Source organism: Centropristis striata, chromosome 12, assembly GCF_030273125.1.
Source record: "Centropristis striata isolate RG_2023a ecotype Rhode Island chromosome 12, C.striata_1.0, whole genome shotgun sequence".
NCBI lineage: Eukaryota > Metazoa > Chordata > Actinopteri > Perciformes > Serranidae > Centropristis > Centropristis striata.
This window is the reverse complement of record NC_081528.1, coordinates 4,243,335-4,315,198: the sequence shown is the minus strand read 5'-3', so window position 1 is coordinate 4,315,198 and position 71,864 is coordinate 4,243,335. Positions and strand designations below refer to the sequence as shown.

The 71,864-nt window shown below is 35.7% G+C and overlaps 5 protein-coding genes across 6 annotated transcripts in view; 4 read left to right on the top strand and 1 right to left on the bottom strand.

The window, feature by feature from the left end:
* The window catches only part of LOC131981874 (cyclic nucleotide-gated cation channel-like), a 10,106-nt gene extending 8,554 nt beyond the window's left edge, over positions 1 to 1,552 (top strand). Inside the window, exons 10-11 of the mRNA XM_059346382.1 lie at positions 29 to 406; positions 1,120 to 1,552. Of these exons, the coding sequence (XP_059202365.1) occupies positions 29 to 406; positions 1,120 to 1,305 (564 nt within the window). The 3' untranslated portion in view covers positions 1,306 to 1,552. The remainder of the gene's footprint in view (positions 1 to 28; positions 407 to 1,119) is intronic.
* Positions 1,553 to 4,226: 2,674 nt separating this feature from the next.
* Positions 4,227 to 8,733, top strand: LOC131981834 (calnexin-like). Its single transcript, XM_059346325.1, has 5 exons — positions 4,227 to 4,294; positions 5,550 to 5,623; positions 6,902 to 7,021; positions 7,553 to 7,643; positions 8,659 to 8,733. The coding sequence occupies exons 2-5, from the start codon at positions 5,552 to 5,554 to the stop codon at positions 8,721 to 8,723; spliced, it is 348 nt and encodes a 115-aa protein (XP_059202308.1). The 5' UTR covers positions 4,227 to 4,294; positions 5,550 to 5,551; the 3' UTR covers positions 8,724 to 8,733.
* A 3,702-nt stretch (positions 8,734 to 12,435) lies between these two features.
* On the top strand, positions 12,436 to 17,751 carry LOC131981833 (fibrinogen-like protein 1). Of its 2 annotated transcripts, XM_059346324.1 has the most exons (8): positions 12,439 to 12,550; positions 12,630 to 12,705; positions 13,579 to 13,747; positions 13,852 to 14,011; positions 14,312 to 14,400; positions 15,695 to 15,783; positions 16,499 to 16,686; positions 17,272 to 17,751. In XM_059346324.1, exons 2-8 carry the CDS (start codon positions 12,643 to 12,645, stop codon positions 17,468 to 17,470), a joined length of 957 nt encoding a protein of 318 aa, XP_059202307.1. In that variant the 5' UTR covers positions 12,439 to 12,550; positions 12,630 to 12,642; the 3' UTR covers positions 17,471 to 17,751. The 2 variants fall into 2 exon arrangements, with proteins under 2 accessions (XP_059202306.1, XP_059202307.1); XM_059346323.1 differs by having other exon boundaries at positions 12,436 to 12,705.
* A 4,514-nt stretch (positions 17,752 to 22,265) lies between these two features.
* Positions 22,266 to 53,719, top strand: snx25 (sorting nexin 25). The gene is made up of 22 exons (XM_059346670.1): positions 22,266 to 22,441; positions 23,498 to 23,981; positions 26,227 to 26,311; positions 31,813 to 32,029; positions 33,174 to 33,346; positions 37,267 to 37,453; positions 38,658 to 38,728; positions 40,962 to 41,152; positions 42,049 to 42,180; positions 42,453 to 42,602; positions 43,428 to 43,553; positions 44,170 to 44,334; positions 44,984 to 45,115; positions 46,455 to 46,595; positions 46,695 to 46,808; positions 47,817 to 47,894; positions 48,518 to 48,601; positions 48,711 to 48,828; positions 50,225 to 50,291; positions 50,462 to 50,643; positions 51,393 to 51,493; positions 52,818 to 53,719. The coding sequence occupies exons 2-22, from the start codon at positions 23,613 to 23,615 to the stop codon at positions 52,881 to 52,883; spliced, it is 2,949 nt and encodes a 982-aa protein (XP_059202653.1). The 5' UTR covers positions 22,266 to 22,441; positions 23,498 to 23,612; the 3' UTR covers positions 52,884 to 53,719.
* A 5,665-nt stretch (positions 53,720 to 59,384) lies between these two features.
* Positions 59,385 to 71,864, bottom strand: part of rnf103 (ring finger protein 103) — a 14,518-nt gene continuing 2,038 nt past the window's right edge. The window contains exons 2-7 of the mRNA XM_059346688.1: positions 69,016 to 69,164; positions 66,542 to 66,657; positions 64,131 to 64,553; positions 62,644 to 62,776; positions 61,736 to 61,822; positions 59,385 to 61,079 (exon numbers count right to left, since the gene is read on the bottom strand). Of these exons, the coding sequence (XP_059202671.1) occupies positions 60,030 to 61,079; positions 61,736 to 61,822; positions 62,644 to 62,776; positions 64,131 to 64,553; positions 66,542 to 66,657; positions 69,016 to 69,164 (1,958 nt within the window). The 3' untranslated portion in view covers positions 59,385 to 60,029. The remainder of the gene's footprint in view (positions 61,080 to 61,735; positions 61,823 to 62,643; positions 62,777 to 64,130; positions 64,554 to 66,541; positions 66,658 to 69,015; positions 69,165 to 71,864) is intronic.

Sequence of the window (71,864 nt, the reverse complement as noted above, 5' to 3'; positions counted from 1 at the left end):
AGTCTGAATTCTCTATTTTCCTTCCAAGGGAGATGTGGGTAAGGAGATGTACATCATTAAAGAAGGGCAGCTGGCGGTGGTGGGGGAAGATGGCGTCACCCAGTTTGCCGTTCTGACGTCCGGCAGCTGCTTCGGAGAAATCAGCATCCTGAACATCAGCGGCAGCAAGATGGGGAACCGACGGACGGCCAATATTCGCAGTCTGGGATACTCAGACCTGTTCTGCCTCTCCAAACAAGACCTGATGGAGGCGCTGCAGGAGTTCCCCCACGCCAGGGCCCAGCTGGAGCAGAGGGGGCGGGACATCCTGCAGAAGGAGGGGCTTCTGGAGGAAGTCAACGTGTCTGCTGGGGAGGAACTGGAGGAGAAGTTGGAGAGGCTGGAGAGCAGTCTGGATCGGCTACAGGTGAGAGAACTGTTTAAGATAATAAATACTCCGCAAGGACAAATACATTTTTTCTCTCTCCCAGGGCTGCAAGAACAAAATGACGTCATTCTGATTTTGAACAAATGTCTCGGTTCTTGACACAACCTTGTGCATTTTATGATAAAAGTCAAATTTGGTATGCTTGTAGCCAAAGACATATAGAACAAAATTAGGTGTGGAGGCACGACAATTTTTCAATATGTTTTCAATGTGTCTTTTTTGGTTATTTTGTGTCTTTTTTTGGTCATTTTGTGTCTGTCCTTACATCACATACATGGCTCCTTTTTCTCCACACAAACTTGGCTATCAGTCAGATTTTTCATTTTATTTTAATTAAAGTATAAAGCTCTATGGAAAAGTACCATTATTATTATTATTATTATTTTTTTTTTTTTTTTTTTACCATTTATACACACAAAAACAGCAGAAATAATAATAAATAATAAAACTACAAAACAGTCTATTTGCATGTAAATTAAAAACAGTAATAGTTTTCATTGTAGAAAGAAAATTCACATTTTAAAAATGGTCTAGAAAAGCTCCTATGATGCACTTTTAACTGGCTTTCTCAGCTTGTCTACATATCATGTATAAATAAAGTTATTACTGTAAATACAACATGTATATTTTCAATAAATAGATGGACTCCAGAGGGTTAACTGACAATAACTAAGGACAACCTTTTTTTCCAGACGTGTTTGGCCCGTCTGCAGAGCGAGTTCAACTCGTCCCAGCTCAGACTGAAACAGCGAATCACAACCCTGGAACACAACGTGACCACGGTGGGGACAGGCAGCGGCTTCCTGTCTGACGCCGACGGCAACGAGAGCGTTTTCGGTGGCGACGGCGTGCGCAGTGAAATCAACATCCGACTCTAAAGGACACGCTACGGCAATATGTGGAGATACCACACAGAGTCCACATTGGCAGAAAATAATGTACTTTTATTTATTCATAGAAATGTAAATACACAAAACAAACCATAAACATGTAAACAGTCTATTCTAGAGAAGGCAAACATCTTTACAGCAGATATCTCCAACACTCGGGAACTCACACCAAAACTACCTAGAATGATAAATAACATTACAGGGAAGAGAAAAGAAATTACTGGGGCAGTTCACCAGAAGGATTGAGCATTTTAGGATAAACGTGTCAAATTTGGTATGGCTGTAGCCAAAGACATATAGAACAAAATTAGATGTGGAGGCACGACAAATTTTCCAATGCCAAGGCTCTTTTTTTGGTCATTTTGTGTCTTTTTTTTGTCATTTTGTGTCTTTCTTTTGGTCATTTTGTGTCTTTTTTTGCTGATTGTGTGTCTTTTTTTTAGAAATTTTGTGTCTTTTTTGGTCATTTTGTGTCTTTTTTTTGTCATTTTGTGTCTTTTTTGCTCATTTTGTGTCTGTTTTAATCATTTTGTGTCTTTTTTGCTCATTTTGTGTCTTTTTTTGGTCATTTTGTGTTTTTTGTGTCTTTTTTCATTATTTTGTGTCTTCTGTGTTTTTTTTGTGGTAATTTTGAAAAATGGCCACCATATTGAAAAGTCTTGATCCCTCTACATGTTCCCCATTTCTCTGGCTATAATTGTACCAAATTTCATGTTTCTATCATCTATTATCCATTATTAATGTGGAATTTAATCTCAGTCGAAAACTTTGAAAATGGCTGCCATATTGAAAATTTTTTGTGCCTCCACATACTCCACATATTGTTCTGTCTTTGGCTACAAGTGTACCAAATTTGACGCTTTTATCATAAAAGTGCACAATCCTTCTATCATTTCTAGCTCAGCTGTCCCACTAAATGTATTTCTGAAGTTAGGGTGAACTGTCCCTTTAAAACTGTCTGCCTCTTACAATTTTAACACAGTTTTAAAAGGAGAACAGCAACATATCGGTGAATATTTAAATTATTATATTGCTTAAAAGCGTTTTGAAACAACAAACAAATTCAAAGGGTTCGAGGAAACATTATTCAAAAGATTACTCTGAAGATTATTAAGTCAGAAAACGGTCCACTTGACGCAACAGGTGGCTTCAATTACGTCTGTTTCCACTAGGGGGCACAAGATCTGCATGAAAGATGGAAATGAATAAAGCTCTTAAAAAGCATCCAGTGGTGGAATGTAGCTAAGTACATTAACTCAAGTACTGGACTAACTTATACTTTACTTAGTATTTCCATTTTATGTAACACTTTACTTCTACTTTTTGAGGCAAATATTGTACTTTTTACTCCACTACATTTATCTGACAGCTTTAGTTACTTTACAGGTTGAGATTTAACATAAAAAACATGATACATTTAAAGTGATTAAACACTTTATTGTAATTAAACGTCAACAGTATATTATATATAAGTAGTTAAAATGGGCTCATTTTAACTACTTATATATATACTTGAGAAAACTTAAATACTGCTTGCATAAATGCATCAATAATAATAATCCGATAATATATTTGGAATATATAAAACAATCTGAGTGGGTTCATTCTGCATAACGAGTACTTTTACTTTTGATAATTTAAGTACATTTTGATGCTGATACTTTTATACTTTTACTTCAGTAAGTTGTGAATGCAGGACTTTTACTGTAGTGGAGTCATTTCTCAGTGTTTTATTAGCTATTCCTTTATGTTTTCTCCAAAGCTTTTCTCCATCTTTTCACAACTCTTTTTGAAAATAAAAAGATGTTTTTTATGTTTGAAAGAGCACTGACTGCTGATAACAATACTGCCCTACAAAGTCTAACTGCAGTAACTAATTTTTTTTTTCAAAACTGAGTTATAACTTAAAATGAACTCCTTGACAAAGTTTTAGATTTCCATTTTACTTTATTTCAGTAATTACAAAATCCAACTCAAAACTTCTATTTCTTTATTGTGTTGAATAGTGAACAATTGACAAGAATAATAGAAATTACAAGTTTATTTGATAGGAAAATTATTATCTAGATAGTGATTAAGTAAAAAAAAAGTGAGATATAATTATATTAAGACTAAAATATAACATTACTTTATAATATTAAGTCTAAAATACACACATATTTGAATAGAGTTGTTAAACACTTATAACAAAATCAATTTGAAAATGTTGAAAATGTATTTACTGAAAACAAAATATAAAAGCTGAAAGAAGACAACAACATTATAGTTACTGCACTCTGTTTATAATTACTATTAGAACCCTTTACAGCAAAACCAGAGTGCAGTAACTACATTTTTGGGGTCAAAGGTCAAATAAATCATCATGACTTTTTAGCATAAAAATTACATCATCAATACATGTAGAAATAAGTGTCATATCACTTATCTACATGTAACTTATTTGGCTGGCCAGTTAAAAAACCTTAAAAAACTGTAAAGCAGTTTTTTTCAGTTTTACCCTTTGCGTAGTTGCTGCAGTTAGACTCTGTAGAGCAGAATATCTATAATGTCATTAATAGATGCAAATAAATAACAATAACAAGCAATTTAGTCAGACTACAGCAATATATTTTTCTCTGTATAAAAATGGAAACATTTCCTTTTCCCTCTGAACCTTTTTTTCTGCCTCATAATTGTTTTGAAATGCTTTTTCAGCTTTTATCATTAAAATACTATAACCGTTAAAATACTACCCGTTCACAGACCGTTTATTCTGAGCATGAAAAATGACATAACAGCCTCTTCTTAACCATGAAAGGTCATCTGGTGCATGAATGTGTGCATGTGTGTGTGTGTTAATTAGCATGTGGTCCCCCTCTAATGGCTGCAGCCAGTCAGTCAGTGACTCGGGTCCAAAGTCCAACATCACATGACTGCAAGAAAATCAGGAAGTGACTTTTAAGGAAGCCGTGGAAAGTGAGAAATCAGTGTTAAAAAGGTAGAAAACACACTGTTTCTCCTCTAGATTCTTCTTCTTCTTCTTCTCTTAATCTACTCTCACTTCTTTTTTCTCTTATCTTTTTTATAATCTTCTTATTTTCTGTCCCATCTTCTCCTCATTGTGCATGTTTCTTTTTTCTTTCCTAAGAAGTCTGCATGTGTTTATAACCTTTGTCCCATTCTGATCTTTGGAGATAAATATAGAAGGCTCAGAAGTTTTCTGTCCCTCTTTGAGTTTGATCTTTTCTGAGTGTGTTTCATATTGTGTGTATACAGTCATGGGAAATATTATTAGACCATTATTTTTATTTATTTATTTCTTGTTCATTTTAATGCCTGGTACAACTAAAGGTACATTTGTTTGGACAAATATAATGATAACAACAAACATAGCTCATAATGTTATACAGCGGGACATTAATTTACTTATATTAATAATAATTATTATTATTTTTATTTTCAAATAAACATAGCATTTTCTCTCGAAATGGAAATTGATATTATTGTAAATATATATATTTTTTACTCTTCTTTCTTTCCAGATATGTATTTGCCACATCACTGTCAATTGTAATAGCACATTCATTTATTTATAATAATAATAATAATTATTATTATTATTGTGTTTTTTTCTTTCAAAAAAACATAGCATTTTCTCTCGAAATGGAAATTGAGATTATTGTAAATATATATATATTTATTATTATTATTATTATTATTGTCATTATTACTCTTCTTTCTTTCTTTCTTTCTAGATATGTATTTTCTACATAACTGCCAATTGTAATAGGACAGAGCCTTTTCATTGTATTGTCTGTATTACATAATAAGTAGTTGGATATTTGTTTTTTGTGGTCACAGTGTGTTGTTGTTTGTTGTTTTTGTTCGAAAATGCAATGAAAATATTACTCATATTACTATAGCTCATAAGAATTTAATCTAAGAGCTGATATCTTGCCATTTCCATGGTTTTCTTGATAATAACCAAAATCATTATCAATAAAACCATGTTAAATGTCTAGATATCAGCTCTTAAATTAAACTCTTTTGCTCTATTTTTGTTGTTATCATTATATTTTTCCAAACAAATGTACTTTTAATTGTACCAGGCATTAAAATGAACAAGAAACTGAAGAAAACAATGGTCTAATATTTTTTTCCATGACTGTACGTGCAGCATATTGACTGTTACTGTGATTATGTGCACACCTTTGTGTATTAGTGTGTGTGTGTAATGAATGTGTGTGTTCCAGACATGGAGATGAGTTTAGTGCTGCTGTGTGTGTTGCTGGGAGCCAGTGTGACACCTGTGTCTGCTGCAGCACAGGTACGTTTGATTGCAATTTTCATTTTGATTGAACTATAAGTCTATTAAGTCACCATCTTAAAAAAAACCTAGTGAAAAAGTCTTGCCAGTTGACAAAGCATGTTGCTTTTTGTTTTTTCTATATGTTTACACGGGTGGAAAAAAAGAAGCAACTTGGAAAAACTAACTGGCAAAAAAAATGTTTCCACCTGTTTCCCACGTGAAAATAAAATCAAGGAACTTCACCTGTTCTTGAGTCATAAACACAGGAGAGAAAATACTTAACTTAAAATGGATCACCAGATTTTTTTCTTCATTTGCCTCTCAGGTAGTGATTGAAGCCAATGAAGCCTCATGAACCATTCGCTTTATTTTCTGAGTCACTAGATGGCGCCCTTGGTTTATTGAAAAAGGCTCTAGCAATGGTAATCAAGTGTGTTTTCAGCCCTTTGTTGATCAGAGAGCTCCATCTAGTGGAGTCAGAAAATAAAGAAAATGGTTCATGAGGCTTCATTGGGACATTACTAATGATTACCATTGCTAGAGCCTTTTTCAATAAACCAAGGGCTCCATCTAGTGGGCTTAGAAAATAAAGCAAATGGTTCATGAGGCTTCATTGGCACATCACTAGTCTTAGACCTAATATTGCTGTGTGTATATTCCCACAAAGAAATACCATTATATTTTGAAATTGTGTAAAATTACCCGAATCCCTGGAATTTTACTGGAGGGTTGTTTTTGCAACCCCTACTTGATCTGTATATCTAATATAAACAATTATTTCTCTAATATTATGTATTGTGTAACACGATAAACAGCCATGCTTTTACTAAACAGGGATTTTTGCTGCAGAAAATCTAATCATAGTGGAAAGTCTTATGGGATTTATTAATAACTGAGGTCTCAAACATAGCCTTTTTCAATGAACCAAGGGCGCCATCTAGTGGGTTTAGAAAACAATGTAAATGGTTCATGAGGCTTCATTCAAACATCACTACTCTCAGGTCTTCCATTATATACAGTTAGTTGGATTTACCATCAACATTATCATATCACATTAGCTTACATTTTATTAGTGATGTGCCAATGAAGCCTCATGAACCATTTTCTTTATTTTCTGACTCCACTAGATGGAGCTCTCTGACCAACAAAGGGCTGAAAACACACTTGATATACCATTGTTTGAGCCTTTTTCAATATACCAAGGGCGCCATCTAGTGGCTCAGAAAATAAAGCAAATGGTTCATGAAGCTTCATTGGTACATCACTACATACAGTGTGTGTGTATGTGTTTTCCAGCCAGGTATCATAGAGAGCCTCCTCCTGGCCACTCAGCAGCGTCCCTGGCTCTGGGGTCTCTACGTCTTCACCGTGGGACTTCCTGTCATCCTCTTCATCAGCTTCATGTGGCCTGACAAGGTAGAGGACTACTGCCAGCAGGGCCGGTTATTCCTACAGGCCACCAAGGCGGCTGCCTAGGGCGCCAAATTGGCAGGGGGCGCCAAATTGGCGCATTTGTACATTTTATTTATTTTCAGTCTTTACAATCAACAGATCTGTGTTTTCTCATTTATTTATTCTTATTTTCAATTCAGTTGTTGTTGGTAAAGTTCCAAAGTTTCTAAAAATTAAAATGTTGAGACCATTATATTGCCTGTATGTAGTTCATGTATCAAATATAAATGTACATTTAAATTTCATTTTTATGTTTATTTTTATTGCATTTGTATGTCTACATTTTATTTATTTTCAGTCTTTGCCATTCTTAATTTGATGAAGATCTGTGTTTTCTTATTTATTTATTCGTATTTTGCGCAAAATCTCAATATCGCCTAGGGCAGCCAATGGGCTAGAACCGGCCCTGACTGCCTGTGTTGTTGTCCAGTATTATGAACTATAAGAAGCATGATATGGTAGTATAATAAAAAAATACTGTGTGTTTGCATGTAGCGGTTCGGACCTCCTGACCAACAGTATTACTATAAGAAGTGTGATGATCATCCAGAGTTCTCACAGCGAACACAGGCAGCAGATAGCAAAGGTAATATTTTATACCTTTTATATACATACAGGTGCATCTCAATACATTAGAATATGATGGAAAAGTCCAGTAGTTCAAGTCAAACAGCCCCAAACAAGTCTTGAATCATATAGATTGACATACTTTTCAGAGGCCAACATTTCCATATTAAACACACTTTTTAAAATTGGTCTTTTGTAATATTACATTTTTTTTGAGACACTGAATTTTAGGTGTTCATTAAATGTAAGCCATAATCATTATAATTAGAAGAAATTAAATAAATTAAGACATGACATGTTTCATTCTGTGTGTAATGGACCTACAGTCATGGAAAAAATTATTAGACCACCCTTGTTTTCTTCAGTTTCTTGTTCATTTTAATGCCTGGTACAACTGAAGATACATTTGTTTGGACAAATATAATGATAACAACAAAACCAGCTCATAGGAGTATAATTTAAGAGCTGATATCTAGAGATTTTACACGGTTTTCTTGATAGCGATTTTGGTTATTAACAAAAAAAAAACATGGGAAATTGCTAGATATCAGCTCTTAAATTAAACTCTTATGAGCTATTTTTGTTGTTATCATTATATTTGTCCAAACAAATGTACCTTTAGTTGTACCAGGCATTAAAATGAACAAGAAATTGAATAAAACAATGGTGGTCTAATCATTTTTCAGATGCCAACATTTCCATATTAATCATACTTTTTAAAATTGGTCTTTTGTTATGTTAAATTTTTTTCAAGACACTGAATTTTAGGTCTTCATTAAATATAAGCCATAATCATTATAATTGGAAGAAATTAGATAAATTAAGACATGAAATGTTTCATTCTGTGTGTAATGGATCTATATAATGTGTTATTTCCACTTTTTGAATTGAATTACTGACATGAATAAACTTTTCTATGATATTCTAATTTATTGAGATACACCTGTAAGTACCAGTGGTAGAGTATTACTTGGTTATAGTATTTGCAGTACTCCAGGTGGTAGTAAGAACTGTAGTAATGTTTCTCTGTGCAGGAACGGCTGACAGAGCTGGGACGAGGAGGAGAGACGCTCATAGTCACCAGAGGAAGAGTGACTAACAGCTGAAGGTGAGATGTGAAGATTATAACGTCCCTATAATGTGATCATGTTGATTATAAAGGTGATAAAGCACATTTGAACATATTGATGTATCACATAGAGGCTATTAGTACCTGACATCCATCCATCAAATGAGATTTAAAATGAGATTAAGTGGGTTTAGGAAATAATGTAAATGGTTCATGAGGCTTCATTGGAACATCACTAGTTATATCCTACTAACAGACACTCTAAGGCAGCTATTCTCAACCTTGGGGTCGGGACCCCAGTTGGGGTCACGAGATGATTTCTGGGGGTCGCCAAATCAATTTGGAAGTCAGCTCTGTCTCTGTTAAAGTATTCATGTGTTTTAGTCTTTTTGGTCATTTTGTGTCTTTTTTTAGTCATTTTGTGTCTTTTTTTTTTATCATTTTGTGGTCAATTTGTGTCTTTTTTTGTTATTTTGTGTCTTTTTTGGTAATTTTGTGTCTTTTTTTGGTCATTTATGTCTTTTTTTGATCACTTTGTTTCTTTTTTTGATCACTTTGTTTGTTTTTTTAGTCATTTTGGGTCTTTTTTTGGTCAATTTGTGTCTTTTTTTGTGGTCATTTTATGTCTTTTTTTAGTCATTTTGGGTCTTTTTGTGGTCATTTTGTTTCTTTTTTGCTGATCTGAACTGTGCGTGTGAAATTCTGTGTGTGTGAAAACAACATGCATGTTAAATTGGGGGTCGCGACTCAAAAAGGTTGAGAACTACTGCTCTAAGGAGTCGGCTGTTCATTTTTTAGTACATGACATCAAATACATTTTGTTTTCCACTTGCCAAAATTAACATCCCAATTAAATATCATAGCTAATGTGAATTTAGGAAGCACCTTTTTCTTCATCAAGTTAGCTAGCATTAAGAAACAAACAAAATAGTGATGGTAAGTCATCATGACATCACCCATTTTGTGGTTTGTTGTCTACTTATAATACAGTCTATGGCTTAAAGAAATAAAGCTAATTTTAATAACCCATGACCACATTTTGGGAGATGTTCTGGGATTGTGCTCTCAAGCACAACAACATAATGGTAAATAAAATAAAATAAATGGGCAACTGGAATTCTAATAACACTGATTTGTAATTTAGAGCTGAATGTCTGGCAACAACACTCCTTTAATCACCACATTAAAGAGATTATATTAAATAACCATAACCCAAAACCATTTATGCACAGTTCGTTTATTGCCTCGCTAAATAAGCGAATCAAATCTTTGTGCTGGAAGCATGCAGGCCTTCTGACAGGGTTGGTTACATTGCCAGTCTTTTAATGAGTTTTTTGTATCAGTGACAATTAAACCTGTAACTTACAACTTACAAAGTTTGTGTGTGTGTGTGTGTGTGTGTGTGTGTGTGTGTGTGTGTAGGACCATTGATCACTGCGATGACTTCATGAGATGAAACACCAAAGATGATGCTGTTTGCCAGCCAACTACTGACAGGATAAAACTACACAGTGTGAACACATTAATGTATTTCTAAGTATTATAATGTTTTGTCTTTCACTAATGTTGACTTCAGTCATTTTTGATGAATAAAAATCTCACTTTGACACAAACTGGATGTTTTTTTAACCCTCCTGTTATGTTGCAGGTCAAATTGACCTAAAAAAAAAGTAGTACCTTAAAAGTATTTTTTTTCAAGATTAAACTACTTCTGCTTGGCTTAATAAGTGTAATCAACATATTTCACATATTTGCACGTTTATATTACATAGATACTGAGGTGATTCATGTTACTTTATCAACATCTCTCAATGAAAGACAAAATTTAAAAATGCAAAATAATCTGTAAGAGGTAAAGAAGCTAATAATGAAATATAAACAATGTTTTGGGGATTTTTTGGTTTTTAAGAAGAATTGATAACTGAAATATGCTTATTTAGATTATTGCTCAGCCTTCAGCCTGGTGTCCTTAAAATTACATTCCCATTTATCCAAAAATTCACTGTCAGTAACATTTCGAGGGAAACATATTTACTCTCAGACTACATTTGCTTTTGACAAATCACAAATGCATGGAACACATGGAAGCACTGTTCTGGAAACTAGACGTTGTAATGCATGAGAAAAAGTATGCGTTTTTTTGCCTCAAACTGCATGATATGAACATAACGTAGGCACATACAGTCATGGAAAAAATTATTAGAAGCATTGTTTTCTTCAGTTTCTTGTTCATTTTAATGTCTGGTACAACTAAAGATATATTTGTTTGGATAAATATAATGATAACAACCAAAATAGCTGATAAGAGTTTAATTTAAGAGCTGATATCTAGACATTTTCTTGATAATAACCAAAACCGTTGTCATGAAAACCATGGAATTGAGTAAACAATTAGACTGTCACTGTCTCATATCTCGTCTTCCTTTCAAGTCATTGAAAATATCTGCACTATTCACTCCTTTTTTCTGATCCTTTGAGATGAAACGTGTGTTTCCGCTCTGCCTCTTCCTGCGGTGTTCAGAGCTGACCTTCAGTGGCATTTAGCTGCTCACAGCGTTTATTAGAAATGGCACAATACTACTCATCAACAAAATGACTACTTGAGTCTTCTAATGACACTCAAAGAGCCGGCTAAGTGGCCCGGAAGGAGCAGGGAAATCAAAGAGCTGGCAGGAGGAGGGCAGACAAGAGTAATGAGAAAAGGAGGACAGATGGCAAATCTAATGCACGTGTTGGTAGAGAAACATGTTTTTCACATTACCTTCCAGGAATATAACAAAACTACACCTCATTGTATCAAGAATATCCATGGTACACTGCAAAAAAAAGAAAAGTTGGGTGAACTCAAAATTTCAAGGCAACAAACTTCGATAAAATTTTAAGTTGGACAATTAAACTAAATATTTTAAGTTTTGTTTTTGAGTTTGCTCAACTCTGAATTCAGATTTTTGTCAAACTTATAACTAAGTACTAACTTATAATTTTACATTGTAATAACTTTTAATCCTTACTTCTGCTAACTTCTGCAATGTGCTGAATTGGCACGATTGTAATGCTGCTATGAAATGTCAGCTAATGTTGCGACCACAATTTTGAGTTAGCATTGATACGCTAATGGCTACTCTTGTAGCTGTAACCATAGACATATATACATATATATATATATATATATATATATGTATATATATATATATATATATATATATGTATATATATATATATATATATATATATATATATATATATATATATATATATATGTATATGTCTATGGCTGTAACAAGCAGCGCCACTAGCATCAGTTAGCCGCTAACATCAGTTAGCCGCTAGCATCAGTTAGCCGCCAGCATCAGTTAGCTGCTAGCATCAGTTAGCCGATATCATCAGTTAGCCGCCAGCATCAGTTAGCTGCTAGCATCAGTTAGCCGATATCATCAGTTAGCCGCTAGCATCAGTTAGCCGCTAGCATCAGTTAGCTGCTAGCTTTCGCTAATGACTGAATTTCACAACAAACTTGTTTTTGAGTTTTGTTTGTCTCATGTCAAAAACTCTGTCAAAAAAACAAAAAAAAAACATGTATTGTTCTGTGTAGCTCCACCAACTATCTCTAATTTGTATATATTTTTCTGTTATGAAAACAATAAAAATAATACACAAAAAAAGAAAAAGAAAACTACACCTCTTTTTTTTTATTCTGCTCTAAAAAAGAAGTGTTTTTCCCAAAAGTGTGTCATTTTTTGGCACGTAGGCATCTGTTCTAGACACTCCCTGCATATTTTCGATAGTTTATAACTGTAGAGAATCAGGTATTTCATCAGTTTCCCATTCTCCTCGGACACAGTTTGGTTTAACTCCAGGTGTGTGCTCTCAGTTCAACTATTCTCTGAGAATTAGAGGTTTCTTTCTTGGATTTGCTCTTTTATTTTTGTGCTGCAGGAACATTAAAACGATGGGAGGCTCTCTGCTGCTCACCGGACTAATAATCATCACAGCTTTCTCTCAATCTCTCTGTGTAAGTACTCAAAAAATATTGCAATTCACAGCTGCAGATCTTTTTCTTCTTGACATTATTATACTTCTGTTATCGGCCATTAGGTTGATTCTCATGAAGCCAGTCTAAGCTATGTCTGAGAAGATTATAAGGACATACTTTATTAAACTAAATATATTTCACTTTTATATGAATTAACAATATAGCCATAATGAGGCACAATTCATTGTTTTGTGTTAAAATAATATTTTCTATATTTTTAAACATATTTTTGATTCACAATTTCATTACTGTAATGCATCCAGATAAAATGTCATGTTTTCCTCACACTTATATACAATAAATATTTAATAAACTTTATAAAAATAAATATAGATTTGTTTGAAATGTATAATTTATCAGAATATAATCAAACATAATGTTTTTTAACAATGTATAAAGAGCAAAATCTGAATGAAAATTGATGAGGAAAAAATGGTTAAATGTTACAGTAATGATAGAATAGTTTGCATTTAAAATGTGTATATTTTAATAAAATACATTTTGGTGATCCCAGCTACCATTGAGCATATTTATTTTACATATTTTTTTTTACATGACCTAGGCACGTCAAACAAAAAACTGGAGAAATATCAAGTCTGTAGTTTGGAGTGAAGTCAACAGCATCGCTCCATGTGACATCTTTTTTTTGTTACGGTGCTTTAAAAAAAGCCACATTATCTGATCAGAGACCCCAGAGGATTAACCCCTGTGAAACCACAACCTTATATTTTTACACATTGTTTTTTGTACGGATTAAACACTATATTAACTCTATGCATATTTTATCTCAGAGTTAGGGAATGAGTACAAGTGAAGATCCTCAGTAACATAGTAATCTAAATGTGTGTGTAGGCGTCAGACAGTTGCAGTGAGCAGGTGGCTCGTCTGCAGGAACAGGAACAACTTCTCAAGAACCAACTTCAGACACAAGAACTCCTCCTACACAGACTACGATCACTAAACCAACCTGGAAAACCGGACAAAACCGGACTGGACCAGAGCTCCGACACCCAGTACACAGGTCAGGGCCAATAAGGCCTCAGCACCGGAAAACAAACAAGAATTTAAACTCAAGCTCAGAATATAATGAATCAGATGGAAATACAGTGTGTATTTGTGTGTCAGACTGCTCCCAGATCTTCAGTTCTGGCTCCAAATCCAGTGGTTTCTACACCATCAGACCCGTCGGCAGCCCCGGACCAGTCAGAGTCGACTGTGATATGAGTGATGGAGGCGGTTGGACCGTCGTTCAGAGGAGAATCAATGGATCAGAGAGATTTAACAGGTACGACTGTCACGTCTGATATATTTTAGAGCACAATAATTCAATAAAATCTAAAATATGTCTGTCTGTCTGTTTATCTATCTATCTATCTATCTATCTATCTATCTATCTATCTATCTATCTATCTATCCGTCCGTCCGTCCGTCCGTCCGTCCGTCCGTCCGTCCATCCGTCCATCTATCTATCTATCTATCTATCTATCTATCTATCTATCTATCTATCTGTCTGTCTATCTATCTATCTATCTATCTATCTATCTATCTATCTATCTATCTATCTATCTATCTATCTGTTTCTTAGATCATGGGCAGAGTATAAGGATGGTTTTGGAGACGTGGGTGCAGAGTTTTGGCTCGGAAATGACAACCTGCATTACATCACCACACAAGGTCAACACTACTTCCAAATAACCCATTTAGAAGTTATGTAATATAAAGGTACAGTGATCTATAGCAGTGATTCCCAACCAGGGGGGCCCGACCCCCCCAGGGGGGCGCCAAAGATCCATGGGGGGTCGCGAAGCCCTCTTGATTTTAAGGGATGTAATAAATCTAATGGGTTAAATATATACATCTATACCTATAAATTTGAAAAAAGCCAATCTACAAACTCACAACACTTGGCAAGGCTTCATGCAAGTGTGAATGTCTTGTTTTTTTCAAAAGTAAGTAATTTAGCATATGAAAGCAGAAACTACGCTGATTACAAAGATATTTGTCATATCACTGTACGGCAAAAACTCGGCGAGCTAGCCCCCCAAGAGGGGGGACGCCAAAGTTTACAATGGTAAAAATGTGGGTCCCTCAAGAAAAAGGTTGGGAATCATTGATCTATAGGGACAAGGCTCCACGCCCACCAAGGGGGAAAAGAAACCATTACTTGCCATTGACTTTGTATTGAAAGAAGGTAAAAATCCTTGACAATTTCGTCTACTAGCAAAAACTGAAAAAATATCAAAAGCTGTTGTGGGGTAAAATGTACAACCAACAAGTTAAAGAACCCACAAATTCTGTTCAAATGATCAAGAAAGTACTGTGTTCAATACAAAGTCAATGGAGAATGATGGCTTGTTTTCCCCCCTGAAGGGCGGGGCTTAAATGTGCTCTGTCTCTATATTCATATATTGTCAATGGATCTCATTATGACAGACCCATATAGAACTATTAACCATCTCTGCATTTTCCCGCCCACCTCTACGTCTAGTGTTTTAGCATCTTTCAGCTCATTGTTTTGATTTTCAGCCCTGCAACTTTGCAGTTTTGTTTCACTCTTCCAGCCCTTATCACTGTAATTTCCAGCAACAGTGGGAAGTTGTCTTCTGCTAGAAATAATGAATTAATCCTATATATGCTATCTGCTCAGCACCAAACGGCAGACATGAAAAAGTTAGCTAACTGTTGGACATATTGAAACATTTAGCAGCTAAAGATGTCCTTTTAGAGTTGGTGGAGACCAAAACAGAACTAAAATAAGAGTCACTCCTGGATTTTTTTAATCTAACCATAAACAGTAACAGTAGGTAAGACGCCAAATCAACGCTAACATTGCTCCATGTCTATTGGATGTGTACATGGTCAACTTTTTGCCAACATCTTCTCTCATCAGCCGTAATGTTTAGAGCTCAACAAAGTTCACAGTTAAGATTTTTGCTTCAGAAGAACTTTTATTGTTTGTCTGTTCCAGGAAATTATTCTCTGAAGATTAACCTGGGAGACTTTGATGGAAACCAGAGATATGCTGAGTACAAGAACTTCAAAGTGGCCAGTGAAGAGGTCTGACTTTAATTTTAGACTGATTTTTTTGGGTGAAAAAACCCCTGAAACAAATATTTGATACTGTTGAAAAAAAATCTGCATTAATCTCAGGTATAGTAACTACTTGGTGCATATAACTATCTTGTTTTCACATGTTTAAAAGGAAATGTCCCGCTTTTTCCCAAATGTCGAAATATTTGCTTGGAAAAAAGCAGGCTTAGTTTAGCATAAAGCCTGAAAACAGTGAGCCTGGTTCTGTCCTAAGTAAAAAAAAAAATCCACATAGCACCTACAAAGCTCATTAATTAATACATTATACCCTTTCTAGCATAATCCCAAGTGTAAATAAAATTGTGGTTTGTGAGTTTAAAAGCTAATACTGTTTTTTTGGTCGGTCCATTGACGTCTTGGAACTTCATATTCAGCTTATATACATGGGTGGTATTGATTTCTCGCCCATAAAGTTGGGATAAAATATTTCGACAATGTGATTTATTCTTGACAGATAAAGTGTATTTCTTCTCAAAACTTTCAAACTCTATTTATTAATCAATCAATCTCTTCCAAACATATCACAATGGAAATAAAACCACAATTAACAGAGGATTGTATGTGAAAACAAAATTACTTCAACTTTATTGGCGACCGTGGATATTTTCCAAACAGTCAAACAATTAATTTTACATTTTTTGAGTCAAGTTGACCAACTCTCTTCATATCTCTCCCTCTGCAGGATCACTACCGACTTTCCTTTGGAAGCTACGTCGGTACAGCTGGAGATTCTCTGTCTGGGAGTTACCAGGTCGGCATATCAGACTGGGCCGGTCACCACGGCGTCAAGTTCAGCACCTACGACCAGGACAACGACAACTACAAAGGAAACTGTGCAGAGGAAGACAAGGGAGGCTGGTGGTTCAACAAGTACGTTTTTTTATTTTTTTATATTTGCAAACATATGCATGCAGCTATCTGGTCGCAACCCAGGTTTTTTTATTCAAATATATTGTAATTTTAACCAAATGAAAAGAGCGCCAGGTGAAAAACACACCTAAGACTTCCACCGGCCAAACCAGCTATCTTCAAGTTATAAGCCCTCTACTGACTTGAATCTGGGAGAAAAAAGTTGCTTTTTTCCCACTTTAAATCTCTTAAATCTGCGACTTTTTTTCTTGTAGATTTGCCACTTTAATCTAGTAAATTTGCAACTTTTTTCTCGAAATATTACCTGAAGTTACCAAATATAGTTCTTTGCCTGATAAAGGGTTAAATAAACTAATAATAATAATAATATTTTCTGAGCCCACTAGATGGCGCTTTCTGCTCAAAAAAAGGTTGAAAGCACACTGAATTGTTATGACTTGAGCCTTTTCTTCAAACAAAGAGTGCAAACTAGTGGGCTCAGCAATGACATCAAATGGTTCAAAAAGCTTTATTTAAACATCACTACCTACAGTCAATCATTACAGTAAACAAAAGTATTTCCTTTTTCATTCTGTCATCCTCCAGGTGTCACTCAGCCCATCTTAATGGCATGTACTACCCCAATGGTCCCTACAGTGCGGTGACAGATGATGGTGTAATTTGGTTCACCTGGAAAGGCTGGTGGTACTCCCTGAAGACCACCGCCATGAAGCTGCGACCCGTCGACTTTAAAATGGATCCAACCGACGATCCCAATGCTGTTCATCGTGTACCTCCTTCTTAGATCAAACATCTTCTTGGATCGACTATTTTGGTCTGAAACAGCTTGGCTAACGTGTATGAAATAGTGTGATATCATAATTAAAATTTAAAAGCAACCCCACTGACACAGAGAAGAAGATTAAATTATTCAGAATACAGTGAAATCTTTAAAGACTTAACCCTTAATAGGACACTCATTGAAATACTTGCAAATTCCAAATTTCAACCCTAGAGAATATTGGAGGATATTACATACAGCCAGAATGTGTAAAAAAACATAAGGACCTGGGGGAGAGGGGTAATATTTTGAGAAAAAAGTTTACGAGATTAAAGTGGCAAATCTACGAGAAAAAATGCGCAGATTTATGAGATTTAAAGTGGTGAATCTGCCAGAAAAAAAGTTGTTTTTTTCACTTTTTTCTTGTAAATCTGCGATTTTTTTCACGCAGATTTGCCACTTTAAATCTCTTAAATCTGCGACTTTTTTTCTTGTACATTTTCCCACTATAATCTGGTAAATTTGCAACTTTTTTCTCTAAATATTTAAGAGATTAAAGTGGCAAATCTACTAGAAAAAAATGTGCAGATTTATGAGATTTAAAGTGGTGAATCTGCAAGAAAAAAACTTTTTTCTTGTAAATCTGCGACTTTTTTCGCGTATGTTTGCCACTTTAAAATCTCTTAAATCGGCAACTTTTTTTCTTCTAGATTTTCCACTTTAATCTAGTAAATTAGCAACTTTTTTCTCTAAATATTTACGAGATTAAAGTGGCAAATCTACGAGAAAAAATGCACAGATTTATGAGATTTAAAGTGGTGAATCTGCAAGAAAAAAAGTTGTTTTTTTCACTTTTTTCTCGTAAATCTGTGACTTTTTTTGCGCAGATTTGCCACTTTAAATCTCTTAAATCTGCGACTTTTTTTCTTGTACTTTTTCCCACTTTATTCTAGTAAATTTGCAACTTTTTTCTCTAAATATTACATATCCATGTGGTTCTACGACCTCACAGAGAGACATGGGGACCCCATTTTGATATCCACTGAAGTTACCAAATATAGTTCTTCGCCCGATAAAGACTTAAGCAGCTTATATAGCAACTTAGTTGTAAGAGGACTTGTGAAATCTTTTGCCTGGTTTGGAGATATGAATGTTGCAAGAGGGAAGTAGCATACACACACAGCTGTCTGTTTGGGTGGAAAAAAGGGAAATCTGTTGTAAGTGTGTGTGCCAGACACAGACAGAAACACTGGAGTGAAAGGCAGTGAAAAGAGCCATTATCATGTCATTGAAACTGCTGCAACAAGAACTGGGAGTGTTCTTTTTACACAATGATATATGATAGAAGAGGCAGCCAAGCTCAGCTCTGGGAGCGAATCCAAATGTTATGATGATTTATATAAACTGCCTCTGTATCACAAACAGTTGAAATATATATAAGTATGCTGTGACATGAATGAAAACAAATAACTGTACACAACAACAAGTTATTTCTTACGGTGTTAAAGTGACACAAGATTGACAGAAAATCACAAATATAAAGTATACTCTGTACTTCATCTCACACTTACAGGTTATTATTGACAATTACACTTATACAACCTGCTATATCTCCTCTCTATATGTCATTTGCATTATAACCATTATTCAACAAATAAAACAAGGAATCACATCCTCGTGTCCATTGAATTATTTCATATTATTGAGTCACCACATTTAAGACTTGACCTCCTGTAAATATTGCAAAATCAAGAATAACATATAACTTAGCATAGCTGTAATGCACCTAACCATAATGCAGACTTAAAATGCTCAAATCGTTTAGTATTTGGAGATTGCTAAATGTGCTAAATATAGTTATAATCACAACTAGATGCAAGTCCAAATTTAACATAAAATTCTTAATTATCTGTCATACTATTTTATTGATTATAAATTAAGAATAAAATGTGTTTATCCCTCTCTGAAGACTAAAGGAAAAAATTATTAGACCATCCTTGTTTTCTTCAATTTCTTGTTAATTTAAATTCCTGGTACAACTAAAGGTACATTTGTTTGGACAAATATATTGAAAAAATACTCTTAAAGAGTTTTATTTAAGAGCTGATATCTAGACTTTTTCCATGGTTTTCTTGGTTTTCTTCATACTAACCAAAATCATTATCAAGAAAACCATGGAAAATGTCTAGATATCAGCTCTTAAATTAAACTCTTATGAGCATTTTTTGTTATCATTATATTTGTCCAAACAAATGTACCTTTACATTAGAGAAAACAAGGGTGTTCTAATATATTTTCCATATATATATATATATATATATATATATATATATATATATATATATATATATATATATATATATATATATGTATATATATGTATATATATGGAGGGAAAGGACAGAAATGTAGAAATATGAACAAAAATATGAAGGCTATAATGTATGTGTACAAGCTAATACACAATATATGGATTATCTGAGGTAAATAATGGGCCTGAAATACAATTTGTCATTGCTGAAAATTGTTTTGTTTTTACTCTTCATGACATCTTTGTACCACAACAACAGAAAACAGATTTTTCATAATGTCAGACAGCAATCTGAAAGAAAAATCAATCGTCAGAGAATCGAGACAGGATCCTTTATGTCGTCGTGCGCTTGATTTTAACTCCTTGTTGCCCAGTTGGCGGGTAATTTTCACAGAGCAGCAGCAACGTCCTTACAAAGATCCCCCCGCCCCCTTTGGGCTGTGATGGTTAATAACACAAGCGCACCGTCCGCGGTTAACTCAGGCGCTGATTGGCTGACAGCCTTTACCAACTCAGGCGCTGATTGGCTGACAGCCTTTCCCGACACAGGCGCTGATTGGCTGACAGCCTTTCCCGTTCAAAGAGATCAGTCAGTCAGCTGAAGCTCCATGAAAACACAGGCTGTTTTTATCTGTCGGGGCTTTTATAGCTGACATATTACAGCCGTGGTGTTTGTATATATACTTTAAATTCGCCATTGAAACGCTCCATTCAACAGAGAAGAAAGCGAGAATGTAGTGTTGTTTTCGCACACCTTATTTATTTATTTTTTTGTTACGATAGGTAAGTACGCTATCTTACTTAGCAAGCAAGCTAGGTAGCTAGCTGTCGGTGCTGCCGTCTGCTTAGCAGTCAAACCACAGCAGAGCGACATTATTTCTCTCTTATTAATGTGTTTATGTTGTTTTAAAGTAACATTGACTCATATCGGCTTCTAAGTTGAGCTTGTTGCTAGACCAGTTAGCAGCAGTCACTAATGCTGCGTTCAACTGCACTCGGAACTCGTAAAGATCTAAATTGATTTGTATGTATCTAAATTGGTTTGGATGTCTTTGGAGCATTTAGAAATATTCTGGGGAAGTAGATCAACTACCTGGGTCAACATACAGTTAAATGGTTGTGTCCTCTCTGGGTCCAAATATAGGCTGGAATTGTAATACTTGCAAATACTTAAGAGACAAAAATATAATTAAATCTTATCAAATTCCTGGATATAATAAAAACAAGTGCAGTATTACACCTTATAGACTAATGTAGTTTAAATATGGGAAAAACTATAATATTTTTTACACTTTTACTGTGCTTTTTCATCCCTACTACGCTCACACAAACTCTTTAAACCTCTGAAGTCCAGGAGATTTTGGTTCAAATTTATTTCTGTCTCTGTTCAGCATCTTTCAGTCTGTCCTTACATCACATGCATGGCTCCCTTTTCTCCACGCAAACTTGGCTATCAGTCAGATTTTGCATTTTATTTTAATTAACAAAGAATAAAGCTGCCAGGAACTCAAAATACAAACAAAAGACACAGGTGTCTATGGAAATGTACCATTTAAAAAAAAAACATTTATACACACAAAAACAGCAGAAAAAATAATACATAACAAAACTACAAAACAGTCTATTTGTATGTTAATTAAAAATAGTAATATTTTTCATTGTAGAAAGAAAATTCACATTTTAAAAATGGTCTAGAAGCATAAATGGCACACTGTGAAAGCTCCTATGATTGACCTTTCAATTGGCTTTCTCAGCTTGTCTACATATCGTATATAAATAAAGTTATTAGTGTAAATAAAACATGTGTATTTTCAATAAATATGAGGCCAATTCCACAACATGCACTTTTTTCTCATGATGTGTCTAAGGTCTGTATCTTATGTAAATATGTAACTGTATTTTGTGTTTGCTGCCTCTTGGCCAGGGCTCCCTTGAAAAAGAGGTTCTCAATCTCAATGGGATATTCCCTGGTTAAATAAAAGTTAAATAAAAATAAAAAATAAAAATAGATGGACTCCAGAGGGTTAATTAACAGAGTGGGAGTGCAAATACCACAACAAAGTAATCCTACACTTTAAGTAACACAAATGCTAAATTAAACGACACATAACAGACTAAATGTCGAAGATAAAGTGAAGTTTACCTCCATTTTGCTTTGACGTGTTCCACGTATTTTTTGACCTACTCGGGCTGCTTGGATCCTACCAGAATTCCCGAGTCGGGATCCCGGGTTCAAGGGCCGCTCTATTGCACTTTTCCGACTCGGAGGTCGGATCTTTCCGAGTTCCGAGTGCAATCGAACGCAGCATAAGCTACCCTTCCACCTTTTTGTCTCCAAGGTGACGGTGGATGTTGCCGTATCTATCCCATCACCCAGAGTCTCTCTCTCCGTCTGCTTTCTGGGGCGACTGGCAGCTCCTGGAGGAGCCTGGAGCCCCGCGCTGCTGTCTGGAGGAGCACCGTGCTGTGGAGGACTGAGCTGACTTTGGGACCCTGTGGTGCCTGTGGCCGATGCTAGGATCCTGGAGAACATAGGTGGTGCGGGTCGGAGAGGAGATGTCAGAGCGGGGATGCCTCGTCTTGGAGACGGTGTTGTAGTCGAGGTTACAACACAGTGTACCGACCTCTCTGACTCGGCCCAACAACTTTTCAGATGCTGGTGCCAAGAGTGAGAACTGAGTTAGGTAAGAGAGCTTTTAGTCATTCTGCCCCTTTATCACGGAACAATCTGCAAAAGGAATTGAAATTGTCTGAACTGATCAAAATCGGTGAATTTAAATCGATTCTAAAGAATAAATAAATAATTTCTCTTGGTCAGTGTGATTGTCTGGTAAAATAATCGCCTAAGTCATTTTTTGTCAAAATTGTTTTTTTTTGCCGAATAATAATAATAATAATACATTTAATTTATAGGCGCCTTTCATGTCACCCAAGGTCACCTTACAAAGTCTAAAATCATAAACATCTTTAAAAACAAGACAACATGGTAAAAACATCTAAATCATTTCCTCATTGCCACCTATGGTAAAATCACCTCCATCCTCAGTTGGTCAGATCATGTGATTTTACCCCTTTAAGATAATGGCCTATGTCAAGTGTGTGACTTAAGCAGATTTATTATGCCTAACTCAAAATAAAATGTGACTTGGGCAGTTTTTTGAACATGCCTTTGTGACTTAAGCAAGATATGGCAACACTTTATTTTGAAGGTGTCTACATAAGAGTGACATGAGCGTGTCATAAACATGACATGGGATGTGTCATGAGCATTAATGACACTTTGAAGTAACATTAATGCTCATGATACTTGTCATGTCATGTTTCTGACAGGCTTGTGTGACTCTTATGTAGACCCCTTCAAAATAAAGTGTTACCATATCTTGCTTAAGTCACAAAGGCATGTTCAAAAAATTGTCATTGTCAAGTCATTAATTTCTCTTAAGTGACATAATGTACACACAGTATTATTACTATGCCAATAGCCATCCTTTGTTACATCCTTTTTGAGTGAAATGATCAATAAATGTCATATTTTACACTTTTGGTGAAGGTTTTTGTGTTTCCTGCAAAACTTGAAAAAATGAGTTAGCCGATTATTTTAACAGGGTGACGATATAAATCTCTACTGAGGCTCCTTCAGTGTTGTGATACTGTATTTGTATTTAATTGTATTTAATTGTTTATGTTAACTGTGTTTAAATGTTGTAACTTGTCTCTTTTTCTGCTGTTTTCTTGGCCAGGTGTCTCTTGGAAAAGAGATTTTTTAATCTCAATGAGACTTCTACCTGGTTAAATAAAGGAGACATATTTCAGCCTAACTCGTAGTGACACATATATGGATGGTGGGGTCGCAGCATGCCCACCCCCTCAACTACCACTACACCACTGGCTGGAGGGAGTAGCAGCACCGGAGGAGGAGCAGGAGGAGGAGAAGAGGAGCCCATGTCTGCTGCCACCTCCACCTCTACTCTCGGCTCCTCGTTCCGCTTCATCCCGGCCTTCTGCCTGGGCGTCGTGGCAGCAGTGGTGTTCCAGCTGGCCTGGGGAGGTCTGACTCTCACCTCCTTCTTCTTGAAGTTGTTCATCTATGTGTCCTTCGCCCTGCTGTGTTTCCTGGCTGGGAGTTTTGTTCTGCTGGTCAGGAAGAGTCCTCTCAAAGTCAGCTGCTTCGACAGGAACAAAAGGCAGTCGGCTGTACGGCTCGATTTCTTCAACAAGCTTATGGTAAGAGACAATTCAATTCAACTGTATTTCAACATGTATACAGATACTAGGAATTTGCATTGGTCTTCTCCATGCAGGCAGCACACAGTAAAACAGAAAGACAAAAACACAATACAAGGACAAACAGTACCATTATGAGCAATAAATTAATAGGAAATGAAATAGTGCAAACCCAGATGGGCTTATTTAAAGCCGATAATAGAAAAAAACATATTTATAACATCAACATATTATAGTGACATTAACAAACACAATAAAAAAACAAAAATGAACATGTTATAAAAGGGTATTTGTGTGTGAATTAGAATTTTAAAACAGCAGTTAAATTAGCTTTTAGACATCTTTTGAAACATTTTAAAGAGATGTTCCATTATTTAGTCCCCCCTAAATCCTAAATCCTATATCCTACATTTTTAGTAACACAAATGCTAAATTAAACGACACATAACAGACTAAATGTTGAAGATGAAGTGACTGTTTACCTCTCATGGTGTGTGGCGCCATTTTGCTTTGATGTTTTTTTCAATTCAATTCAACTGTATTTAACCATGTATACAGATACTAGGAATTTGCATTGGTGTTCTCCACGCAGGCAACACACCGTAAAACAGAAAGACAAAAACACAATACAAGGACAAACAGTACCATTATGAGCAATAAATTAACCCATTTAGGCCTAAAACGGCTGTAAAAAATGCCTGTAAAACCTCTGGGTGATTTTAAAATAAGCCCCTAAAACCTGAAGTTTTTCTGTAAATTCAACAGAAGTGTCAACTCTTCCTACTAAATAATATATTTTTCAGCCTCTGTAGCAGATAGAAATGAAATTCAAAAAGTATTTGAGAGCTTCTAGCTGTTATATCTGAGCTCCCTCCGCTATAGTCATCTTCCACCATGATTTCAGTTCTGGAAAAGTCCCATGATGCATTGCGACACTCCCACATGTATTCTGATGCATTTCATTGACCAAGAGACCGAAAATAGGTGGAAAAAACTACAAATACTATAAAACGACGTATCCGCGTTCCTGGCTTTAATGGTAGGAATGCGATAATGCTTTCCCGCCTTAAATGGGTTAATAGGAAATGAGATAGTGCAGCGTTAAATGAAATTAAAGTGCAATGGAGTCCAAGTTTAAGAGTTATTTAGGAGGGCTATTGCTTGGGGGAAGCATCTACTGGTTTAAACTCATTAATCATGTAGTACATGGTTGGCAATTCACTCACTTTCTATCAGATATTACATTTACATTACATTATGGATGATAACTGACTGATGAAATGATTCTACTGTTATCTAAGGGCACTTCTGTCACATCAAACCTTTGCTGGATCAATTACAAATGTTCAGGGTTCGTACGGGTGCTTGAAATCCTTAAAAATGCTTACATTTTAATGTTGTATTTTCAAGGTTTGAAGAGTTCTTGGATTTTGGATAAAGTGCTTGAAAATGCTTGAAATTCTTACTGTATTTCTCTTGCAATCTGACTATAGATAATCACATGTTCAATGAAAAAAATAATAAATTGAATATTGAGATTAGCAAACTGTACTTTTGGTTGTTAAAAGTGTAAAACCATCGCTGTTGATATGGTTGAGTGAAATTACCCCTTTTAGCATGTAAGTACTCAACTAAAACATGCAACTTACGACCGTTGTAAGATCCTGGAAAAGCTTGAAAATGGACCCTGAAAGTCCTTGAAAAATGGTTGAATTTGACCACTCAAAAAGTGTACGAACCCTGAATGTTGATATTTTTCATTAATTTTCCTCCTCAGCTGCTCCCCCTCCCCTTTACCTCCATTATCTCCCTCCCCTCCACATCTTTCTGCTCTCTCTCCCAGATCCTAACTGTGTTCTTCCATAATTGATGAGGTGGAGTCATGTCGCTGGATTTAGACTCACTTTAACATACACACAAACAAGCACACACACACACACACATATAGGGTGATTTATTCTGCAGGGAAAGTGATCGTGTCCTTGCAGCTGGCTGCTACGAGCCTTAATAGGCAGCCAGCGTTCAGCCTCTCAGCTCTGTCTGTGTGCTGCTGTGCCCTGATGACTTATTGATGTTGACAGTGGAGGAGTATTGTCAGAAGCATTCGTCTGGGCGACATGCTGGAGACGCTTTGACAAATTTAGGCCCCGATCTCCTCTTCCTTCTCTTGCTCAATATTTCCTGATTTTCTGCTGTCATCACCGTCGATGCTGTCTAGTGAAAGGAGCCCTGGTCTGTTTTTCAGGTCCGTTTTTTGGTGCCACTTCAGGAGTCGAGCCAGAGCAGGAGGGTGGTGGTGTCTCACAATGTGGACAAAGCTCTGAAGGAAGGTAAACGATCAGCTTTCCACAAAAGATGTTGTGAAAACAAGTATGTTGCCATTCTCACAGTTATTCCACTAAGATGAGACAGATTCCTGTAACCTAAATTACTTAAAAAAGACACCAAATGACTGAAAAAAACAGAAAAACACTAAATTACCAAAAAGACACAGAATTACCAAAAAAGGACACAAAAGTATTTAAAAAAAGACAAAATTACCTAAAAAAGACAGAATTACCAAAAAAAAGACACAGAATTACCAAAAAAGACACAAAAGTATTTAAAAAAAGACAAAATTACCTAAAAAGGACACAGAATGACCAAAAAATACACAAACTTACTAAAAAAGACACAAAAATATTAAAAAATACACAAAATTACCAAAAAAAAGACACATAATTACCAAAAAAAGACACAAAAGTATTAAAAAAAAGACAATTACCTAAAAAAGACACAAAATTACCAAAAAATACACGAAATTACCAAAAAAATACACAAAATTCTAAAAAAATACACAAAAGTATTAAAAAAGACACAAAATTACCAAAAAAAGACACAAAATTATTAAAAAAGACACAAAATTATCAAAAAAAGACCCAAAGTATTAAAAAAGACACAAAATGACACAAAAAAGACAAAAAAAATTACCAAAAAAAATATATATATATCACTTCCACTTGGATGTTTTCATAAAATAAGTGAATTATATGAAAAAATTAAGACCGTTCGGTTTCAGAAATGTCAACTTCATGTTTACTCCATTGAAAAAAAAATCTAAATGTTTACACGTTCCTTGAAGAAATCAGTCTCCAGCTCCACGAGTGTGTTGGCCGACTGGTTTGAATCTTTAGTGGAGCTTCGTGAAACGTTTCTGACTCGGCTGGAAACATTTTCAACTTCTGTTTTTGAGAAAACTGCTGACTGATGGAGCTGTGTTTAGTCAGTCACCATGTCCTGCCAGTGATCCCTCCCACTCATAGTGGATTACAAGAGTACAACGTCCTGGTCATTACGCCCCACACACACACACACACACACACACACACACACACACACACACACACACACACACACACACACACACACACACACGCACGCCTGGCTGCCAAGTAACAGATGGCTCCAGGATTTACACTGAGGGTGTGTATTTGCATATGCTCCTGTGTGTGTTTTAAAGGTTTTTTGGGGCGTGTGGTTTGAGTTAATGGTGACATTATGAAGCTCACAGTCAGTTCCTGCTGTGCTGATGATTTTGATAAACATTGTTTTTGCATCAGCTTTTAGTTAGTGCTCAATTATTGGATTTTAAATCAAGCACTCATGTTCAGAGCATTAGCCTTCCAGGGAACATTAACTTTTATTGTTGTCAAGAACAGCACGGGAGGAAATGAACATAAAAATCACTTGGTTTAGAAAAGGTAAAAAAAAAAAGGTAATTGCTTTTCATTTAGAGCAGGAGTTTCAAATTCAAATTACCTGGGAGCCGCTGGAGGTCAAAATGACTATAAAAAGACACAAAATTACTAAAACAAGACAAAAAATGACCAAAAAAAAAGACAGAATTACTAAAAAAGACACATTTTTAAGAAAAAGACACAAAATGACCAAAAAAACACAAACTGGCCAAAAAAAATTACACAAAATTACTAAAAAAGACACAAAATGATTTAAAAAAAGACACAAAATGACCTAAAAAAGACACAGAATTACCAAAAAAGACACACATTTATTAAAAAAAGACACAAAATGACCAAAAAATACACAGAATTACCAAAAAAGACACAAAATTATTTTAACAAAGTCCAAAATGACGCAAACAAGACACAAAATGACAAAAAAAACCTAAATTACTTAAAAAAGAAACAAAATGACCAAAAAAATGACACATAATTACTAAAAAAGACACAAAATTATTTAAAAAAAGACACAAAATGACCTAAAAAATGACACAGAATTACCAAAAAAGACATGCATTTATTAAAAAAAGACACAAAATGACCCAAAAAAGACACAAAATGACCAAAAAATACACAGAATTACCAAAAAAGACACAAAATTATTTTAACAAAGACACAAAATGACGCAAACAAGACACAAAATGACAAAAAAAACCTAAATTACTTAAAAAAGAAACAAAATGACCAGAAAAATGACACATAATTACTAAAAAAAGGAATTAATGGGACCTTCCACACACAACACAGTAAAGTGCCATTCATATAAAACTCACATTAAACTTTCATATCAAGGTGGGGGCCACAAAATATCGTCATGAGGGCCACAATTGGTGTGCGGGCCACGAGTTTGAGACCCATGATTTAGAGAGATTATTTTGCTTTAAACAGAAATGATCTTTTCTAAAATATACACGTCCATTCTATGAAACCACTTGCTTTTCCATCCATCCATCCCTCCACTCATCTGTCCATCTTGTTTCTAGATAAACACAGTAACAGGTGACAGTGTTAGCTCACATTAGATTTAGATAACTCGCTATAACCAAAGTATCACATGTGTTACCATGACTACCATGTCTGCTCTTTACTTATCCTCTACAGTGCACACAGTTGAAAGGCTAAAAAGACATTTTTTTTAACTTTATGTATCAAAAGTGGAACGATTGATTTGATTCACATATTTTATGGATCTCTGCTGAAGTTTTGATTTAAAGACTCTCTTTGAGAAGCAGCATACTTTTCCTTCAAAGCTAATCAGAATTAGTTACATCAGACTTCACAGCATTAACATTAAATGGAATTTCACTGTTGGAATTCCTCTTTAATGCATGAATAGTGCTGAGTAGAGTAGAATACTCTAATGCTCCTGTTAAAGTCTCTTTTTGCAGCAATGTTGCTTCTTATATGTTAAAACTGCTTTAAATTATGGCTCATAAGCAGAGTGTTGCTTTTACATCCCCACTTTTTGATCATACAACGTTTCTATTTTAGACATCAGAGCTAGTTTGGATCAAAATAATATAACTGGCTGTTTCATATGTAGTATATAAATCATGTTACACTTCTCGCCCTTACCTAAGCTGTTTTTTTTACCCTGGAGAATGAGGACAAAACTACAACTACTAGATCATGGGTCTCAAACTTGCAGCCCTCGTGATGATATTTTGTGGCCCCCACCTTGATATGAAAGTTTAATGTGAGTTTTATATGAATGGCACTTTACCGTGTTGTGTGTGGAAGGTCCCTTTAAATACTTTTTTTGGTAATTTTGTGTCTTTTTTTGGTGGTAATTTTGTGTCTTTTTAAAATAATTTTGTGAATTTTTTTGGTCATTTTGTGTCTTTTTCAAGTAATTTAGTTTTTTTTCTGTCATTTTGTGTCTTTAAAAAAATTATTTTATGTCTTTTTTTAAATAATTTTGTCTTTTTAATAATTTTGTCTTTTTTCAATAATTGTGTCTTTTTAAAATAATTTTCTGTCTTTTTAAAACAACTAATAAGTAATTTAGTTTTTTTCTGTAATTTTGTGTCTTTTTTTGGTCATTTTGTGTCTTTTTTTAATGTGTGTCTTTTTTAATATTTTTGTGTCTTTTTAATAATTGTGTCTTTTTTAATAAGTTTGTGTCTTTTTTTTGGTCATTTTGTGTCTTTTTTAAGTCATTTAGTTTTTTCCTGTCATTTTGTGTCTTTTATTTTAGTAATTTTGTGTCTTTTTTTGGTCATTTTGATACTGCCTCCAGCGGTCCCCAGTTGTATTTGGATTGAAAATAGTTGGATGGATGGATGGTGAAACTTCCTCCACCTTTCAAATGCTGCATCAGTTCACCTGCGTTTTGAGGAAATGAAACCTCGTGCAGTGCAGACAGTGGGTAGTTCAGGTGTCCTGGGGAATTAGAGCACTCCCAATGAAGACAGATCTGGGACGGCTCCTCTTGTTTCCAAATCTTGAATGTTCAGCATCGATTTGGTACGAGAGGAGAGGAGTCTCATTGATCAGATACACTTCTGCACAAAATAATAATTTTTTAAAGAAAGTTATTACTCGGTGCATCTTTAAACATTTAACCCTCTGAACTCCACAACCTGCCAGCGGGTTTGAAAGGCATGCTGTCTTAAAATAATTGCATCTATATTGGGATATTCAATACTGAACACAGGGGAGGTCTTGTATCTAAGCAACCTGACAAGAGAAACTATTCAATGGAAAGACCAATGCTTGACCAAAATCCTTTTAGCATCAAAGAAGAAGACTATGACCAGGAAATAGACGTAGAAAAGTGGAACAAATGGACTGAATATAAAGGCAGAGACCCATCACGTCTAATTATCTTTATGGTCACACCAAACATGAGTTTGAGGCGTCCACATTTAAGTATAAACCTTTTTAACAACCAATTACAACCTTTTTAATTGCCAAAAACTTAAAAAATACAAATTATTATTATATTTGTCAAATTTCAGATGGTCCTTGAATGCATCATGTGTGATGAATGCTTCCGTCAGGAAAAATGAACAAATCTAAGCGTACAATTTCATCAAAGATCTTTATTCTACATGTCTTATTTTAAATTAAAATTAAGTTAAGTTAGTTAAGCATCTACACAAACCCGATCCTAAGATTAAGATTGAGATTTCCTTTATTAGTCCCACAGCGGGGATATTTCAAGAGTTACAACAGCAAGGATAGCAAAAAGTAAAAAAAGTAAACAGCAGTATAAACTAGAAATATAAAAGATGTGTTTGCTAATAAACAAATAAAAAATATAATAAAGTATAAACAATTTACAATAGGTGACAAGAATTCAGTGTAAAATGTAAATAGTTCAATATGTAAAGCATGTGGAGTCAGTATTTTTTTGCAATATTAGTTACTCTTTTGGGCTCTTGGGGGGAAAAAAAATTAAATTTTTGATAAAATAAATGATCAAAGACGTTCAACTTGAGTTGTTTCAGTTTTATGATTTACAGCAGGGGTAAAAAAAACGACACAAAATGACCAAAAAAAAGACACAAAATTACAAAAAAAAGACACAAAATTACTATAAAAAAAAAAGAAAAAAAATGACAGAAAAAAACAACATTTCTTAAAAAAGACTCAAAATGACTGACAAAACACTAAATTACTTAAAAAAAGGACACAAAATGACCCAAAAATACACAGTTAGTAAAAAAGACACAAAATTATTAGAAAAAGACACAAAATTACTAAAAAAGACACAAAATTACAAAAAAAGACACAAAATTACATTACATAACATTTCCACTTCTTCACAAAAGACATTTTCGATTGACCCCTTCTTCTACCCATGATTGTACTGTGTCCAGTCCACAGAGGTGCATATATATATATATATATATATATATATATATATATATATATTGCAGTGAAAAACAAGGCAGTCAGAGAAATGTGGCAGGAGTAAAAACAACCTGAAAATGCTTGAGAAGTACATTTGTCTTTCTTCGATTATTTCAATAAGTGCCGTCTGACTCTTTTAGTATTGATCCTCCTGCAGAGCTAATCCTCCAGTTGTGTGTCTGTGTCGTCCCCAGTGTTCGACTTCGCCTACAGAGACTACATCCTGTCCTGGTACGTCCCTCTGAGCCACGATGAGGGCCAGCTGTACTCCATGCTGGCGGAGGACTGGTGGCAGATGATCGGCCAGTTGAGATCCAGACTCGCTGACATCGACCTCGTCAACGTGGTGTGTTACGACTCCATCAGGATCCTCCACACACACTTCACCGACCTCAAGGTTGCATCTGCAAGGTACACACACACACACACACACACACACACACACACACACACACACACACACATCATTGTTAATGCATGAGATGTTCGGGTGTCCCCGGGTCTTCTTGACTGTGTGCTGACTCACTGTTGTTTCAAATATGTCAGCTTTGATTTGTTATTAGAAAGATTTCCCTTTCCACCAGCGTTCATACCCACCGCCATCATTCTCAGTTTGCAGATGGTGAAATTATGGCAGTTCAGTACTGTGTAAATAACATTAAAATCCTCTTGAGCATGGGTCTCAAACTCCCGGTAATTTTGTGTCTTTTTTTTAGTAATTTAGTTTTTTTTCTGTTATTTTGTGTCTTTTTAAAATAATTTTGTGTCTCTTTTTTTGGTAATTTTGTGTCTTTTAAAAAAAGATTCTGTCTTTTTTTTAATTTTTTTAGTAATTTTGTCTTTTTTAGTAATTTTGTGTCTTTTTTAGTAATTTTGTGTCTTTTTTTTGGTAATTTTGTGTCTTTTTTTAGTATTTTTTTGTCTCTTTTTTTGTAATTTAGTCTTTTTTGTAATTTTGTGTCTTTTTCTAATAATTTGTGTCTTCTTTTAGTAATTTTGTTTTTTTTGTAATTTTGTGTCTTTTTCTAATAATTTTGTGTCTTTTAGTCATTTTGTGTCTTTTAAGTAATTTAGTTTTTTTCTGTCATTTTGTGTCTTTTTTTTAATTTTTAGTAATTTTGTGTCTTTTTTTGGTCATTCTGATCCTGCCTCCAGCGGCCTCCAGGTAGTTTGAGCTCTAGACCCTCTTCCCTCTTCTCCAGGCAGCATCTGCCAGCTCCACTTGCAGACAGAGTGATGATTCACACACCATCTGGTTTCATTATCCTCGGCAACTGAGGCGAGAGTTCTGATTTGATCAGACTTCAGAGCTGTCTGGCCTCCCTCGTCTGTAGTTTAGGAACAATGTAGCAGCAGCAGCGTGTCTTGTTCAGTCAGCTTTGTGAAGCAAAGACACTGAGACGAAGAACAAATAACAATGGTAGTGATAGGACTGAGAATGAAGCTGGATTCTTCTATAATGTTATCTGACATCTTGCTCTGCCAGAATAAAAACTCTGTCTGTCTGCGTTTAGATCCTCATCTGACTGTGTGTCTGTTTGCTGTGTGTGTCCAGACCAGAGGAGGGTCCTCGTCCGTTCCCTCTCCATCCCTGTCTGGTGAGTCCAGACTCTGAGCTGGCCTTCCTCCGCTGTGTAGCCAGAATCCTGCTGCTATGTCTGCTGCCACAAAAGGATGCCAAGTCACATACACTACGCTGCTGCCTCACAGAAGTCATCACTACTAAAGGTACTGTCTATAAGTGGTGTTTCCATTACAGCCAAATACCCACAATGAGGCGGTCTCACTCACTGAAACGCCTCTAATTTGAATATGAGCCGTCTAGAGTGGACTTTTGTCTGGACTTTTTTAGTCCCTGTAGAAGAGCAGGGCTGTTTTTCTCCCCTGAAAAAAGCCTGGTTGCTGATTGGATAGAACGATAAGCAGGATGTGACGTAGTACTCTACACAACAACACGCACCATTTGTAAAAGCCGGCGAAGCAGTGTTGCCAACTTAGTGACTTTGTTGCTATATTTAGCGACTTTTCAGACCCCCTTAGCGTCTATTTTTCAAAAAAGTGGCTGGAGACAAATCCAGCGACTTTTGTCTTGTGTATTTTTTGGTAATTTTGTGTCGTTTTGTGTCTTTTTTTTTTGTCATTTTGTGTCTTTTTTAAAATAATATTGTGTCTTTTTTTTGGTCATTTTGTTTCTTTTTTAAGTAATTTAGGTTTTTTTTGGTCATTTTGTGTCTTTTTTGTCATTTTGTGCCTTTTTTAAGTAATTTTGTGTTTTTGTCTTTTTTTAGTCATTTTGTGCCTTTTTTTTGTAATTTTTGTCTTTTAAAAAAATAAATTTGTGTCTTTTTTTTAATTAGATTTTAATAATTTCTGGTGTTATTGGAGACTTTTGGAGACTCGTTCTTACTCTTCTTAACAAGCCGCGGGGGTCTGCGGCTCGTTAAGCAGTACAGTCCTCCTGCAGCAGTCTCTCCCAGCTGCAGAGCCGGAGGGGATGTTAACCCCTTAGCGTCCAGTCTGCAAATTGCTAATATGCTAACAGTAAGCTCTGTAGCAGTACAGTGTGTATGTGCTAACAGGCTAACAGTTAACTCTGTAGCAGTACAGTGTGTATGTGCTGCTGCTGCAGGAGGTGTTCACTTAGCGATCTCTGTTTGTTTACAACAAACACCAGACACTGTGTGACACTCTGTGCACAGTTAGTGATGCCGGTTAATTCACAATCACTATGTTTATGATCAGCGGAGACGCTGTGCATAATCAGCCATGCTGCTTTGTTTATGATCAGCTGCTGACTTTGTGCACAGTTAGCGACGGCGGCCACAGTTGCGTCTCCGATTGGGAGTCTTTTGAATATACTCACCAAAATGTTTAATATTTATGTAAGAACATTCAGCAGGTTGTCTCAGTGCCTGTCTTATCTATTTGTGGTGTAAGTGAGGAGATAATGCCATCCCACAGTTTCCTGCAGCAGCAACATTTAAAGCAACACACCCACTCAACAAACAAACGCACAATAGTGAATTTGTCAGCCTAACACGCTATGCTTATCTTGTAAATGTAACAGTTATCTATTATTACTTTTTGGCATTCATGTTGATAATTATGACTGGGCAGGAGAGTGAGAGTGTAACAACCATTTAGTTTTACTTTAGTTGCCAATATTCCTTTTCTTATTTCAATCCCAGCCTTGGTGTTGAGGTGATATTTTTCATCAGTGCTCCATGTTTATACAGTCTGAATGACACAACATGGTGAGAATGCAAAGTATCCAAAATGTGCTTTTTTTTTTTGTCATTTACTTTTTATTGGTTTTTGATTTAACATGTAAATGAACAAACAAACAATCAACATGAAGACCTATAGACAAATACAGAAAATATCAAGGGAGAAGTAAAAGCTTACAAAAGGGCATTGGAAAACACCCAGAAAAAAGACACAAAATTACAACAAAAAAAAGACGCAAAATTACTAAAAAAAAAGACACAAAATTACTAAAAAAGACACAAAATTACAAAAAAAAGACACAAAATTACTAAAAAAGACACAAAATTACAAAAAAAGACACAAAATTACTAAAAAAAGACACAAAATTACTAAAAAAGACAACATTACAAAAAAAGACACAAAATTACAAAAAAAGACACAAAATTACTAAAAAAAAGACACAAAATTACTAAAAAAAGACACAAAATTACTAAAAAAGACACAAAATGACCAAAAAAGAAACAAAATTAAAAAAAAGACACAAAATAACTGAAAAAACACTAAATTACTTAAAAAAAGAAAGAAAATTACCAAAAAAGGACACAAAATTATTTAAAAAAGACACAAAATCATTAAAAAAGACACAAAATCATTAAAAAAGACACAATTATTAAAAAAAGACACAAAATTACAAAAAAAGACACAAAATTACAAAAAAAGACACAAAATTACTAAAAAAGACACAAAATTACAAAAAAAGACACAAAATTACTAAAAAAAAGACAAAATTACTAAAAAAGACAACATTACAAAAAAGACACAAAATTACAAAAAAAAAGACACAAAATTACTAAAAAAGACACAAAATGACCAAAAAAGAAACAAAATTAAAAAAAAAAGACACAAAATAACTGAAAAAACACTAAATTACTTAAAAAAAGAAAGAAAATTACCAAAAAAGGACACAAAATAATTAAAAAAAGACACAAAATAATTAAAAAAAGACACAAAATCATTAAAAAAGACACAATTATTAAAAAAAGACACAAAATTATTTTTAAAAAAGACACAAAATTACCAAAAAAACAACAGGCCAACACGAGAATATCTGATAGTGATTCTCCTCTTTGCTTCCACAACATCTCCAACATTCTGTCTGATCTCTGTTGATATGTGTGAGTGCAGAAATGAAGACGTGCTTTTAATCGTCCATCTTTGAAACTTTCACCACAACAGACCCACATCCATTAAATCCACCAACTCATAATGACGTAGCAGAGAGTAAGTGCAGCTGGAGTCTCTTAGCACCTCCTTATGAATTCTCCTCAACATCTTCCCTCCACCTCATGGTGTTCTCCATTATGTTCTCCATTAAGGTGGAGCAAAAGTGGTTAGGAGGAGACATGGCGTGTCTTTTTTTCTCTATTTGATGGCAACTAGATGGAGCACAGGAGGAACTAAAGACTATTAACCCTTAATAGGACACTCATTGAAATACTTAAATTCCAAATTTCAACCCTAGAGAATATTGGAGGATATTACATACAGCCAGAATGTGTAAAAAAAACATACGGACCCTGGGGGAGGGGGGTAATATTTTGAGAGAAAAAGTTTACATGATTATGGTGTCAAATCTACGAGAAAAAATGTGCAGATTTCTGAGACAAAAATGGGGAAAAAACAACAATTTTTTTTGTGTTTTTTCACCCACTTTTGTCTCGAAAATCTGCAACTTGTTTGAGCAGATTTGCCACTTTAAATCTCAGAAATCTGCACATTTTTTTCTTGTAGATTTGGCACTTTAATCTAGTAAATTTGCATTTGTTTGGACAAATATAATGAGAACAACAAAAATAGCTCATAAGAGTCAAGGTTGTTATAGTTAAGGAAAACTAACGAAATAACGAAGACTAGAATGGAAAAAAACATATTCGCTAGCTGAATTAAAAATAGAAATAAGAGTTTTCAAAAAAACGATAACTAACTGAAACTGTATTTTGTGGTAACAAAACTAACTAAAATTAACTAAAATTATAGTGAAAATGTGAAAACTAAGCATTTTCAAAAACTAAAAACTAAACTAAAACTAATAAAAACTAAACTAAAACCAAGCATTTTCAAAAAATAAAAACCAAACTAAAACGAGCAAGCCTAGCAAACTCACACTAAAAATGAACTAAAACTAACTGTATTTGAAAACAAAAATTCACAACAAAATTAAAACTTAAACTAAAGAAAAATCCAAAACTATTATAACCTTGGTACGTTGATGTATGTTTTTTTTTTTTTAACTTTGTAGCGTAACTGCATTCATAGAAGTGTTCAGAGATTCAGACTCAATGTAACAGCATCTAACCGTTTTGTATTTACCTTCATGTCTTTGTGTGTGTGTGTGTGTGTGTGTGTGTGTGTGTGTGTGTGTGTGTGTGTGTGTGTGTTAGTGTTGAAGCCTTTGGTGGAGGTGCTCAGCGACCCCGACTCCATCAACAGGATGTTGTTGTCTCAGCTGGAGCAGAGGGAGCAGCAGGCGGAGCAGCAGAAGAAAGCCTACACCTACGCTGCCTCCTACGAAGACTTCATCAAGCTGATATCAACCTCTGCTGATGTCAATTTCCTCAAACAACTCAGGCATGACACACACACACACACACACTAAAAAAGACACAAAATGACAAAAAAAAAGACAGAAAATTACCAAAAAAGACACAAAATTATTTAAAAAAGACACAACATTACCAAAAAGAAGACACAAAATTGTTAAAAAAGACAAAATTATTTAAAAAAAAGACACAAAATTACCCAAAACACACACACACACACACACACACACACACACACACTCTTGTACTTCTATCTTTGTGAGGACCCTCATTGGAACAGTGAATTCCCTTGCGAGGTTAATAGTTTTGGATTTTTCATTAGTTTTAGTTTTCATTTTGTTGTGAATTTTTGTTTTCAAATTCAGTTAGTTATAATTAGTTTTTAGAGTGAGTTTACTAGTTTTAGTTTTGTATTTTTTTTTTTTTATGCTTTAGTTTTAGTTTAGTTTTTATTAGTTGTAGTTTTTTGTAATGGGGTATTTGTTGGGTGGGAGATTAAAAGAGGTCACAGTAAATTTTGCCTTTATTTCCTTTGTCAACTTTTTTCATACACAATGAAGATGGATAAGACAAAGACGACAACGAAGGACATTTTCACTTAATATGAATCTATATAATCTATATAATTAATATTTAGTTAGTTTTGTAACCACACAATACAGTTTCAGTTAATTATCATTATCATGTAACCTTTAACCCTTAAAACAAAGTCTGGAATCTCAAAAAAGCCTTTAAAGAAGTGAGGACCGGCCAAAATGTCCTCACTTTGCAAAAATGCCCTCACTCTGTTGGTTAAAAGCGTGTTCTGGTCCTCACTATGTAGGAAATACAAGAACACACACACACACACACACACACACACACACACACACACACACACACCTGTCTTATGAAACTGTCCCTAAACTTCACCATACTGTCTGTATAACTGTATATATTCAAAGATATATACAAACATGTTAACCAGACACTGTTAACCACTGGTCTATTTTTTGCTGTGGGGTTACCATGGGAACAGACTGTGTCTCTGTGGAGATATACTCAATCTAAATGAGGAGTAGACATGCTATACTCAAATAATGTCTCAGTACTCAACTCAGTCAACACAGAATAAGATTATGATGAATGTAAAATTTGGCCATTTTATCAGCTCATAACTGTATTTACATCTGGATTTTACTGATCGATTACAACAGTTGATTGATATTGTACATCTCTGTCTCTCTTTGTAGGTATCAGATCGTGGTGGAGATAATTCACGCCACCACCATCAGCAGCCTCCCTCAGCTCAAGAAGCAGAAAGGTACAGAAACACAAAGTCTGGGATTTCAGATCCACTGCTGCTAGTATTTCTTATAGCAGCTACGACAGTTGTGCAATTCTCTACTTGTCTTGTTGCTGCAACAGCTCTGAAGGTCCCTTGTCGAGGGCTCGATAATCAGGTCAGGCCTGACCTTTAAGCTGTTTCAATCACTTGTGAAGTGGCCTGTAGGCTCCGAGTTCACCCTTCATGTCAAAGTAGTTTAAGACCAAGAACTGACAATGAAAACTGAATCTGATTCTGTTTATTCTGGTCAAATAGTCAATACCATCCCTAAGAGGATAATGTGTATCTAGGACTGCACGATTATGGCCAAAATGATAATAATAATAGAAACAGTTTTTAGTGTCTGGTGCTTGTTGTAAACAAACAGAGATCATTAAGTGAACACCTCCTGCAGCAGCAGCACATACACACTGTACTGCTACAGAGCTAACTGTTAGCCTGTTAGCACATACACACTGTGATGCTACAGAGCTAACTGTTAGCCTGTTAGCACATACACACTGTACTGCTACAGAGCTAACTGTTAGCCTGTTAGCACATGCACACTGTACTGCTACAGAGCTAACTGTTAGCCTGTTAGCACATACACACTGTACCGCTACAGCGCTAACTGTTAGCCTGTTAGCACATACACACTGTACTGCTACAGAGCTAACTGTTAGCCTGTTAGCACATACACACTGTACTGCTACAGAGCTAACTGTTAGCCTGTTAGCAATTTGCAGACTGGACGCTAAGGGGTTAACATCCCCGAGCCGCTTCTTAACGAGCCCCAGCGGCTCGTTAAGAAGAGTAAGAACGAGTCTCCAAAAGTCTCCAGTAACACCAGAAAGTCGCTGGATTTTTCATTTAAAAAAAAATAGTCGCTAAGAGGGTCTGAAAAGTTGCAAAATATAGCAACAAAGTTGCTAAGTTGGCAACAGTTCTTAGCCGGCTGCATGGTTGAAAGCCAAGGAATAGAAATAGGTTTTAAGATGAATTTTCTCTTCCCCTCTCTCTGTCTCTCTCTCTCTCTCCAACACACACACACACACAAACACACACACACTCACACATACTGCCCGCTACTCAGTCGATCTCTTTCCTCCTCTGTCCTGTCAATTCAATTTAGCCTCTATCTATAATGCATGAAGGTTGTGGTTTGTGGTTTGTGGGGTTCAAGTGGTTAATTGATGGTTGATTGAAGTTGTTAGTGTCTGCAGTGCAGATTGGCTCCTAATGCCACTAATAAGATGCTAATGCTGCAGCCTGGAGGACTCAGAGTAACTGCAAAGCTGCATTGGTAATCATTCAACATGTGTTTTTCTTCATATAATTATCAAATAGATTTTTTATGTGAAATTAGGCTGACTAAGTTGACAATATTACTATTTTTCGCTCCACTAGATTGACTTAAATGTTTATAATCTTAAAAGGAGTATCAGGTTGACTGGGAGGGTTAGGGGCAGATGTAACACACTCAGGCCTAAATGTGATGACATGACAAGGACTAGTGATGTGCCAATGAAGCCTCATGAACCATTTTCTTTATTTTCTGACTCTTAAAAAAAGGCTCTGTTAGAGCCTTTTTCAATAAACCAAGGGCGCCATCTAGTGGCTCAGAAAATAAAGAAAATGGTTCATGAGGCTTCATTGGTGCATCACTATTTTTATGCCATTGTCGGCATCATCTGCCACTCTCCACAGGTGCACCTGCAGGAATAAGTGTTTCAACTACTCAGTGAGAATTTCTAAAACCCTATTGTATAACCTGTACAAATATTGTACCATGTTATAGTACCTTGCCCAAAGGACCCAATGGTTCATGAAGCTTCATTGGTACATCACTAATCAGAATCAGTGTGTAACAGCCAGTAAATGTACTTATTAATACATTTAAGGTCCAATTAGTTATTGTTTGAGCTTCATAAATTACAAGTAATTTATGAATTTATGTCAACCACATAAAATCATCAACTTGTGTGAAACTTTGCATTAACAAGCTGCTGCTAACTGCTAAGAACCTATTTGTAACCAAAGCATAGCAACTTTAACATGATGTCTCAGTGGCTCCACACCAGAGAACTGTGCTCTTGTGTTTTGTTGTGTGAACAAAGCTGGCTCACACTTTTCTTTCACCCCCTGCTGTCTCTCTCTCTCTCTCTCTCTCTCTCTCTCTCTCTCTCTCTCTCTCTCTCTCTCTCTCTCTCTCTTTCTGTCTCTCTCTCAGAGAAAAAAGGTAAGGAGTCAGCAGCCATGAAGGCAGACCTGCTGAGGGCCCGAGATATGAAACGATACATCAATCAGCTGACTGTTGCTAAGAAACAATGTGAGAAACGGATCCGTTTACTCGGAGGACCAAACTATGAGAACAACGAGGAAGGAGGGGCCGATGACGGCGACGATCCTCAGAGCCAGAAGGTGAGAGACGTATGAGACAGAAACAGCTGCTGCTGTGGTTGGTTGGAATCTAAATATGTTAGTTTTAAAACATTAGTTCAGGTAGAGATGGGTGGTGAAGCCTTGTGAGGCTTCTTCCTGATTGTATCGAAAAAAGATTTGAAGCTTTAAAGCAGAGGCCAATTGTGGCCCTCGTGACGATATTTTGTGGCCCTCACCTTGATATGAAAGTTTAATGTGAGTTTTATATGAATGGCACTTTACCGTGTTGTGTGTGGAAGGTCCCTTTAATTACTTTTTTTGGTAATTTTGTGTCTTTTTTAAATAATTTTGTGTCTTTTTAAAAAATAATTTTGTGTCTTTTTCTAATAATTTTTTGTCCTTTTTAGTAATTTGTGTCTTTATTAGGTCATTTTGTGTCTTTTTTTGGGGTAATTTTGTGTCTTTTTTGGTCATTTTATGTCCTTTTTTGGTCATTTTGTGTCTTTGTAATTTTGTGTCTTTTTTTTTAGTAATTTGTGTCTTTTTTTTAGTAATTTTGTGTCTTTTTTTTGGTCATTTTGTGTCTTTTTTCTTAGTAATTTTGTGTCTTTTTAAAATAATTTTGTGTCTTTTAAAAAAAATAATTTTGCGTCTTTTTTAAGACGCAAAAATTAAAAGAAAAAGGAAAAATCATTTTCATCCATAAACAAAACAAAAAGGAGGGAAAGGCCCCTTTAAGGCCGCTTAAATAAATATTTTTTTTTTTCTTTTTTAGTTTTGTGTCTTTTTTTAAAAGAAATTTTGAGTCAAACAGGCTTCAGAGCCTCCGTATCAAACAGCCCGTCTCTAATTTCAGGTATTGATACATTGTTTGGGAGTTTGTGCTGTGGATTATTGCTGATGTTCTGTAATTTTCTTTTTTTTTTTTCCTCCAGATTCTCCAGTTTGACGACATCTTGTGTAATCCAGGTTACAGAGAGCATTTCAGAGTTTACATGGAGAGAGTTGATAAGAGAGCTCTGATCAGCTTCTGGGAGCTGGTGGAAACACTGAAAACTGCCAACAAGGTGATTCCAGCCTTCAGTTACTCTACTCCTAGTTTTTAGGAGGATAATGAGTGATGTTTTCTACTGTGTTGGGCTCAGATATTACTACTGTTGTTCCTTTTATATCAAAATACACATTACACACGTCAGCAGTTGTAACTTCCACTAGCAGTATTCAAGTGAAATTCTCTGTGGGTTCTTCTGTACTGTGAAAACACATAACCCATTGTGTATAAATGTGTAAAAATGTAAATGAGTTAATTTTTATTTGTTTGTTTATGTGTGTGTGACAGAATGAAGTGCCCCAGATTGTCGGGGAAATCTACCAAAAGTTCTTTGTGGAGAGCCGAGAGATCCCAGTGGAGAAGTTTCTCCTGAAGGAGATCCAGCAGAGTCTGGTGGGAAACAGAGGAACACAAGTCTTTGTTAGGCTACAAGATCAGGTACCAGCTGCTTTTTATCATTACTTACTCTAACTAACTGACATACTTTATTAACCCTTAATAGGGCACTCATTGAAATACTTGCAGATTCCAAATTTCAACCCTAGAGAATATTGGAGGATATTACATACAGCCAGAATGTGTAAAATATTTTGAGAAAAAAGTTTATGAGATTAAAGTGGCAAATCTACGAGATTTTTTTTCGATTTATGAGATTTAAAGTGCTGAATCTGCAAGAAAAAAGTTTCTTTTTTTCCCACTTTTTTCTCGTAAATCTGCGACTTTTTTCACGAAAATTTACCACTTAAAATCTCTTAAATCTGCAACTTTTTTTCTTGTAGATTTGCCACTTTAATCTAGTAAATTTGCAACTTTTTTCTCGAAATATTGTGTGGAAGGTCCCTTTAATTACTTTTTTTAGTAATTTTGTGTCTTTTTTTTGGGTAATTTTGTGTCTTTTTTGTCATTGTGTGTCTTTTTAAAGTAATTTAGTTTTTTTCAGTCATTTTGTGTCTTTTTTTTGTAATTTTGTCTCTTTTTGTGGTCATTTTGTTTCTTTTTTAAAGTAATTTAGTTTTTTTCTGTCATTTCGTGTCCTTTTTTTTTGTCATTTTGTGTCTTTTTTTTGTCATTTTGTGTCTTTTTTGTCATTGTGTGTCTTTTTAAAGTAATTTAGTTTTTTTCAGTCATTTTGTGTCTTTTTTTGGTCATTTTGTGTCTTTTTTTGGTCATTTTGATACTGCCTCCAGGTAATTTGAGTTGGAGACCCCTGGTTAAAGGTTACAAAGGAAATAAAGCGTTTCTGTTGTCTCTTTGATCCTCCAGGTGGCCGAGACCATGAGAGAGCGTTACTACCCGTCTTTTCTGGTCTCGGACCTCTACGACCGGCTGATCATCAGAATGGAGCAGAACAGCCAATCACAGTGCAGCACTGAGGAGAAGGAGGAAGGGGTCAGACATTATCCATGTGGTCAAAAACATTCATCTATTAACCCTCTGGAGTCCATCTATTTATTGAAAATACACATGTTTTATTTACAGTAATAACTTTATTTATATATGATATGTAGACAAGCTGAGAAAGCCAGTTAAAGTTCAATCATAGGAGCTTTTACAGTGTGACATTTATGTTTCTGGACCATTTTTAAAATGTGAATTTTCCTTTCTACAATGAAAACTATTACTATTTTTTAATTCACATGCAAAAATAATGTTTTTGAGTTCTATTATTTGTTTTTATGCTGTTTTTATGTGTATAAATAGTAAAAATATGGTACATTTCCATAGAAACCAGTGTCTTTTGTTTGTATTTTGGGTTCCTGGCAGCTTTATACTTTGTTAATTAAAATAAAATGGAAAATCTGACTGATAGCAAAATAGACTGAAGTTTGTGTGGAGAAAAAGGAGCCATGCATGTGATGTAAGGACAGACTGAAAGATGCTAAACAGAGACAGAAATGAATGCAGAGGAAGTTGACAAATTTGAACCAAAATCTCCTGGACTTCAGAGGTTTAATATGCTAAGTAAGTGTTGATAAATGCTTATATCTGTGTTTTTATTCTGTAGTGCCAGGGTCTGGATGCAGGAGAGGAGGTTGGAGATGAAGGCAGTAAAGGAATCAACGAGCAGGCGAGCTACGCCGCCACCAAGCTACGACAACTCTACGACAAACTGGAGTACAAGCGCCAGGCGCTGGGCTCCATCCAGAACGCTCCCAAACCAGACAAAAAGGTAACAAAATCAAAACAAACAGCAGAAAACACACCAGCACCAGATTAAAGCTGGTGAATGTGCCAGTGTCCCTACAGATACACTGATAAATATAGCAGACTGTTGCTATGTACAGTCATGGAAACAATTATTAGACCAGCCTTTTTCTTCAATTTCTTGTTCATTTTAATGCCTGGTACAACTTAAGGTACATTTGTTTGGACAAATATAATGATAACAACAAAAATAGAGCAAAAGAGTTTAATTTAAGAGTTGATATCTGGACATTTAACATGGTTTTATTAATAATGATTTTGGTTATTATAAAGAAAACCATGGAAAATGTCTAGATATTAGCTCTTAACTCAATCATTAACATACTTATTATGGTGTTAAAATGTTATAATGAGTGCAACTAAAACTACTGATAAACTATAAATTATAATTTAATTGTTTGTTAATGGTAAAGTAACTATAAACTTACATTAATATACCATCTATTAGCCATTTATTAATTATGTAGTTAGTTAAACATGAATTAATTATGTATTTACCATTCTAAATGGCCTATATATGGTTTATACTATATCTGTTTACCATTTATAAATGATGGTTATTGTAAAGTGTTACCGGTTGCTGGTTAAAGTCTGTTTCTTGTCTGTGTTTGTAGATTGTGAGCAAACTAAAGGAAGAGATTGGAGCCATGGAGAGAGAACACGGAGAACTGCAGCAACACATTACCAGAACCGACTGGTGGTGTGAGAACCTGGGACACTGGAGGGCCACCATCACTACAGCTGAGGTACTCAGAGAGGAACAGCATTCAGACATTTAAGATGGAGTCACCCAAACCATTTACAGCTGTTCAGGGATGCATTTGACCTCATTCACTGAAAAAGCATAGAAAATAGTAGTGACCTGCCAATGAAGCCTCATGAACCATTTGCTTTATTTTTTGAGCCCACTAGATGGCGCTCTTGTCTTAAAGAAGTCTCTAGCAATAGGGGTGTTTCCACTACAGCCCAATACCGGGAATGAGGAGGGTCTCACTCGGTGAAACGCCCCTAATTTGAATACGAGCCGTCCTGAGCGGACTTTTGACGGGACTTTTTTTGTCCCTGTTGAAGAGCAGGGTCTTTTTTCTCCCCTGAAAAAAGCCTGGTTACTGATTGGATAGAACACTAAGCAGGATGTGACACAACAACAAACAAGCAAAGCAGTGTTGCCAACTTAGCTTCTTTGTTGCTATATTTAGCGACTTTTCAGATCCGCTTAGCGACTATTTTTCAAGAAAGCGACTGGAGACAAATCCAGCGACTTTTTCTGGTGTTATTGAGACTTTTGGAGACTCGTTCTTACTCTTCTTAACGAGCTGCTGGGGGCGGCGGCTCGTTAAGAAGAGTAAGAGCGAGTCGAAGTGGCACAGTCCTCCTGCAGCAGTCTCTCCCAGCTGCAGAGCCGGAGGGGATGTTTACCCCTTAGCGTCCAGTCTGCAAATTGCTAACAGGCTAACAGTTAGCTCTGTAGCAGTACAGTGTGTATGTGCTAACAGGCTCACAGTTAGCTCTGTAGCAGTACAGTGTGTATGTGCTAACAGGCTAACAGTTAGCTCCGTAGCAGTACAGTGTGTATGTGCTAACAGGCTCACAGTTAGCTCTGTAGCAGTACAGTGTGTATGTGCTAACAGGCTAACAGTAAGCTCTGTAGCAGTACAGTGTGTATGTGCTAACAGGCTAACAGTTAGCTCTGTAGCAGTACAGTGTGTATGTGCTGCTGCTGCAGGAGGTGTTCACTTAGCGATCTCTGTTTGTTTACAACAAGCACCAGACACTCTGTGCACAGTTAGCGATGCCGGTTAATTCACGATCACTATGTTTATGAGACGCTGTGCATAATTAGCCATGCTGCTTTGTTTATGGCCACAGTTGCGTCTCCCGTGTTTAATCCGTCGCGGCGATCTAAAACCATACGTCACCTCCAGAGTCTCTAAATCCCTCTGGGGGCCTTTTTGTAATGGAGACACACAGAGTGAGTGGACATTAGAGAGGGCGTGGCCTGAGACTTTCCTGGTGGACACTCTTCCCCCTAAAGGAAACACGGCTATTGAGACATTTGTGTGTGTGTGTGTGTGTGTGTTCCAGGCTACAGAAGAAGGTGGTGAGACTGTTGCTTGTTACAGTGTGAGTGTGAGTTTGGTGGAAGGAGAAGAAACCGCCAACAGTCGCTGGAGCGTCCAGAGGAAACTCACTGAGTTCCAGATGTTACACCGCAAACTCACTGAGGTAACACACCACCAAACTGATACATGTTAATGGCCTGTTATTTCTATCTAAAAGAAAGATCTAACTGCTGTTTTTAATGCTTCATGTCTTCTTCCTCAGTGTTTCCCGTCATTGAAGAAACTCCAGTTACCATCACTCAGTAAACTTCCCTTCAAATCCATCGACCAGAAGTTCTTAGACAAGAGCAAAACTCAGCTCAATGCCTTTCTGCAGGTAAACATGCAAACAGTACAGACTGGAAAGCTTTATTACAACTGACTGATTTATGACATTCTGCTATAATCGTTAGTATTAAAGATAAGATAAGATGTGTTTTTATTTATCTTGCAGTGGGGAAATTTAGTTGTGACAGCAGCTCATGATACAGACACACAGATATAGAAGACAGAATAAAGAATATAAAAAACAAGTCAGGTACATACATTATATACACATTATATACGTACATTTCTGATATTTGGCATTTATTATTAATATATATTTTTTGTGTTTTCTTGTTTTCCTGAAAGTACTTCACATTTTACAGATATTGCACATTGGAGAAAATATATTTTAGCATGTTTTATAGGTTAAATAAGTTATTTCATGTAGAGCAACAATTAATAAATATATGCAAAGATATACACAGTATAATATAAGTGGTATATTACATATTTAATATGGGAAAAAATACAGAAGGTCTAATGTGGTCGGATGTAAACAGAGAGCACAGTAAAGCAGTAAAGTGACCTTAAAAGTGCTCCTCTTACTTTTTCTGTGCTTACAAATAAACCTTGGTTAACTTAAATTTAAATACAAATACAACAATATAAGGGTATTTAAACCCTATGAGGTACCTTCAGTTACCAGAGGGTACATAAAACGAAAAAATAGAAATTGCAATTTGAGGAAAAAATGATACATACTGAGTCAGCAGAACAGCTGGTGTTGCAATTATGAGTGCATAAGATTTAAGAAAACAGCTAAAAGAAATGAAGAAAATGGTTTATGATGGCAGTTAAATAATGCTGATTATGACTGTGTGTGTGTGTGTGTGTGTGTGTGTGTGTGTGTGTGTGTGTGTGTGTGTGTGTGTGTGTGTGTGTGTGTGTGTGTGTGTGTGTGTGTGTGTGTGTGTGTGTGTGTGTGTGTGTGTGTGTGTGTGTGTGTGTGTGTGTGTGTGTGTGTGTGTGTGTGTGTGTGTGTGTGTGTGTGTGTGTGTGTGTGTGTGTGTGTGTGTAGCGTCTGCTGACAGATGAGCGTTTGTGCCAGTCGGAGGCTCTCTATGCGTTCCTCAGCCCGTCCCCAGAGCACCTCAAGGTAAACACTTTATCACACTTACATTAATAATTAGTCAGGACCTCAATATGTTGTTGTCATATTTCATGCTAACGTGTCTAATCTGTTATATTCATTTCAATGACAAACTGCAATAACACTATTTGTCTGTTGTTGCAGAATGAATAAAAACATATGTGGGTGTAAAGCAGCAGCTGAGGGAAATTGCATAAATATGCATTTATGAGTCATTTCCATTATCAATTGAGCTTCTCTACACCCTCAATACATGGTGACACATTTAAAGTGATGCTTTGTTTCCCTGAAAAAAACCCATTTCCTCCAATTTTAGGAAAAAAAAGGTCCTGTAGGTTTACTAGGAGAAACTGGATAATGACTTAGTATCTAAAAATAATGAGAAACTCTCTCAGAATGATTACTTCGTTTAAAAAATTAATTTAAAAATAATTTCTTAGTGTCTCTAAATTATGGAAAACTCTTTCTGAATAATGACTGAATCTCAGAAATAATTTCTTAGTATCGCAAAACAATGAGAAACTTGAAGAATAAGGACTTGATCTAAAAAAAAATTATCGGTGCATCACTACTGGTATGATCCCATACAGTACATTTCATTGTGATGATCTCTTGTTCAATGTTTAAAGGTGATGTCAATCCAGAAGAAATCTTCTTTCTCTCTGGCCTCCTTCCTGGAGAAGCTACCTGGAGACTTCTTCTCCCATACTGAGGTACATTCATTCTCTAGTCGTACAGCAAAAACAACTCTTGCGTCCTCATCTTGACCTGTGTGTGTGTGTGTGTGTGTGTGTGTGTGTGTGTGTGTGTGTTTGTCTCCAGGAGGAGGTTGATGATGACAGCGACTTGTCAGACTACGGAGATGAAGCAGACGGGAGGAAAGACGCCCTGGCTGAACCTTGCTTCATGCTCATAGGAGAGATCTTTGAACTCAGAGGAAGTGAGTAGAAACCTGTTATATTTTCTATTTGAATATAAATACACAAACCAAAAGGTCTGACAAATACAAAGCAGCTAGACACGTTTTAGCTAGTAGAGGTGTGAATCAGCGTCTCGGCCCCATGGTGCGATTTTATTCCGATATTTGAGTAACGATACAATATTATTGCGGTTTTAAGCATTTTGGGATATGGTGAGTTTTGCAGTCCAATATATTGCGATTTAACTGTTTAACTGCATTTTGTCTCCACAAAATTTAATTAAATCAAAAATTATTTTGTCCAATAAGAGAATTTAAAATTTAAAATTAAAGTGGCAAATCTATGAGGAAAAAAGTCGCAGATTTACGAGATTTAAAGTGGCAAATTTGCAAGAAAAAGTGGCAAAAGTCAGACTTTTTTTCTCATAGATTTGCCACTTCAATCTTGAAAATTTGCGACTTTTTTCTCGAAATATTACCCCCCCCCTCCCCCAGGGTCCATATTTTATATTAACTTTTCATACTTGGCCCTAATACGCTGTCGTATATCCGCTCTCACACCTCTACATGGAGATGTGAATCAGTGTGTCGGCTCCACGGTACGATTTTATCCCGATACCTGAGTCACGGTACGATATTATTACGATTTTAAGCATTTTGGGATATGGTGATCATTGATACAATATATTGCGATTTAACTGTTTAACTGCATTTTGTGTCCACAGAATTAAATTCAATCAAGAATTGTTTTGTCCAATAAGAGAAAATTCTCAGTCTATTCATGACAATAAGAGTCAAACCCACAGACTGACCAACAAAGTATTCAGTCAAACTGAACTGAACTGATATCAAACATGTATGGAGGACAACAACTGCAGCATTTTATCAAACTTTAAGCTTCACTGCTCTGAATTTTTTTGAATGAAACAAAAAAAAAGCCGAACTTTGCAGTGTTATTTCGACAACAACATGACTAAAAAGACACAAAATGAGAAGACAGAATAAGCAAAAAAAGACCCACAGAAGACACAAAATGACAACTCTCAATAACAACAAGCTTCACTGCTCTGAATTTTTTTTAATGAAACAAACAAAAAAAAAGCAGAACTTTGCAGTGTTATTTCAGCAACTTGGTGCCTATAAAGTCCTAAGATCTCCTAGTTTCATATGATACAAAGTATCTCCAGTATATTCATAAAAGGCCTCTGGGAAAAAAAACAAAAACAGTGAAAAGACTGACATCGGAACGCTAAATATGGACATGAATCAATATAATATTGCCATGCAAAATATCCCAATATTATGCTGTATCAATTTTCCCCCCACCTCTATTAGCTCGGTCCTGTCTTTCTGTCCTGAATTCTGTACATCTGAATGAATTTAAGTATCTAATGTTTCCTTTTCTCTGCCTCCTCAGTGTTTAAGTGGGTGAGGAAGACTCTAATTGCACTAGTCCAGGTGACATTTGGACGAACTATCAACAAGTAAGTTCCAGCATGTTGATCAGCTGTCACGTTATTAAAAGACATCCAAGAGATTGTAGCCTCTATTAACTCTTGCTGATTGTTTTCTTGTGTTATTAACGACTGCTAGTTGCTTTAACTGTTGCTGTGAGATTAGCGACGATGCTAACATCTTCAGTGTTTTCCTCCAGACAGATCCGGGACACTGTAAACTGGATCTTCTGTGAACAGATGTCGGTGTGTTACATCAGTGTGTTCAGGGACACATTCTGGCCCAACGGGAAGCTGGCGCCGCAAATCAAGGTCCGAACCGACTCTGAACGCAGCGAAACTAAAGAACGAGCTCAGCAGAAACTACTGGACAACATCCCAGGTAGCAACACAAACACACGGAAACATGACGTGGAAACAATGATTAGAGCATTGTTTTCTTCAGTTTCTGGTTCATTTTAATGCCTGGTACAACTAAAGGTACATTTGTTTAGACAAATATAATGATAACAACAAAAATGTTGGCCATTTTGTGTCTTTTTAGCTAATCTTAACATTTATTTTCTTGTCATTTTGTGTCTTTTTGGCCATTTTTACATTTATTTTTGGTCATTTTGTGTCTTTTTTGGTCATTTTTACATTTGTTTTCTTGTCATTTTGTGTCTTTTTTTGGTCATTTTTACATTTATTTTGCATTTGTTTTTTTTTGTCATTTTTTGTCTTTTTTACGTTTATTTTTGGTCATTTTGTGTCTTTTTGGTCATTTTTACATTTATTTTTGATAATTTTTGTCTTTTTTGGTCATTTTTACTTTTTCGGGGGGTCATTTTGTGTCTTTATTACATTTATTTTTGGTCAATTTTGGTCATTTTTACATCTACAGTCATGGAAACATTCTTGATAATAACCAAAATCAAGAAAACCATGGAAAATGTCACGATATGAGCTCTTAAATTAAACTCTTATCAGCTGCTTTTGTTGTTATAATGATATACCTTTAGCTGTACCAGGTATTAAAATAAACAAGATATTAGAGAAAACAAGGGTGCTTTAATAATAATTCTTAAACCTAAAAAGACAAAACAAAAACAAACTTATTTACTTTGTTTCAATGTTGTTGTTTTCTATCAGATGCACTCACAAACCTAGTCGGCCAGCAGAACGCTCGCTATGGAATCATCAAGATCTTCAACGCCCTGCAGGAGGCTAGTGCCAACAAACATCTCCTCTATGTAAGATTAATCTGTCTGTCATTAAAAAAAGAGTTCATACAACTGATTATATACAGCTGCATCTCAATACATTAGAATATGATGGAAAAGTCTATTTCCAGTAGTTCAAGTCAAGTATTGAGTCATATAGATGGACATACTTTTCAGAGGAACATTTCCATATTAAACATACTTTTTAAAATTGGTTTTTTGTAATATTCACATTTTTCATTAAATGTAAGCCATAATCATTAGAGGTTGACCAATACAGGTTCTTTAACCCTTAATAGGACTCATTGAAATACTTGCAAATTCCAAATTTCAACCCTAGAGAATATTGGAGGATATTACATACAGCCAGAATGTGTAAAAAAAACAAAAACATCTGGACCCGGGGGAGGGGGGTCATATTTTGAGAAAAAAGTTTACGAGATTAAAGTGGCAAATCTACGAGAAAAAAAGTCGCAGATTTATGAGATTTAAAGTGATGAATCTGGGAGAAAAAAGTTGCTTTTTTCCACTTTTTTCTCATAAATCTGCAACTTTTTTTGCACAGATTTGCCACTTTAAATCTCTTAAATCTGCGACTTTTTTTCGTGTAGATTTGCCACTTTAATCTAGTAAATTTGCAACTTTTTTCTCGAAATATTATTCTTATTAATAATAATAATAATAATAATAATATAACTGATCCCTGATATGTGCTGCCGATTTTTTTGGGCCGATTCTTGAAGCCGATATTGCCTTTTCTCCCTCCATTAACATGATAAAAATGACACAATGATGACAAATGTTACACAAGTCTCAATTTAAACAAAAAAGAAACATTTATTAACAAAACAAACTAAACAAATTAACAGTTGGATAGTAAACAATGTGTTTGTTGTTCACATATTTTCTATTTTCCGGTATCAGCAGCCTTGTTTTAAGAAGAAACAAAATCACAAATTCAGTATATTTTTATCTAGTGCTACGTCTTCTGTTTGATTTGTAAATTAAAGTTTTATTTTTCTACATAAAATAAAATCACCTCCAGCATCTCAACGCACGGCCGATCAATTTGCTAATTGATCGGCGAACGCACAATGTAAAGTAAAAAGTTAAAAAATGCAGATATGTTTCGGTCGACCTCTAATAATCATTATAATTAGAAGAAATTAAATGAAATTAAGACATGAAATGTTTCATTCTGTGTGTAATGGATCTCTATATTGTGTTATTTCCACTCGAATTGAATTGAATTACTGACATAAAAAATAAACTTTTCTATGATTTTCTAATTTATTGAGATGCACCTGTAATGTCCAACAACATCTAAAAACATGAATCATTTTGTCTCCATTAGGTTCTGATGGAAATGCTGCTGAAGGAAGTGTGCCCTGAACTCAGCACGGAGGTGGACAACATCTAATCACACACACACACACACACACACACACACACACACACACACACACACACTTACCACAGCCGGAGTCTCTGGATCTGTTAGGCCTTTTCTGTAGCTGACCAATCACAAACTGCCAAGCCTTTTGGTTCAACCTCAGACAGAAAGCAGCTGCTGGGTCAGAACGGAGACTCGCTGCTGGTTCTGTTGCTGTGAAACGATGAAAAGCTGAGCTGACACCAAACTGGAAAGAAAAGGGGGGACTGATGTTTGACATTGTTGCGGTACAGATCTAAAACCTTTTGTCTGTCTAAATGGGGAGAAATCACACAGTCTGAGTCTGACTTCGTCCTGTTTAGGCAGCTGTCTCACTCGACGGATCACATTTATACATGAAGTCAATCCACTCACGAGAACAAATTGTATTTTTGACATGATGTGACAGTCAGTTTTCTTCTTTTAATGGCACTTAAACAGATCTGTACCACAACATACCTGTTGTTCTTTATGTGTGGTCTATAGATTACAAGGCAGAGTAACATTATGTGAAGGAAAAAAATCCTAGAGGTGATAATCTACAGATTAACTGCAGCAAAAGGCGGTTTAACTTGTGGTTTGTGTCGCCCCCTAGAGGCGGCGCGGTGTCATTGCCCCACGGACCTCTGAACATTCCTCTACACACAACCTGAGCAACAACACTTGTGTTCTGTGATTCTTGTTAAGGCTTATAATTGTGCAATATAATGTCATGTAAAAGTCATTGTGATGATTTTATTTATGATTATTATTGATAGATTTTATTTTTACCAAAAATTGTTTAGAGAGCGTTTATATAAGCAATAAATTGCAAACAAAGAGTGGCTGTTGTGTGGTGTTATTTGTATTTCTTCAAATGGTCTTTGAATGGCCAGAATGAAACATTATCCATAAATATAATGAATATGAAATATAAATATTGTTGCACTGAATCCTTTTTTTTTTTTTCAGGCCATAATCAGCATTATTATTTTTTTTAGTAAGATAGATAGATGAATAGATAGATAGATAGATAGATAGATAGATAGATAGATAGATTACTTTATTAATTTATTAGAGGGGAATTTAGGTTGTCATAGCAGTCCGGTATTTGAATACAATAAAAAGGATAGAAAGCAATAAAATAAAATACTGAGGTAGAATAGGACAAGGACACTTTAAAAACATGAGATAAATAAATAAATAGGTAAATAAGGTGCAGTGGCAGGATGGTGATAATGATACTGATGATATGATGGTAGTGTTATTGTTAGTAAACAGTATAAACAGTATATAATATAATATTAGTACAGTATATATGGTATAAGATATAATATATATATAATAATAATACCACCAGTATAATAACTGCATATAGTAATAATAATAATGGTAGCAACAGTATATAATAATATACACATAAAAATGTGTCATATATTTAGCTTCTGCAAGGTATGCATACCTACATAACTGCAGTATTTAAAATGTACGTATATATATATATATATATATATATATATATATAGCTGCTTTCACATCTTGCTCTTGTGACCTCGTCTGGATTGAAATTCCACTTACATAAGCTAAGTATAAAATATTCAAAAAGAATAGCTGACTGCAGTAAACAAAAAAAGATATATGGAGTGATAGTGATGTTTTCATGTGTCTGAAATGAAAGTGGAACGTGAAGTTGAGCTGGTCTGAGCAGAAACAGGGTGTTGAAGACCTCAATGGAAATTAAATCATTTTGTACATAGATATACATAAATTGCTATTAATTAATAAACACCAAGCTGTGCGACCACATGAAGATGCAGCAGTAGTAGCGAATGGAATCAGAGGTAAGTTGCCATATGATTGTATCATGAGAGGCTTAGATTTATTAGGCATTCATGGGAAAAGCATTATATTATGTCAGGATTACAGTGTATCAAAAATATGTGTTTGTAATGGGAGTCAATGGGACCAAAACGGGCCCTAAGGGTCAAAGTGTGAGTGTTATGCCTATCTAATATTCTATACACCTTGCAAAAGAGGAATTTTTTAAATTGTAATAAAAAACAAACCCTGGCCAAGTTTCATACAATTAGCCTTTAAACTGACCGATATATTGAGAATCAAAAACATAAAATTAGCTGAATGTAGACATGTGGTCCCTAAGGAGCCTCTAGGGTTAAGTTCTTTTGCATTAAAGTGTGTTTTTTTGCCCATTGTATTATATTTCTGCATCCTGGGACTATAAACAGTTTGAAATTGCATATCACTGGAAAGCTGAGACTCTTGTGGATTCAATGAACCCAATTACATTAATGTGTGATGATGATAGTAGCATTTCATTACAGTGAGGGCTTTTCTTGAGCCTGGACCTCACTGTATACAATGAGCTGCTGTGACCTCTATGATAATCAGCCTCATGAAACTTGACAACCACAAACTAGAGACCTGGAGCATTCAGAGGATGGATGGCTTTCCTATGTTTATTAATAATAATAATAATAATAATAATAAGGGGGTTTCTCAGCAGTTAAGAGAACAGAAGTGCTACTCATCCAATCGCTAAAATTACCAAAATGTCTGAAATTTTTCAATATCATGAATGGATAAAAATGGTCAAAGCTATGTGTTGAGCCCAGTGTTTCTGTGTTTCTGAGCCCACTAGATGGCGCCCTTGGTTTATTGAAAAAGGCTCTAGCAATGGTGATCAAGTGTGTTTTCAGCCCTTTGTTGATCAGAGAGCTCCATCTAGTGGAGTCAGAAAATAAAGAAAATGCTTCATGAGGCTTCATTGGCACATCACTACCAAAATGTCTAAAGTTAAATTTTTCAATATCAAGAATGGATAAAAATGGTCAAAGCTTATGTGTTGAATAAATGGTATCAACCCATTAATTGCTGCAACAACTTATGAGACATAGTTGAGCATGGAAATGGACTTCAGAAAGCCATAAATTAATATTCTGAACCCTTATATAACTTAAAAGGTTTAATAAATCAATCGATTCATTGATTAAGTCCTTTTTATTAGAGATTTGTCACAAGAACAACTGACATACAGTGTTGAGCTGCATCTCAACAATCTATCAGCTTTATGATGCATTTGCTTTATTTTCTGACCCCACTAGATGGCACTCTTGGTTAATTAAAAAGGCTCTAGCAATGGTAATCAAGTGTGTTTTCAGCCCTTTGTTGATCAGAGAGCTCCATCTAGTGGAGACAGAAAATAATTGAAATGGTTGATGAGGCTTCAATGGCACATAACTAGTTGGGGGACAGGGTCTCTGAGAGTTTTGTAGACATTCATGACTGTTATAGGTTGATGTGTGTGGACTTTTGATTGATTTCAACATAGTTGTTTCCTTGCAGTTCCTCTTATGAAAGATCAAAGTCAATTTAGCTGTATTCAATATATATCGCGCTTTTCGTTTCGAAGTTGTAGCATAGGGATCCTGATTCTACATGTGTCTGATTGTTATATTTCATTTATGGAGGCCACAGAGATGTTATTCTCATTGAGCAGAATTATTCTTGTTTATTTCCCCTTTATTCTGGTAGATGGGTTTTTTGGTTGATGTGGGCATGTGTGAAAGAGGTTTTGTAGTCAGCAGAGTGTTCACCACCACAGTTGGCACATTAGACTTCTCCTTTCCTCTGTGCAGGATTTCTGAAGTTTGATTCCTCTTTTGTGTGGAGTTTGCATGTTTTTTCGAGCTCATCTGGCTTCCAGGTGACTCAAAATTGCCCGTAGGAGTCAATGAGAGTGTGAATGGTCTGTCTCTATGTGTCTGATTGTTTGGAGACAGCCAGCCGTCTGGTCTGGATTGGTTTAGGTGGATCTTGATGAAAGTGTTTGGCTGTTGTGTGGATCTTAGAAGTCTCTGTAGCCTGGAGACGTTGATGCCTTGTTTTTCCACTTCTTTGGCCTGTAACCTCTGTGATGTTGGGATTTGCGTCCAATGCAGCGGCTGTTTGTTAGTCACCTTTGGATAATTTCCGTGTTATACGTCTATGGTTGATTGGGTTGTGGAGGTGCAATATGATCTATTGTTTACATAATTTGAAGTGCATTGGGTTTTTCTTTTTCTTTGCGTTTTTATTTTCTCCAAAAGCTGCAGCTCAGATTTGACTTCTTAGCATTGCAGTGCATTAGCTGGTCATGCAATAGTGAAAATAGTAGTGATGTGCCAATGAAGCCTCATGAAGCATTTTCTTTATTTTCTGACTCCACTAGATGGAGCTCTCTGATCAACAAAGGGCTGAAAACACACTTGATTACCATTGATAGAGCCTTTTTCAATGAACCAAGGGCGCCATCTGGTGGGCTCAGAATATAAAGAAAATGGTTCATGAGGCTTCGTTGGCACATCACTGGTAAATAGCATTAGCTGGTTGTGCTTAGTGAAACAGTACCATGTTTCAGTCATGTTTAAGTGCTTAGTTAACCACGAAAAGTTAATGTAGGAGTACCTTGGTCTCCACAGTTACTAGAACCTCTGTGCCAATGAAAGAATCCAGGGAAGCTCTTAACTTAACAACCAAACGCTCAAGATTTGATGGAATTGCTAGCAGAATTATATAGTGATGTGCCAATGAAGCCTCATGAACCATTTTCTTTATTTTCTGACTCCACTAGATGGAGCTCTCTGAACACCAAATGGCTGAAAACACACTTGATTACCATTGCTTTAGTCTTTTTCAATAAACCAAGGGCGCCATCTAGTGGGCTCAGAAAATAAAAACGGTTCATGAGGCTTTGTTGGCACATCACTAATTTTTTGTTTGGGCAAAATATAGCTAAAAACGTCATAGTGGTTCGGCAGGAAACTTGTCTTAGGTACATTATCACAGGATTATCAAAATAAATACTTAAGTCAAGTAAAAGTTCAGATCCTGAGGAGGTTTTGATGGGGTGATCTTTAGAACCAGAATGTGATATTTAACATCTTATTAATTAATTCATTGAATTATTGGGTTGAACAATCCTACGGTTCTGTTGGGAAAACTACCCAGTTCCCCCCAACTCTTAAGTAAATTCTAATTACAATAACAACAAAAACACATGATACATTTCCAGTCAGTCATGATACAAGATGGAACAGACAGTGTCTTTAGTGTTTTATACACTTTACTTGATATGTAGCTTCTTGTCCAACCTGAAATCACAACACAATGTGAAAGATGTCTCACTGAAGGGTTTCTGTGGTGAACAGACTCTGACAGGTGGAGAAAAAAAAGGCCAAAACTAAAATATGTTTTTATTGCACAACGTTTGCTGTTACTTCACCAATGGTTACTGTTTGAATCAATATCCTCTCTATACAGAAAAGCATGGTGGCTGGACTTTCATAGTTCCATCTGCCTGTCATGATGGCAAGCAATTGCCTGCAACAGCAATGGAAGCAAACCAAATGATGGCCGATGATCTCACCTACTGGCAATCTTTTCTCTAGTGATGTCCCAATGAAGCCTCATGAACCATTTTCTTTATTTTCTGACTCCACTAGATGGAGCTCTCTGATCAACAAAGGGCTGAAAACTAGTGTTAGGACAACGAAGCTTCATGAAGCTTTTGCTCTATTTTTTGACCCAACGAGATGGCGGTCTTGGCTAAAAAAAAGGCTTCAGCAATGGTTAATTAGTGTGTTTTCAGCCCTTTGTTTAACAGATAGCGTCATCTCTTGGGCTCCGTAAATAAAGCAAATGCTTCACGAAGCTTCGTTTTCCCATCACTACTGAAAACACACTTGATTACCATTGTTAGAGCCTTTTTCAATGAACCAAGGGCGCCATCTAGTGGGCTCTGAAAATAAAGCAAATGGTTCATGAAGCTTCATTGGCACATCACTACACCTCCCCTTTCTAACTCCAGGGTTAACCCCTCTGATTGTCCCGCCACCAGTTTGGTAACTGCTTCTCTAATGTACTACATTTTTTGTAGTGATGTACCAATGAAGCCTCATGAACCATTTTCTTTGTTTTCTGACTCCACTAGATGGCGCCCTTGGTTTATTGAACATTCTGATGAACATTCATTCATTATCATTCTCCGCTTATCCGCCAGACTATCGCAGGGCTGACATATAGAGACAGACAATCACGCTCTCATTCACTCCTACGGACAATTTAGAGTCACCAATTAAACCTAAGTGCATGTTTTTGGACTGTGGGAGGAACTTTTTTCTGTATGTTTGATTGTCTTTTTTTCTTCATGGAAGAAAGGAGGAAGAAGGGAAAGGAAAGTAAAGGAGTAAAGGGAAGGGAAGAAAAAAATGAAGCAGGTTTTCTCTTTTCTCTCTTTTGTGGCTGCTTATTTCTTTCATTAATAAATAACAGATTGTACATTTTTAATTTTTAAATAAAATAAAATAATTGTAACAGGGTAGGCGTAATAAGCTATGCTTCAGCCTTTTTGGTCCAAATGTCTATTATCAACTTTCTTTCTCTGTTTACTTACCGTTTACTTTGATCAATGTTTTTTTCTGGTTTGTTACTTCTCTTTTAATGACACAGAAAATAGAGCAATTGAATCCGTGTATCATTCGTTCTTTCCATTTTCAATTGGTAATCAAAATCAAATAATGAAACATTGACTGGTTATTTTATTATTGGTTGTCTATTATAAAACAAAAAACAAAAAAAAGATGCTTGTTTTTTTCATATTTCAAAATTGGGCTCAGATCAAAAATATGAAACGGAAAAACGGGCATCAGGACTGAATTTGATTTTAATGTTTAATTCACTCGCCATTCGCTTCTCCGTAGTCAAACCAGCCACCCTTATATAATGTAGTGCGCCCGTATTGTGATATTTACGGTAAAAGTGTTTAGCGTTCGACTCCCGCCTGCGGCTCTTCTGTGTGGAGTTTGCATGTAATATTGAAATATGAAAAAACAAGCATTTTGTTCGTTTTTTGTGTTATAATAGTCAACAAATAACAAAATAACCAGTCGATTTTTCATTATTTGATTTTTGCCAATTGAAAATGGAAAGAACGAATGATACACAGATTCAACTGGTTCATGAAGCTTCATTGGCACATCACTCCTTTCCTCCTTAATGCCTCCGAGACAGCGATGATGATATCAGACACAATATCAGTCTCAATGTGCTAATGAACGGTGAGAGAAGATAAAAGGGTCCAGTCAGACTTCTTCTTCATCAGTCCTGCAGTGTGTGTTGAGGCGAGGCGCTCTGTGCTGCTCCTCGTTGTTGTTGTTGTTGTTGTTGTTGTTGTTGTTTCTTCTTGTAGCTGGGCCAGCGACACACGGGGCAGCAGTGTTTCCCTGCAGCCAGCCACACCACGATGCACTGCTGGTGGAAGGCGTGGCCGCAGGGCAGCCCCGTCAGCACCTCCTCGCCCACAAAGTTCTCCAGACACACCACACACTCGGAGCACTGCAGCATGTCCCGGGGCCACGCCGACCAGTCACACAGCTGCTGGGAGGAGGAGGCTCCGTCAGCTGTGGGGCAGCCATGCTTTAGTGCTGGTGGGCTCCCGTTACCATGGCAACAGCAAGAGGAGGGTGATGATGCAGCAGCAGCAGCAGCAGGACACACACACTGAGAGCTGGAGCTGGGGTTAGTGTTGTCGGACACAGCGGGCTGTGTGTTGCTGTCCTCGTTGCTCAGTGACCTCCTGTGTTTTTTGTTGCTGTGTGGGTTTTTTCCGGGACCTGACGGAGAAGGAGGTGACTCCATCTGCTCCGTGCTCTCCGTGTCTGAACTCGTACTATCTGTGTCTTTATCCAGCTCTCCTCCAGACCCCGGACCGACAGCTCTGAAGCTCCAGGTGGGCAGAACTTTAATATAGTCCGTGTTGACCAGCGGTCGGAGCCAGAGGTCGGGGAACGCCAGTCGCTCCAGTAAGAAGTGGGGGTCCTCCTCCCAGTCTGAGTGGTCGGACGGGTTCTGCTGCAGCGAGGCGATGGGGTGCAGCAGGTAGGAGGTGTACCAGTCCCACAGACTGGCCAGCCACTCCAGGTTGGTGGTGCTGTCCTCTTGGCTCCGGACGCCACAGCGACGTTTCTTCTCAAAGTAGTCGACCAGCAGGCCGTTGACCAGGTAGGTGGAGAGGAAGAGGGCGGGGTGGGAGGAGTAGAAGGTCCAGTCGGCTCTCACCAGGCTGGCCAGCGTGGTGGTGTCGGCGTAGCGCAGCAGCTTCAGGCTGTAGCCGTACAGAGTGTCCAGGTAGGGCAGCTGCAGCAGAGCCTGGAGCAGGAGATACCACTTTATAGATACATACTCATATACAATGCAGGTATCTTAATCAAGAGATAATAATGTGCTTTACTTTTTTTTAACAGTTTTATGTGAAACAGTACATTTGAAAATTCATGGATAACAATAATAATTGTTATTTTAGCATTCAAAATGTCCTTTTGGTTAAAGAGTTTCTACATACTGGTGTATTGAACATTACAGAAACATAAAAAATTATTTTGGTAATTACTAATGCTGTTAATTTAGGAAAGCTATGGCAGAAACTGGTGGTCTAATAAAGTTGTTAAGCATTGTATATACACACACACACACACACACACACACACACACACGTATATGTGTATATATGTGTGTATATATATATATATACACACACATATACACACAAATATACATACACACACACACACACACACATATGTACATATGTACACATATACACACACACACACACACACATATATGTACATATATATACACACATATATACACACACACACACACACCCACATATATATATATATATATATATATATACACACATACATACACACAGACATATATTGATATATATTGATATATATGTTGATATATTGATGTTAGATGAAGTCAGTTATGAAAACAGTGTGGTAATGATTTCCTACCAGAACAGGAAGCCAGGACACCAGCAGGATGGAGTTGTAGGTTCCAAGTGTTCGGATCAGAACTACGAATCGTTTCACTGTTGCTCCCTGGACATGAAAATAAATACATGTTAAAAATAACTGGACAACAAAACTGGACAACAAAAACAAAACTAACTGTATCCCTGTTCTCTTTCTCCAGCATATTTTGTGGCCCCCACCGTGATACGAAAAATATGTGCTTCCGGTAAACTCTCTTTTATTTTGAAAGGTTTCAAATCAACTTCAGGACCTTACAGTGCAGGTCTGCAGCCAGACTGTCTTTTTGGTTTGGTTTTTATCTTTATATTTTCTTGCATTTTTTCACCTTATCCAGTTGAACTGGAAAGATGTTTAAAAAATGTAATCTTTTCTAATTATACACATTAATACACAAACATTTTCACAATGTATACATAAAATAAAGACCCAAGAAATAAACACAGGGACGAATACGTGCTTCCAGTATGCTCGCTTTTATTTTGAAAGGCTTTGAATCGACTTCCGCAGAATATTTTAATTGAATTTGCGAACTGAATTTGAATGTTCAGTTCCTAATAAACTAATAAATTCAATTTCAAATTACAATTCAGATTCACTTTTCCGATGCAATGATTCAAATTGAACAATACAAATTCAAATTATCTGATTCAAATTCAGTTTTTTAATGCAATTATTCAAGTTAAGCGATTCAAATTCAAATATAAATAATTTAAATTCAGTTTCTGGTGGCTCATATTTCAGCCCATATAAATCCCTCATGAGTAGAAGTTTAAAGTCGCAGTGAAGGGAAATTCTCAAGTAAAGTACAAGTATCTCAAAATTGTGAGTACAGTACAGTACTTGAGTAAATGTGATTTGTTTATTTTCACAGGAAAACAGGAAGTGACCTGTGTGATGAAGAGGTCCATCCAGGCCAGCAGGTTGATCAGAACCAGACTGAGAACAAACAGGTCGTTGACCTCGGGCTGCACCGAACGCAGGAAAATGTCCATGGCAGCCAGAGACAGGAACTCCCCAGTACTACAGGAATGGGAGGAGAAGAGGAGGAGAGGAGGAAGGGTGTAGAGGAAGAGACGAGGAGAGTAGAAGAGGTGAAAAAGGGTGAAGAAAGGCAAAAGGGGAGAAGAGAAACAGAAAAAGGAGAGGTTGAGAAGAGGAGTTGGACGAATAAACAAAACAAAAATAAATACATTTGTATTTGTTTATCGAAAAAATATCCCATTACAATGTACATGTTACACTGTAGGGCTGCACGATTATTGCCAAAATGATAATCACGATTATTTTGATCAATATTGTAATCACGATTATTAATCACGATTATTCATCATGTTAAGGGAAAAGATCTGTATTTTTATTGCACTACTTTTAAACAAACAATAGGAACAGTTTTTAGTGTCTGGTGCTTGTTGTAAACAAACAGTTTGCGGACTGGACGCTAAAGGGTTAACATCCCCTCCGGCTCTGCAGCTGGGAGAGACTGCTGCAGGAGGACTGCCGCTTTGCTCGTATTCGGCCAAGTAAAACTGGAGATAATGTCAAATATATTTATTATAAAATATAGAACTAGATATTATCCTCATTTTACCTGTTATATGTAATATTTGCAACCTGTGTTCATATTTGCAACATTTAAAATTCTGTGTTTTGAAATATAATTTTCAAGATCAGATTTTATGTTTTCCTTTGTTTCTTTTGGGTTCAACATTTTTATCAAGTAAGTCAAAGTTAAAAATGAATTACCAGGACGTATAGGTGAGGTAACGCTGAAAAAACTGATAGCAACATGGCATGGTGAAGATTTTTTAGCCCTAAATAGGACACTCATTGAAATACTTGCAAATTCCCAATTTCAACCCTAGAGAATATTGGAGGATATTACATACTGACAGAATGTGTAAAAAAAAAAAACATACGGACGCGGGAGAGGGGGGTAATATTTTGAGAAAAAAGTTTACGAGATTAAAGTGGCAAATCTACGAGAAAAAAATGCTCAGATTTATGAGATTTAAAGTGGTGAATCTGGGAGAAAAAAGTTGCTTTTTTCCCACTTTTTTCTTGTAAATCTGCGACTTTTTTCACGCAGATTTGCCACTTTAAATCTCTTAAATCTGCGTCTGTTTTTCCTGTAGATTTGCCACTTTAATCTAGTAAATTTGCAACTTTTTTCTTGAAATATTACCTGAAGTTACCAAATATAGTTCTTCGCCTGATAAAGGGCTAACAGATTTTTTAACAGACATAATAGCTGAAGATTTCAGAGGGTTAAAATGGAAATATTGCCGACAATCAGGTTAATTTAATCATGACGGCCAAAAATCGTGATCACGATTAAAATTTGATTAATCCTGCAGCCCTTATGTTTCACCATTACCTGTTGCCATAGCGATAAATGCCCTCAGGCATCTTGAGGATGTAGGCGGGGCTCTGGATCACGTCGATGTCCGGCAGCGTGCTGTGGTTGTTCCAGTGGCGAACGTCCACGAAGATGAACTCGATCCTGCCGGTGAACTTGACGGACAGCGAGGAGAAGAAGGCGGGCGGCTGGGACAGACAGGCGAACAGGAACATCTTCACCGGGTGGGCCGGGTCGCTGCGCCACTCCTCCACCAGCTGCTCCGACTGGTGCAGCGTCTTGATGCGGTGAGCCACGTGTGACGTCATCCAGCGGAAGATGTGCTCCGTCTCGATGCGGCGGCCGTTATATTCTTTCAGCATCACTTTTCCTTTAGACGCCGACGTCTGAGGAACAGACATGATGAGGGTGGAGCGCTGCCAGCCGCGCTTTATACACGACCTGAGGACACAACAGAGAGGAGACATGTTAGAGTTATAGACACAACACTCAGCTACTTACAGACAGGAAGACTCAAACACACTGATTAGTCTTTAACTCTTTGGAGTTTGGGGCATTTTGTCTGTTTTTGACTCCTTTTCATTCTGCCTGTATAAACCACTTAAACATCTTTACCATGACGTGTTGCTATCATTGTTTTCAGCACATCGTCACCTATATGACCTGGTTATTATTTTCATTTTGACTTACTGGATCAACATTTTGAACACAAAAAATAAACAAAAAACATGCAAAAAACACACACAAGATTACAAAAAACGCACCAAAAACATTAAACATTTTTTACAAAAACCCCCACAAAAAAACAGATAAAAACACACAAAAAACACATAAAAAACACACACATAAAAACACAAAAGACACACACAAGATTACAAAAAAAATGCACCAAAAACATTTAACATTTTTTACTAAAAAACACAAAAAACACATAAAAAACACACACAAAAAACACATAAAAAACACACACATAAAAACACAAAACACACACACAAGATAACAAAAAATGCAACAAAAACATTAAACATTTTTTACAAAAAAACACACAAAACCCCCCAGATAAAAACACACACAAAAAACACATAAAAACACACACAAGAAAAAACACACACAAAAAAACGCACCAAAAACATTAAACATTTTTTACTAAAAAAAACACACAAAAACATATAAAAACACACACAAAAAACACACAAAGAAATTACAAAGATCACAGATAAAAACACAGAAATGATAAAAAAAGACTAAAAACTCTAAACTCTTGTCTTTAGGTGTGAGCTGAGTCCAGGAGTCCTTTTCAAATCTTTTCAGTCTTCTGGTGTATCGGGAGCATTAGTCAGTCTAACTGGACCACCAGTGTTTTATCCTTTTACTTCTTACACTGAAACTGGAAAAAACTCATTTTTTTTGGTTTTCTTTATTTCTCATCTAATTGACAGAAGTATATTTATAACATGAATATAAGCTAAACTAAAGAAAGACAGCTGTGCGATTTACTGCTTCACTTTCAATTATCCTGCCTTTATTTGTTTTCAATATCAGATGATCAAACTGAAAATGAAAGAAGTACTTCAACTCCATAGTTGCATTTCCTCAACAAATGTGATGACAGACCATAGTCAAATTATATATCATCAAATATCATATAAAATATCAATGCAAATGTACCAGTTAGACCAGTTGGATATTATGCAAACCAGCTGAACTGGCATTTGTTCTTATGACAAGAAAGAAAAAAGAAAAAGTCTCCTAGATCCAGCCTGCTGTTGGGCTTAATATCAGAAAGTATAAATATTTTATCCCTGTCAAACCCTGCACAACATGGTCTAAAGTGACCTGACAGAGTTTTTATGTTCTATATCTTTGCAATAAATTATTTTCATCATTCAGTATTCCAGGTTTTCCTCAATTAGTTTTTTTTTTCATCATAATACATCCTAATTTTAGTTTTCCTTTATTCATTTTTTAATAAAATCCCTTTTTGTGTCACTACTCTTCTAATGCACAACATGGGTCAACAATGACCCATATCCATTTTGTTAGCTAAGTAGCTTGCTAAGCTAACTACTTAGCTAACTTCTTGGCTAAGAATTTAGGTAAATAGCTTGCTAAGCTAACTACTTAGCGAATTTCTTGGCTAAGTATTTAGCTAAGTAGCTTGCTAAGCTAACTACTTAGCTAACTTCTTGGCTAAGTATTTAGCTAAGTAGCTTGCTAAGCTAACTACTTAGCTAACTTTTTGGCTAAGTATGTTGTGCATCAAAGGGTTAAATACCTTATTAGTTACATAACAAAAAACATACAGCCGTAGAGACAAATAAAAACTAGAATATGTTCAACAGAACAAAAAAACCCCAATAATTTCCCTACAAATGCTTCTGCTAAATAAACATGCTTCAGTGCACTTTAAACAAGGAGCTGGTTCCCACCTGTAGTCATTAGAGCAGTTGAAGGTTCCAGTTCGGATCCCAAACTGGGACACTTTCTGCACCATCTTTCCCCAGTTGGACTGGCTGAGCAGAGCTTCCCGATCCTGGGCAATGACCTGCAGGCACACAGAGAGATACGACGGTCAGACAGGTAATACTAAACCACTGTTAAGGGACATAACACCCCGTCAGACAGTGAGAGTCATAACATCTTTAGTGTAGAATAGAATAGAATAGAATAGAATAGATTCTCCTCAGGAGACAGGTTTCACTCTCCACCACAACTTTATATTTGAGCAAGAGACTAATTACTTTGTGGTCACATTTATCAAGGGTAAGGACAGGAAAGCTACCTCCTTGCCCTGGCCTAAATGTCCCTTAAAAAAATGACCAAAAAAAGACACAAAATTACTAAAAAAAAAGACACAAAATTACTAAAAAAAGACACAAAATGACCAAAAAAAGACACAAAATGACCAAAAAAGACACAAAATGACCAAAAAAAGACACAAAATTAATAAAAAAGACACAAAATTAATAAAAAAGACACAAAATTATTTTAAGAAAAGACACAAAATGACCCAAAAAAAAGACACAAAATGACCAAAAAAAAGACACAAAATGACCAAAAAAGACACAAAATGACCAAAAAAAGACACAAAATAAATAAAAAAAGACACAAAATTATTTAAGAAAAGACACAAAATGACCCAAAAAAGACACAAAATGACCCAAAAAAGACACAGAATTACTAAAAAGACACAAAATTATTTAAAAAAAACACAAAATTATTAAAAAAGACACACAATTATTAAAAAAAAGACACAAAATGGCCCAAAAAAGACACAAAATTATTAAAAAAAGACACAAAATTATTTTAAAAAAGACAAAAAATTACCAAAAAAAGTAATTAAAGGGACCTTCCACACACAACACGGTAAAGTGCCATTCATATAAAACTCACATTAAACTTTCATATCAAGGTGGGGGCCACAAAATATCGTCACGAGGGCCGCAATTGACCCGCGGGCCGCGAGTTTGAGACCCACGTTTTAAACGGCTCTGCCTTGGTCAGTAATCTTTTTAAAACCAGTACGCTCCACAATCACATAAGACAGGATCATGGCGATCATTTCCATGATCAATCTGTCCAGCCCTCCAGAGTCTGATCAATAGAGGCATCAATAGAGATGAATGGTGTTCCAGTAGAAACAGTGTGATAATCCTGCTGTTTGCAGCAGAATAGCTGACACGTCTACTTACTCATAGAACCTTCTATAGTGTTTTAATGACTGCTGTTAAGAGCCTTTACCTGAACCAGCCATATCTTTTTTAGTAATTTTGTGTCTTTTTTTGGTCATTTTGTGTCTTTTCTTAGTAATTTTGTGTCTTTTTTTGGTCATTTTGTGTCTTTTTGTGTCTTTTTTTTGGGTCGTTTTGTGTCTTTTTTTTAGTCCTTCAGCCATAGAACCTTCTATAGTGTTTTAATGACTGCTGGTAAGAGCCTTTACCTGAACCAGCCATATCTTTTTTAGTAATTTTGTGTCTTTTTTTGGTCATTTTGTGTCTTTTTTTAGTAATTTTGTGTCTTTTTTTGGTCATTTTGTGTCTTTTTGTGTCTTTTTTTTGGGTCGTTTTGTGTCTTTTTTTTGGGTCGTTTTGTGTCTTTTTTTAGTCCTTCAGCCATAGAACCTTCTATAGTGTTTTAATGACTGCTGTTAAGAGCCTTTACCTGAACCAGCCATATCTTTTTTAGTAATTTTGTGTCTTTTTTTGTCATTTTGTGTCCTTTTTTTAGTAATTTTGTGTCTTTTTTTGCTCATTTTGTGTCTTTTTGTGTCGTTTTTTTGTGTCGTTTTGTGTCTTTTTTTTAGTCCTTTAGCCATAGAACCTTCTATAGTGTTTTAATGACTGCTGGTAAGAGCCTTTACCTGAACCAGCCATATCTTTTTTAGTAATTTTGTGTCTTTTTTAGTAATTTTGTGTCTTTTTTTAGTAATTTTGTGTCTTTTTTTTGTGTCATTTTGTGTCTTTTTTTTAGTCCTTTAGCCATAGAACCTTCTATAGTGTTTTAATGACTGCTGTTAAGAGCCTTTACCTGAACCAGCCATATCTTTTTTAGTAATTTTGTGTCTTTTCTTGTCATTTTGTGTCTTTTTTTAGTAATTTTGTGTCTTTTTTTGGTCATTTTGTGTCTTTTTTTTGTGTCGTTTTGTGTCTTTTCTTTAGTCCTTTAGCCATAGAACCTTCTACAGTGTTTTAATGACTGCTGTTAAGAGCCTTTACCTGAACCAGCCATATCTTTTTTAGTAATTTTGTGTCTTTTCTTGTCATTTTGTGTCTTTTTTTAGTAATTTTGTGTCTTTTTTTGGTCATTTTGTGTCTTTTTTTTGTGTCGTTTTGTGTCTTTTCTTTAGTCCTTTAGCCATAGAACCTTCTACAGTGTTTTAATGACTGCTGGTAAGAGCTTTTACCTGAACCAGCCATATCCCGTCTTTAGTGTCTTCCACCAGCTCATAGAAGTGCATCTCTCCACTGAAGTGTGTCGTGCCGGCGTCTCCTGCCTCCGTCCGCTCCTTCTCCTTCTTGATGGCGGAGTACAGCTCCCCCTGAGTCAACTCTCCTGGTGGGGGATTAAAAATATATATTTTAAAAAGGGCTAGGACTTATCTAGCCAAACCACATTCACAACTTAACTCTATGGAGTCTTTTTGGGCTATTTTGTCCATTTTTGAATCCTTTTCATCCTGCCAGTACCACACCAATTAAAACATGTTTAAATGCCATGTTGGTAAAAAAAAAATTCAGCACAACCTCACCTATATGACCTGATAACTGATTTTGTGTCTTTTTTTGTCATTTTGTGTCTTTCTTAGTCATTTTGTGTCTTTTTTAGTCATTTTGTGTCTTTTTTAGTAATTTTGTGTCCCTTTGTGTCTTTTTTTGTCATTTTGTGTCTTTTTTTAGTAATTTTGTGTCTTTTTTTGGTAATTTTGTGTCTTTTTTTGGTAATTTTGTGTCTTTTTTAGTAATTTTGTGTCTTTTTTAAGTAATTTTGTGTCTTTTTTTGGTCATTTTGTGTCTTTTTTTAGTAATTTTGTGTCTTTTTGGGGTCATTTTGTGTCTTTTTTAAGTGATTTTGTGTCTTTTTTTGTAATTTTGTGTCTTTTTTTTGTAATTTTGTGTCTTTTTTTTGTAATTTTGTGTCTTTTTTTGGTCATTTTGTGTCTTTTTTTTCGGTCGTTTTGTGTCTTTTTTTTAGTCCTTTAGTCCAACATAAAATGTGATTTTTAATCTTCTTTTTACTTTCAAAACACTATCATGCTCAATAAAAAAAATGAAATGTTGCAAATGTGAACAAAGGTGTCAAATATAACATATAAGAGGGTTACATCCAGTTCTATCATTATATAATTATAAATTACGACCCAGTTTTATTCCTCCTTTTTAATTTAATGCAGGGTTCGTGTGTAGCCATCACCTGGAATTATTCTGAGTTCACCACCAACTGTGCAATAAGGTGCCTGGCCTCTTTTTATTAGTCATGAACAGCACTGATGCATTTTTGTTTGTACTTAAAAGAAAAATCTCTCCTCAACAAATGAACACAAACATGTTGTGAGTCTCTACTATAATCCAAACCTCGGCTAATAACCTGCTGCCCCTCACTGTAATTAGAGATAAATACTCCCAATTAACCTTACATTGCTATTGCCATAGCAACAGAATTTTACAAGTTCAAAATGAAATTAAATGCTAAAACCCACAATTTGGGTAAAGTGAATTTGATCACTTCACATAGTTTTAAACATGTATCTACCCATATTACAGCTATATCCAGTCTATATGACATATGAAATATTATGTCATACCATACAGTTTTCTAATTTATTTCAGTTAGAAAGTGTCTCAAGGGTCCAATATTATGCAGCAGGGCTGTAACTGGATTTACAGGTTTTCCAGGACGTGTAGGAACATAATGTATACAATCTATACGGTGGGAACCCTGAATATGTCAGGTACTTATGGATCTATGCCATAGGAACATGAGGCTCTTCAGGCCGTCTGCAGTGGCTCCTTTTTGCTTTGACCAAAACAAATTATATGGAATTTGTCTACAATTTAATAATGGTAATGCAAAAGCAGAGTTCAGTAACTACAATGTTGTTGTCTTCTTTCAGCTTTTATATTTTGTTGTCAGTGAATAAACATTTTCAAATTGATTTTGCTATCAGTTTATTTCAAAGTGTTTAAGATTTGTGTATTTTAGACTTAATATTATAAAGTAATGTTATATTGTAGTCTTAATATCATTGATCTCACTTTTTTACTTCATCACTATCTAGATAATAATTTCCCTTTCAAATAAACGTATAATTTCTATTATTTTTATGTTTAAATTAGTATATATATCCAAAGCAGACTGTGGAATTACTGCTTGGTTTTGAGTTGGATTTTGTGTTTTTTATATAATTATTTCTCTGAGATAAAGCAAAATTGAAATCTAAAACTTTATCACAAGATAAAACAGACATCAAGGAGTTCATTTTTAGTTATAACTCAATTTTGACCAAAAATGTACTTACTGCAGTTAGACTAAATAGGAAAAATATATTAATAATAATAATATTTTAGTTGACTTAAATGTGCATCATAGCCTATGACCATCTGGCTCTTCGCCCTATACATTTGAGTGAATTTGCTTGATTTGCAGTGAGGAATTGGAAAATTACTTTCATTATAAGGCTCAAAGATGTGGCTTCAGATGGATTTTTCTTTCCTGTTTTTTTGGCCAAAAATGTCTCTTTTCATGGAGGAGGTTGCTGACCCCTGACCTCTGGCATTGATTACAACTGTCACATGGTTTTGTTAACTTGCTCCACCAGTCCAACAAACAGCAGGCCTTCTCTAATAACCTTGTTATTACATTATCGTTATCAATATTGGCACTTTGAGGAAAAATTCAATATTTCAGACTTTGGAAAATATCAGCTGACAGTACTTTTTTTTTTTTACAAAGTTTATATAAATATATATATTTATAAATAATTTGTGGTTCAACATTTGACATCTTGCCAATCCTTATTTGTCTCTGACCCATATAGATATAGATATCAGATTTTTATGGGGAAAAAAACCCCACTGACACTGGATTAGATCACGTCATTGACCCATTTAAAGTTTTGTGTAAAGCACTTTGAATTGCCCTGTTGTTTTTTGGTCATTTTGTGTCTTTTTGGATAATTTGGTGTCTTTTTTTAGTCATTTTGTGTCTTTTATTGTCATTTTGTGTCTTCTTCCTGGTTTTTTGGGGTCATTTTGT

Coding starts and splice junctions, on each gene's coding strand:
- LOC131981834 (XM_059346325.1), top strand. CDS start 5,552: ATGGAGATGAGTTTAGTGCTGCTGTGTGTGTTGCTGGGAGCCAGTGTG. Junction 5,624..6,901: donor CTGTGTCTGCTGCAGCACAG/GTACGTTTGATT, acceptor TGTGTTTTCCAG/CCAGGTATCATAGAGAGCCT. Junction 7,644..8,658: donor ACAGGCAGCAGATAGCAAAG/GTAATATTTTAT, acceptor TTCTCTGTGCAG/GAACGGCTGACAGAGCTGGG.
- snx25 (XM_059346670.1), top strand. CDS start 23,613: ATGCCCACCCCCTCAACTACCACTACACCACTGGCTGGAGGGAGTAGC. Junction 23,982..26,226: donor ATTTCTTCAACAAGCTTATG/GTAAGAGACAAT, acceptor TCTGTTTTTCAG/GTCCGTTTTTTGGTGCCACT. Junction 50,292..50,461: donor TTTGGACGAACTATCAACAA/GTAAGTTCCAGC, acceptor GTTTTCCTCCAG/ACAGATCCGGGACACTGTAA.
- LOC131981833 (XM_059346323.1), top strand. CDS start 12,643: ATGGGAGGCTCTCTGCTGCTCACCGGACTAATAATCATCACAGCTTTC. Junction 14,401..15,694: donor GCATTACATCACCACACAAG/GTCAACACTACT, acceptor TGTCTGTTCCAG/GAAATTATTCTCTGAAGATT. Junction 16,687..17,271: donor GGAGGCTGGTGGTTCAACAA/GTACGTTTTTTT, acceptor GTCATCCTCCAG/GTGTCACTCAGCCCATCTTA.